Source organism: Gorilla gorilla, chromosome 16 (assembly GCF_029281585.2).
Source record: "Gorilla gorilla gorilla isolate KB3781 chromosome 16, NHGRI_mGorGor1-v2.1_pri, whole genome shotgun sequence".
Classification (NCBI taxonomy): Eukaryota; Metazoa; Chordata; class Mammalia; order Primates; family Hominidae; genus Gorilla; species Gorilla gorilla.
This window is the reverse complement of record NC_073240.2, coordinates 21545963-21617070: the sequence shown is the minus strand read 5'-3', so window position 1 is coordinate 21617070 and position 71108 is coordinate 21545963. Positions and strand designations below refer to the sequence as shown.

General features: G+C 47.2%; 1 protein-coding gene and 1 long non-coding RNA gene across 4 annotated transcripts; one reads left to right on the top strand and one right to left on the bottom strand.

Annotated features, from left to right (window-relative positions):
* Nucleotides 1-6487: 6487 nt before the first annotated feature.
* Nucleotides 6488-15292, bottom strand: LOC101152610 (uncharacterized). 3 transcript variants are annotated; one of them, XR_008672230.2, is made up of 8 exons: nt 15103-15292; nt 14418-14581; nt 13835-13950; nt 12742-12838; nt 9648-9846; nt 8133-8265; nt 7884-7964; nt 6488-6730 (listed from the first exon to the last, which is right to left on the bottom strand). It is a non-coding gene; the product is annotated as an uncharacterized lncRNA (long non-coding RNA). The 3 variants fall into 3 exon arrangements; XR_008672228.1 differs by lacking the exon at nt 9648-9846 and having other exon boundaries at nt 15103-15235; XR_008672229.1 differs by lacking the exons at nt 8133-8265; nt 9648-9846 and having other exon boundaries at nt 15103-15142.
* Nucleotides 15293-21015: 5723 nt separating this feature from the next.
* LOC101152972 (rhophilin-2-like) lies at nt 21016-69713 on the top strand. Its single transcript, XM_055364173.2, is given in 13 exon segments — nt 21016-21134; nt 26093-26168; nt 34913-34990; nt 35825-35949; nt 40365-40531; nt 45642-45829; nt 46239-46395; nt 48961-49080; nt 52909-53103; nt 55081-55157; nt 57153-57299; nt 58440-58595; nt 69136-69713. Coding segments are annotated over 13 exon segments (1806 nt in total). The 5' UTR covers nt 21016-21075; the 3' UTR covers nt 69397-69713.
* The last annotated feature ends 1395 nt before the right edge of the window (nt 69714-71108 follow it).

Here is a 71108-nt window from a genome sequence, read left to right as displayed (position 1 = left end):
GCTTGCAGGACTGGAAGATGCTGTGGATGAGTCAGTGAGTGTGAAGGCATAGGACCTTACTGTACACTACTGTAGACTTTATAAACACCATATGCTTAGGCTACACCAAAATTTTTTAAAGCTTTTCTTCAATAAATTAACCTTAGCTTACTGAAATGTATCTTAAAAATTTTTGCCGGTCGTGGTGTCTCACACCTGTAATCCCAGCACTTTGGGAGGCTGAGGCAGGCAGATCATTTGAGGTCAGGAGTTCGAGACCATCCTGGCCAACTTGGTGAAACCCTCATCTTTAATAAAAATACAAAAGTTAGCCAGGCATGGTGGTGTGCACCTGCAGTCCCAGCTACTCAGGAGACTGAGGCAGGAGAATCGCTTGAACCCAGGAGGCGGAGGTTGCAATGAGCCGAGATTATGCCACTGCGCTCCAGCCTGGGCAATTACACACATGGAGCTGTCATCTCCTGTGATAACAATGCCTTCTTCTTCCAGAATACTTCTTGAAGGACCTGCCTGAGGCTGTTTTATAGTTAACTATTTTTTAATGTAAGTAGAAGACATACATTCTAAAATTATGAAAAACACTAATTACACCAGGGCTGGGCACAGTGTCTCATGCAGGTAATCCCAGCACTTCGGGAGGCTGAGGCGGGCAGATCATTTGAGGTCAGGAGTTTGAGACCAGCCTGGGCAGTGTGGTGAAACCCCATCTCTGCTAAAAATACAAAGATTAGCTGGCCGTGGTGGTGGGTGCCTGTATTCCCTGCTACTCAGGAGGCTGAGGCAGAAGAATCACTTCAACCTGTGAGGCAGAAGTTGCAGTGAGCCAAGATCATGCCACTGCACTCCAGCCTGTGTGACAGAGCAAGACTCTGTCTCAAAAAAATAAAATAAACCAGTAACATAGTTGTTCATTATCAAGTATTATATATTGTATGTAATTGTACATGCTAGGCTTTTATAGAACTGGCAGCACAGATTTGTTTACACCAGCATCACCAGAAACACAGAAATGCATTACCCTAACATTACAATGGCTATGTCACTAAGCAATAGGAATTTTTCAGCTCCATAATCGTCTTATGGTACCACTGACTTACATGTGGTTTGTCATTGACTAAAATGTCATTACATAACACATGACTGCATATCCCAGGGCCCAATGCCTGGCACACACAAAGCTGAGTTTCACTGGTGTAATTCCCACCCTATCCATCCAAGACTCCTAAAAGTTTAATGAAAGGGGCTCTGCTCCCAAAACCCTGTGGTATAAGTAGCTGGGAGGAGTTCGCCCAATTTGGGACTGCAAGGACTCTGTCTTCCCACATCTTTGCTTTCCTTTCTCTCCCCCAAACTTCTCTGAAAACCCTAAAGTTGGCAGAAAAATGGAGAATGTTTTCTCTACTAACAAAAAGAATCTTCAAGAGTCTCTTGGAATTTGTAAATGGTTGCATTTACTAGTCTGGTTTTTTTTTTTTTTGTGGTTTTTTTTTTTGTTCTTGTTTTTGTTTTTTTTTGAGATGGAGTCTTGCTCTGTCACCTAGGCTGGAGTGCAGTGGCACGATCTCGGCTCACTGCAACCTCCGCCTCCCAGATGCAAGCGATTCTCCTGCCTCAGCCTCCTGAGTAGCTGGGATTAAACGCACGCACCACCACGCCCGGCTAATTTTTTTATATTTTTAGTAGAGACGGGATTTCACCATGTTGATCAGGCTGATCTCAAACTCCTGACCTCGTGATCCACCTGCCTTGGCCTCCCAAAGTACTGGGATTACAGGTGTGAGCCACCACAACCAGCCTTCTAGTTTGGTATTTTTCTTATTCAAGTAACAAGGAAAAAAAATAACTCCACCAAGAGTAAAACAGAAAAAAGGAACAAAACTGATAGCATGACTGAAAAGGCCTGGGGTGGTACCTCACTTCAGGCATAGCTGGATACAGGCACTTATACAAGATAAGTCTCTCTAATCTCTCAGTGCTTGCTTCCCTTTGATTACTTCATTCTCATGCAGTTCTTTCCACATAGTGGCCTGAGCAGCTCCTAACTCACATCTGCTCAAGAAAGCAGAGGCTGTTCCCCAATAGTTCCAGCCAAAGTCCCAGGACTGACTTTCACTGGACCCATTTGGGCCACATGCCCCTGCCTGAGCCAGTCACCACATCCAGCCTGGCCAGACCTGGCTTTCATGAAGCCCCTTCTGGAAGCGGTTGGGGTCATCCCCTCCAGAAGGACATGGGGAAAACCAGAAAGTGGGAGGAGGGATGCTTCCTTCTGAAAAATAGGGATGCAATTACCACAAGGGGTATCAGGTACAGGGCTGGCACAAACAAGAGCTATCCACGGCACCATCATGTAGGCATGCAGCAGGTCCACCATGAAGCAACCTGGCTGCTCTGCAAAACAGAGTCACAGTTAATTCAGCCAATGAGAAATATCCCTCTACCTGGGTTCCCACCATTCACCCCAGGCCTGGTACGTCCCAAATTTGCTTGGTCAAAGGCAAGCAAATTACCCACCTTTTATGCTGTACAAAAAGCTGAAAAGATTATCTTACTTCTCTGGCTCAAGAACTTTCTATGACTCCCTCTGGCTACTTATGTGACTCCCCCACCCTTAATGATAGAAGCCAACATTCATGAATCCCTTACCACACGCCAGGTACCTTATGGACCTGCCTCCTCCAAACAGCATAGAAGAGCTTGGTACTCTTACCGCACCCATTTTATAAATATGGAAACAAAGGCTCAGCAATTTGAGGTAATTTACCCAGAGCCAAAGTTAGGAAGTGCAGAGTTCAGATTAGCACAATATTGTTCCTGCCATTGCCATCCCAGCTCCATTTGTTCATGTTTCAAAGTCCTACACCCACCTCTAGCTAGGGGCCAGTGGGAACAGCTGCATGGCAGAAGAAGCCTCTAGGAACCCCTTCAGCTTCTGCAGTGGTGGGGCTGGGGAGTAGGTGCAAAAGATACTTAGCTTTACCATCCTCTCCCATAACTTTTTTTTTTGAGATGGATTCTCACTCTGTCACCCAGGCTGGAGTGCAGTGGTGTGATCTCAGCTCACTGCAACCTCTGCCTCCTGGGTTCAAGCAATTCTCATGCCACAGCCTCTGGAGTAGCTGGGATTACAGGTGCCCACCACCACACCTGGCTAATTTTTGTATTTTTAGTAGAGATGGGGTTTCACTATGTTGACCAGGCTAGTCTCAAACTCTGGACCTCAAGTGATCCACCCACCTCAGCCTCCCAAAGTGCTGGAATTGCTAAGCCACCATGCCTGGCCCCATCTCCCATAATTTAATGGGATAGGGAAAAGAATTCCTCCAAGATAAAATTAGAGTGAGGTTAGGAGAGGAAGTAGGTGCTTGGTAGCCTTAAATCAGCAGCTGATTTCTCCCATTGGTGAGTCAATTAGTTTTCTATGGCTGCTGTAACAAATTACAATGAACTGATTGGCTTACAACAACACAGACTTAATATCTTATTGTTCTATAGGTCAGAAGCCTCAAATCAGTTTCACCTGGCTAAAGTCAAGTTGTAAAGGACTGATTCCTTCAGGAGGTTCTGAAGGGAAAACCCATTTTCTTGCCTTTTTCTGCTTTTAGTGGTTACCTATATTCTCTGGATTGTGGCCCTTTCCTCCATTTTTAAAGCACACCACTCCAATCTCTGCACAGTCTATGGTTTGAATGTGTCCCCCAAAGTTCATGTGTTGGAAATTTAATCTCCAATGCAACAGTATTGAGAGGTGGGACCTTTAAGAGGAGATTAGGTCATGAAAGATCTGCCCTCATTAATAGAGTAATGATGTTATCTCAGCAGAGGGTTAATTATCATGGGGATGGGTTCCTAATAAAAGGATTGAGTTCAGCCCCCTTTCTCTCTTGATGTGATACCTTCCATCATGGGATGACACAGCAAGAAGACCCTCACCAGAAGCAGGCCCCTTGATCTTGACCTTCCCAGCCTCCAGAACTGTAAGAAATAAACCTGTTCTTTATAAATTACCCAGTCTCAGATATTGCATAGCAATACAAAAAAGACTAAGACACTCAGTCATCATCACATTGCCATCTCCCTTGACTGCTGAGTCCCTCTTAAAAGAGCACTGTAGGCTGGATGTGGTGGCTCACACCTGTAATCCCAGCACTTTGGGAGGCCAAGGTGGGCAGAACACGAGATCAGGAGTTCGAGACTAGCCTGGCCAACATGGTGAAACCCCATCTCTACTGGAAAAACAAAAATTAGCTGGGCATGTTGGTGAGCGCCTGTAATCCAGCTACTCAGGAGGCTGAGGTAAGAGAATTGCTTGAACCTTGGGAGGTGGAGTTGCAGTGAGCCGAAATTGTGCCATTGCACTCCAGCCTGGGCACCAAGAGCAAAAAACTCCATCTCAAAAAAAAAAAAAAAAAAAAAAAAGCACTGTGATGGGACTCTGGGCCCACAGGCAACATAGGATAAGTTCCCATCTCAAGATGCTTAATCACATCTGCAAAGTCCCTTTTGTCATGGAAAGGAACATAGTCACAGATTCCGGGCATTAAGTTGAGGACACTTTGGAGGGGCCATTATTCAGCCTACCATGGAAGATATCATGAGAGGGAGTTAATACAAAATGCTCTAGAAACAGAGAAGGGCGCCCGGGCATGGTAGCTCATGCCTCTAATCCCAGTACTTTGGGAGGGAGGCGGGCGGATTGCCTGAGGTCAGGGGTTCAAGACCAGCCTGACCAACATGATGAAACCCCATCTCTACTAAAAATACAAAAATTAGCTGGGCATGGTGGCAGGTGCCTGTAATCCCAGCTACCCGGGAGGCTGAGTCAGGAGAATCGCTTGAACCCAGGAGGCGGAGGTTGCAGTGAGCCGAGATCACACCATTGTACTCCAGCCTGGGCAACACGCATAAGACTTCATCTCGATTTAAAAAAAAGAAAAAAGAAACAGAGAAAAGCTGGCTAACTCTCCACAGTGGGAAAAATGTCCCAGGAAACCACAGCCTCCACATTAAATACTCAAATGAGCTAAAACCCATCTAGGGCAATCTCAGCCTTATTCCTTTAAACATGCAAACCAACTAAATTCCCAACAAACCCCCTACACCAGGCCAGCCAAGTCTCAGAATGCTTATATACCGTTTAATAGAAATTTCCAACCACCATCCCCATTTCCTAAGGAAATGGCTGTGTGCCCTTGACTCTGCCCTGACTGAATCGCCAGTGGCCTTTGAACCACGGCACTCAATTCATGGCATGGCCAGCGAGCTACAAAGTGTCCTAGCATCAACCAAGCAAAGTTATAAAAGCAGATTCAGTGGACAATAAGGAACACTAGAGTCAAAAAGACCTGGGTTGGGTCCCAGCTCTGCCATTTACCAGCTGTGCGACATCAGAAAAGTTACCTTCGTCCTCTAACTTTGGTTTCCTCACCTGTGACATGACAGTGGCTAGAGGACCTCACTCATAGAATCACTGTGAGGACAAGAGCAGCCAAGGGTAAGTCTTTGCACAGGGCCTCCCTGGTCATTATTGGGTCAACAAGACAGAACCATGCCTTATCTCCACTTCCAAAACCCAAACAGCTCTCAAAAATGAGTCATTGTAGCTCATTTGGAAGAAAAGACTGATATGAATCAATATGCAACTACCTATAATCTTTCTCTATCCCTCTTACTGTGAATATTTGCTGTGGAAATATTAACATGTTTGGTCTCCAATGGGGTAGGACTCCACATGTGTAGGACTCCCCTGGGGTGCTCCACATACACATAGTAGATATGCCTTACCACCTTCCTAAAATTGGGTAATTAAATTTCACAACTTATCTAGCCCAAAGGTTTCAGAGACTGTAGACCTGTATCTTTATGAGGGCAAGGATGAGAATATAACCTGGCCTGTTATTATGCACCAAGGTACCTGCTGTTCTCATGAAGATGTCAGCAGCCAGCCAGCCAGTCTCTACAAACTCCACCCCCAACCTCGCTATGCTCCTTTCCCTGGAACTTTCCAAGGGGCCCTTAGAATTTGTATTCGGCTCTCACAGGCTGAGACCAGGGTGACATCCTGGGAAACCTGCCTAGTGATAGCCAAGGTGTAGCTCCAGATGAAAGGCACACAACAACTTTAAATATAAAAAAGCCATTCAGGCTAGGCGCAGTGGCTCACGTGTGTAATCCCAGCACTTTAAGAGACTGAGGCAGGTGGATCACCTGAGGTCAGAAGTTCAAGACCAGGCTGGCCAACATGGTAAAACCCTGTCTCTACAAAAAAATATAAAAATTAGGTGGGCATGGTGGTGCATACCTGTAATCCCAGCTACTCGGGAGGCTGAGGCACGAGAATCGCTTGAACCTGGGAAGCAGAGGTTGCAGTGAGCCAAGCTTGCACCACTACACTTCAGGGTGGGCAACAGAGTGAGACTCCATCTCAAATAAATAAATAATAAAGCCATTCAACTAAAGAACCAATTATCAAGCAGAAGCACAAAGCCCAGATTCCATCAGGTTTTTAATTGTACATCAGTGACTGTGAAAAAGCAATTATTTCCATAATTAAAATACACACTATAAAAAACAGACTCAAAGAAAAGAAAGATGACAGAGTGAAAGAAGGTACATTTCTTTCATGTTCAAACCACGGAGTTCACAACACAGCAGCACACACAGCCGGGCGCTTTGTGGTCTCGGCACCCTCGGCTTCCCCTTCACGAGGCCACTTTCGACTAGTAGAAGGCTGAAAATAAAGGAAAATGGAGAAATGTTCAAAAGAAAATCACTGGCTTCTTTAAGATTATCAAAGTTCCTCAATATACTTCCAGTAAAGTGGGGGCATTTGATGTGAAATTCTAGTACCAAAAATTACTGGTTGTCGTCATTGACAACCGAGTCCTCACCACAGCCCGCAACTCAGACATGCTTATCTAATATATATTTCTCTCCCTTATGGCTTCTGACCTCTGAATGATGTATACTGAAAGCAAGTAGCATAACCAACTTCCTCTTGATCATCCTCTTCTAAATATCAAGTTTAAAAAGACTACAATACCTCTCAGTTGAAGCCCCAAGTCTTGGTCTTTTGTGGGAAGACAACCTTTGTGCCTTAGTTGTTTTCCCATACATAAAATTGGGAGGAAGGCTGGGTGTGGTGACTCACGCCTGTAATCCCAGCACTTTGGGAGGCTGAGGTGGGCAGGTCACTTCAGGTCAAAAGTTCGAGACAAGCCTGACCAACATGGCAAAACCCCATCTCACCTAAAAATACAAAAATTAGCTGGGCGCAGTGGTGGATACCTGTAGTCCCAGACACTCGGGAGACTGAGGCAGGAGAACTGCTTGAACCCAGGAGGCAGAGGTTGCAGTGAGCTGAGATTGCACCACTGCACTCTGGCCTGAGTGACAGACTAAGACTCTGTCTCAAGAAAATAAAAATCGGGGGTTGGGGAGGAGGAAACAGTGGGAAAAAGGACAGCTACCATTCAACAACAATGACAACAAAAAAGTAGGACTGGAATTAACTTATACTCACAAAGAACTTTAAAGAATAAAATTGTAATCAAGGAATCAACTACTGACCCAAATTTTAATTTTTCCAACAAATTTATATTTGAGCCTCTAATAGAGTCTTTTGAAATTGCCTTGCAGGTGACCTTTTGGATGACAATCCCTAGCTCTGCTTATCTGTCTATTATGTGTTAGATATTAAACATATCCTGCATTTTTAAATCTAAGGGTGCTGGAGTGAATCAAGCTCAAACAGAGTTTCTACTACTTTATAACTGAAACAATGTTAAGCAATTGCTACTCAGGAAAATCTTGAATTTCATCATCTTTGCTTATCAGCTCCTTAAGCCCAGACTACATTTAGTGATCATTAGGAATACGAATACCTGGGCTAGAACCTGGAGTAGAGCTGTGGATTCATTTTCCTCAAACAGAAGATCTTGAAACTTTCTCTTCATGTCTTCATCCTGTGAGGGAATTAAAAACATAAGTAGCTGTGTCTGAAGGATAATAAACTTCTAGAATGACAGGGCTAGCATGCCTCTGTGGAAAGAGGGAAGAAAAGATGTCCGTCCAAGAATCATCCCCTTGATGAAGCTCCCACAGTGAAGGCATTATGTGTTGCCCCCATCTACCTTCCCACAGGAGTCCAATCAGCAGTCAATGCTCCATCGATCCTGGCTGACTCACATCCACATGCCTAAAAGCTCTCAGTGGGTCAATCACAGCCTCCAGCAGTCAAGAGTTTCTGAATTAGCATCCCAGATCCTGAGAAAGGTGACAATCAGGGGGTCAGGGGCTGGGTCTGACTCCTTGCAGCTCCTCAAATCCTTCCGGGACCGCTCTCCACCTGCTGCCCCTGCCATGAATGAGGCCAGTCACCCAGGCTGTCTTAACAACCAGCCCAGCACCCTAGGAAAATTCACCCAGCAGATGCCATACAAATTTTCAGAAGTACTTAAGCCCACAATATCCCAGAGCTCAGGTCTAATGAGAAAGGGAGACAATAAACAGAACAAAGCATTACAGGTGTTTCATGCTGCAGGAGCGGGAGATGAGGAGGGCACAGACAGTGTGTATATGGGTAGCTCCCACCTCTCTGGATGCTCACTTCTGCAGGGTTCAAAGATTTGCATTAGGAAACCCTGAGAGGTGGTCCGGTGCAGCTCTCCCCATCTTCAGCAAGGTGAAAGGAACATCTATATCTAGTAATGTGGCCTTTGAGTGCTGGCCAGAAGCCCAGCTCAGCCACTCACAGGTGACATGTGCAGAACACAGACCCAGAGTTATCTGATTCCAATGCCTCATGTACCTTCCCACCCAACTCCAGCCCCTCCCACTGAGCCAAGCATACCACAGTGGGGAAAGGGAGAGGATACAGCAAAGTCCTCCACCATTTGGCAACTTGATGGATATGGAAATTTTACAACACTAGGTTGGGCATGGTGGCTCATGCCTATAATCCCAGCACTTTGGGAGGCCAAGGTGGGAGAATTGCTTGAGGCCAGGAATTTGAGACCAGCCTGGGCAACATACTGGGACTTTGTCACTACAAAAAAATTTAAAAATTAGGCCAGGCATGGAGGCTCATGCCTGTAATCCCAGCACTTTGGGAGGCCAAGGTGGGTGAATCACCTGAGGTCGGAAGTTTAAGATCAGCCTGGCTAACATGGTTAAACCCCATCTCTACTAAAAATACAAAATTAGCCAGGCGTGGTAGTGCATGCCTGTAATCCCAGCTACTCAGGAGGCTGAGGCAGGAGAATCACTTGAACTCGAGAGGCGGAGGTTGCAGTAAGACAGGATCACACCACTGCACTCCAGCCTGGGCAAAAGAGTATGACTCTGTCTCCGAAAAAAAAAAAAATTAAATTAGCCAGACATGGTGGCATGCACCTGTAGTCTCAGCTACTTGGGAGGCTGGGGCAGGAGGATCACTTGAGCCTGAAAGTCATCGTGCAGTGATCATGCCACTGCACTCCAGCCTAGGTGAGACAGCAAGACCCTGAGGAAGGAAGGAAGGAAAGAAGCAAGGAAGGAAAAAGGGAGGGGGGATGAAAGAGGGGAGGAAAAAGGAATGGAGGAGAGGGGAGGGGGAAGGAAGGAGGAAGAAAGAGAAGGAAAGAAGGACCAGGCACAGTGGCTCACACCTGTAATCCCAGCACTTTGGGAGGCCAAGGCAGGGCAGAACACTTGAGTTCACCATGTTTTGAGTTTCTCAGTCTAGCTCCCCATTGCCATTTGACAGCAGCAAGCTCATCTGGATTCCTCTCCGCACCCTCTCACGGCTTTACTTAGGATCTCAATTATCTTGCAGTGTCACTCTCAAAAGTCCATCCCTTGGCAGCCCTTCAGTGAAGCCAAACAGAGTGGTCACAAGCCTAATCAGGCCTATATTTAAAACAAGTAATCAGGTCAGGCACAGTGGCTCATGTCTGGAATCCCAGCACTGTGGGAGGCCAAGGTGGGTGGATCACCTGAGGTCAGGAGTTCGAGACTAGTCTGACCAACATGGTGAAACCCCATCTCTACTAAAAATACAAAAATGAGCTGGGCATGGTGGCAGGCACCTGTAATCCCAGCCACTTGGGAGGCTGATGCAGGAGAATCACTTGAACCCAGAGATGGAGGTCACAGTGAGCTGAGATCACACCATTGCACTCCAGCCTGGTAGACAAAAGCGAGACTCCATCTCAAAAAAGGAAATAAATAAATAAATAAACATTGATTTTCTTCATGATGTCTACAATTATTCCAAAATATTAAATTAGCTAGGAACAGTGGCTCGTGCCTATTATCCAAGCACTTTATGAGGCTGAGGCGGGAGGATCCCTTAAGGCCAGGAGGTCGAGGCTGCAGTGAGCTATAATTGCACCAGTGCACTCCAGTTTAGGCAACAGAAGAAGACTTTGTCTCCAACAATAAATAAAATAAAAATTAAATTATAATATCCCTTGAAAGCAAACAGAAGAAATCCTCTATTTCAGGCAGTAAATATGAAGCAGAGAGTAGATGTAAGGGATGCTCCCAAAACTGGCCACTCTGTTAATGACAAAACAGAGACCAGAATCCACATTCCCAACACTCAGTCCAGCGCCAGACCCACAAAACCATTTGGTTTTTGCAAAAACACTGAATTTTCCCAAAATAAAACCCAAACTATCACTAACAGATGTTTTAGATGGTCAGTCTTCATCCTTGTCTTCATTCAATGCTCATTCCTCCTTTTACTGCAAAAACAAAAGGTGGCTAAAAGAGTATTCCAGGGAGATCCTGCAACGGAGTTGAACTTCACCTTCTCCTTGGTTGTTAATAAGCTTTCTTTGAGACAAAGAGGTACAAGAAAAATAGGCTACGCTTGCTCATAAATTTCAGGCAGATGCAAACCCTGTTCCCAGGCTCAACTGGCCAGCTCTATTTTTTTGCTAGAGATGAACACAGCTCCTGTACCTCTACATTTAGACCCAAGAGTTTCCCTATTAGGACACATGAAAAGAGCCAAAAGACATGTTTCTCTTTCTCATCAAAATTAAAATCCCCACATGCAAAAGCACCCTTTGTTTCCAAACCCCTTTCCTCCAGGGTCTCACTGTTTCAAATCTGTGTGGTCTATTACATGCTAAATCATCTGATAGATTTCTTCTGGGGAGACTATAGTTTCCAGGGCAACATCCAAAACACATATATCTGTCTTTTTTTTTAAGTTTTTGTTGTTCTCGACCTGAGCTGGCCTGAGCAAAACTGTTAGGTGTAGAAGATTAGAACAGAGAACCGGGACAGTCTTCCCAGAGTTCCAGAAGTACGGGGCTGAGGCTGGATTGCCCAAGGAGTTCCTGGACCAGTAATCCCCAGAGAAACAGCATTTAGCTCAAGTAACAGCCTCTAGCTCAAGCTACCAGTTCTGTCCCCCATCTCCAGAGAAAACGGATTGATACAGTTTGGCTTTGTGTCCCTACCCAAATCTCATCTCAAATTGTAATCTCCAGGTGTTGAGAAAGGGACCTGTTGAGAGGTGATTGGCTCATGGGGGCAGTTTCCCCCAGGCTATTCTCATGATAGTGAGTGAGTTCTCACGAGATCTGACAGTTTCAGAAGAGGCTCTTCGCCCTTCACTTCCTTCACAAGCTCTCTCACCTGCTGCCATTAAGACATGCCTTCTACCCCTTCCACCATGATTGTAAGTTTCCTGAGGCCTCCCCAGCCATGTGGAGCTGTGAGTCAAGTAAACCTCTTTTCTTTATAAATTACCAAGTCTTGGGCAGTTCTTTATAGCAGTGTGAGAACAGACTAATACACAGACCAAAAGAAAATTAACAGAAAGGGGCATGGCTGTGCTGAATGGAACTGCTCGTTACAGAAGACCAGACATCTATCAGAAAAACCTGCCCAATGCCGTAGCTAATTCCAAAACTAAAGATTAACCCAGCAAAGCCACAACGTACTTCCAACTCTTGGCAGTTCCAAATGAGGTCAGCATTTAATAATGGCAGCCCCAACCCCTAGCAGGAGCACAGCAGTAACACAGATGAAAGGTGCAGGTGACAGCCTTCACTAAGGACACATTTACTCACCTGAATGAACAAGCAGTGGGACTCTTTATACCGAGTCACTTGGGCTTGAGAAATAGCTGGATTCTCCCCAGGGAGGCTGCCCTCCTCCCCCTCCCCCAGTTCCCTGATTTAAGGTTGAAGATGGCTGGAATGCACCCCACCTATGAAGAGCAGTGGACATGGCTGGGGGTAGAGCCAGAACAAGCCCTCAAAAGAACACAGGCCAAACTGGAGACTCGGGGCAGCCAAGTGGAACCAGAACAGGACATAAAGTGAGCTTGTACATCCAACAGCCATGAGTAATATCAAAAAGGTTGTAGCCTGGCCAACACGGCGAAACCCCATCTCTACAAAAAATACAAAAAGTAGCTGGGCGTGGTAGCATGCACCTTTAATCCCAGCTACTTGGGAGGCTGAGGCAGGAGAATCACTTGAACCCGGGGGGCAGAGGTTGCAGTGAGCTGAGATTGTGCCACTGCACTCCAGCCAGGGTGACAGAATGAGAACCTGTCTCAAAAAAAAAAACAAACAAACAAAAAACAGGTTGTAACCCATCCTCCAAGATACCCCCCATACATCTAAAACAATTAAACACATTCAACAAAGTAAACATGTTTCTGTCCTCTGTCTCATGTCTCTCAGGCAGCAGGGCTTCCCATGTATTTTATGCTAGCAGGCACTGTCCCACACCCACCTGAAGCCACGGTGTCTTAAGGCTTCTTCTGTTGTAAAACATGCCTTTGGATCCACTACCAACAACTTCTTGACAAGGTCCAGAGCTAAAGCAACAACTGGGCAAATCACAGTGAAAAGGATAAATATATTATCAGTAACAGTATGCCAGAATTAACAGGCCACAATCCAGAAAGAGCAGAGAGGGTCTGAGATCATCAGGGAGTCAGCAGACAGGGCCCCCTAATCTTCCTCACTCTCTGTATTCAGAGTACTGTGAGAAGACCAGGAATGATAATGACAATCCCTGTCTCCTGCTGCTGGGACATCAGTCACGACCTCTTCGCTGCCTGTTCCCTCTCTTCTTGCTAGACTCAAAGTCAAACTAATTAAAGCTAAACTTCTACCCAATTCTAAGATAATTGGGATGCACAGCAAACTCTCCCTGACATCTACAGATGGATGGGTGACAGTTACTCAGCCAGGGAGAGGCTCCCTGGAACTGCAGACTTGTCAGAAATAAAACTTGACTACTCCAGCAAGCAACAAATGCATGCTGGCCTGTATATCACAACATTATTATTCCTTAAATATTCTGACATTTAACACAATCACCTATGTTATGTTATTTGACATTTAATTTTCTATTTTCTCTTCAGGGAACTAAAGTTGCCAGGATAAATTATAAAATACAAGGTAACTAAAGACATATAGTTTTTACACGCTTGCTTACTCAAAGGAAACCTTGTAACTAAAAAGTTACAAGTGCATTTATTTTCCTCAGTAAAATAGGTACAAGGCACTTGTGTATATTATACCTAACCCTCAAAAAACCTTTTAAGGTAGGGATTATTGAGGGTCCCTTTACACAGAAAGACATTGGAGACAGAGGTTAAATAACTTGCCTAAGGCCACACAGCTAAGTAGTAGCAGACCCAGGACCTGAGTGCATGCTCTTAATAATTTCCAGTGCCTCTCAAATGGTGTGAAACTAACGATAGAAAAAAAGAACAGAATTGACAGGAGAAAACACCATGGAATTTGGAAAGAAACTCCTACCACAGGACACACACATTTTAGCATACCACAAATTCTTAACCCTTTCATATTCATACCTTTCTCTGAGACTTCTGCCCAGACTTTAGGAATGAAGTTGTGTTTTCCACTGGTGATCTGATCCTTCAGTGACACTTGAGTCCTGTGCTCAGAGAAAGGTGGATACCCACTAAGGCTTAATATTGGTAGAGAGAGAAAGGAAAAGAAATCAAGTGGCATTTTCAGTGGCATTCAGATATAAAGATTTCTTTTTCAGCATAATGAAAAGTCAGATTTTTCTTTAAATTGATGGTCAAAAAGTGAGCTAAGCTGGGCACAATGGCTCATGCTTGTAATCCCAGCACTTTGGGAGGCCGAGGCAGGAGGATCACTTGAGCCCAGCAGTTCAAGACCAGCCTGGGCAACATGGCAAAACCCCATCACTACAAAAAATAGAAAAATTAGCTGGGCATGGTGGTGTGCGCATGTAGTCCCAGCTACTCAGGAGGCTGAGATGGGGGGATCACTTGACCCAGAAGGCAGAGGCTACAGTTAGCCAAGATCAAGCCACTGCATGCCAGCCTGGACAACAGAGCAAGACACATTTGTGACTTCATCTAATCACCTCCTACCAGTCTGTGAAGCAATGAAAATATTTCTTACCAGATAAAAAGAATAACTCCTAAACTCCAGCAGTCCACAGCACGGTTATACCCAGCAGTCCCAACAGAAACAAGAACTTCAGGAGCCAAGCAGGTGGGGGTTCCACATAAGGTTCTCATGAGAGAGGTCTCTCCCAAAATCTTGGAGTGCCCAAAATCAGTAATCTAAAATTCAGTACAAAAGGGAATAATGTTGAACTTGTCATAAAATAAAAAGATTAACATAGTCTGCCAGTCCAAGAAGACACGTAGGCTAGATCAGTTTCTATTGTACAATTCACACCTGCCATTAATCTGGAATCTACAGATTCATGTCTTTGCAAGTTAAGACATTTAACTTTGCTTAAATTAAAATTCCTGAGCCTAGGAATCTCAACACTCAGGCTTTCCAACTTAATCTATGTCCTCTGTAATCTTACAAAAAGCTTATTACCTTTATCACAGACACTTCAGGATTCTAATTAGTTCTACATGGTTCTTAGACCCCACTGTCTCAAACTTGGCTGCGCTATGGAATACCTGGGGAGCTTGGAAACACATGCTTATACCTGAGTGCCACTCTCAGGTTCTGAGGTAAAGCCTAGGTGTCATAAATTCTAACAAGAGATTCTAAAGTGATGCCAGGCTTGATAAACAGGGAAAGGGAGGGCATGTGATTACATTCATTCATTCATTCATTCATTCACCTATTCTGCCCAAAGCGAGGCAGTGTTCCCAAGGTCTGTGCTGAGGAGAACACTGCTCCGCCTTCGCTGTAGCTCCGAAGTCTGTGCAGAGGAGAACTCAGCCCTCCCTCGCGATGCAATCCGGGTCTGTGTTGAGGACAACGCAGCTCCGCCCTCGCAAAGGCGCACGGCGCTGGCGCAGGCGCAGGCGCAGAGAGGCGCACATTTTATGAATAGAAAATGTTTCTTCCTGTTCCTCCTACGTCGAGGCCGGACACACGTTTACAGGGGATCAGTGTGAAGGGAAGCTGGTGAGGCTGCCTGGGAAGCCCCCTGCCTGCATCTCCCAGTGGACTCCTTGGGAGCGCCCCCTCCCCACCTCTGCCCATCAGCGCCTGAACCGTGGCCACTTGCACTCCTGTTGCCTCCCCCGTGGCTTGAACTCCAGAACTTGCCACCCTTCAGTGGAATTCCTGGAGGAGTGAGGAGTTCTGTGCTATGCTTGGCCACCAAACATGGGCCATCTCTCCTATTATGGTTTGAAATGTACCATAGTGTCTTGTTTGGTAATTGTATAAAAATACGGGGAGACTGTGTGGGTGTCTGCTAGCTTGTCTGCTGGTTCTTACTCATGATGCCTTCTTCCCTTTCAGACTTGGGTATCTTTGTGTGCTTCTTGGGGCCCTTGGAAGGGTGTCTGTGGGGTTTCCGTGAGGCCAAAGACAGAGGTTCCTTCTCACAAGGATGGTGTTTGCTTTCACATGGACAGCCCAGACCACCTGGAACCAAGTGCACAGAAGCCCCACCATCCCCGGGCCTCCCAGGTGTGATGGGTGAGGGGTCCAAGTCCGCCGGAGATCCAAGGCTCTTTGTGGTTGAGTCTGTGAGTTTCCTTTCCTTTTTTCCTCCCACTCCTTTTAATGCTAATGAATTCCTTGTTTTGGGGCAGGGACCAGGGTTATCTCTACTTCTGTCTTCACCCAGGTGAGGCCTTTCAGGCTCCCAGCTTGATATGGGGGTGAATCCCCTCCCTATCAGTCTCCTCATACCTTGACCTCTGTCTACCCCCCTGCTCCCTCCAAGGTCGAAGCCCAACTTGCCAGGTTGGCAAATGCTCACAGGCAACAATGGCCCCAGCGCTCCTCTCTAGGTTCTTGGTTTTCCCCTGAAACTTGGCCTGGAGGTTTCCCACTAGCTTAGCAGCCCTTTGATGCTTTTAACGTAATTTTGTTATTGTTCCATCCAAAATTCTTGCTTGTTTTCAGAGGGAAAGTGGGTCTGCCATTACTGCACAGAGAATCTGGGACAGTTATTATAACCATAGAAATTTATTTTCCATGTGCTGTCCCATCTTCTTGATGAGACAGATGTTTAACAGCTGGAGAACTGGACCCCATCTTTATCCCCATCTTGCCTAGCAACAGAAGGTGGTCACTAATCAGGGATTTTCAAGCCCATTGCTTAAGGCCGTTGTTGACCCAAAGGATAGTGGGTCCCTGCTCCTCTTCCTACGGAGAGGCCCAGGTGCCCAGAGGGCCCTCCTGGCTTGGCTGCCTACAGAGTGGCTGATGAAGTGTCCGCTGTGTGCACAGGGCACCCAGCCCCGCTCCTCCCCAGGCAGCCCCTCAAACAGCTGTTCCTCTGCTGCTTCAGCTGTGGACCTGAGGCTGAGAGGCTGAGCCATCGACCTGAGCCACATGCCGGGGAGTGGCAGGCCTGGACCCGGTGCCCAGACCTGGCTCACATGACCTTACTTTTTCCACTATGCCTGCTGCTCCCTCCCGGGCTCTGTGACCTTGGGCAGCCATGGCCGTCGTGCACCCATTCTCAGCTGTAGAATGAGAGGCTGGGCTGGCTGATCTCAAATGTCCCCTGCCAGCCTGAGATTCTGCGTTGTGTCCTGGGGTGTGACTGTGACATGCCTCCAAAGGCAGCTGCCAGTGCTCACGAGGGAGGCCTTTTTCCTGAGTTAAGGCGAGTGGGGGGACTGGGGGTGAGTTGAGGGACTGGGAGGTGGGGGAAGCATACAGACAGTCCTCCCCAGCTGAACCCTCATGGTGAATTACCTTCAGTCCCAGGCTCAGTGCTTTGGAAATGCTCTCAGGCCCAGCACCCAGACCTGGAACCAGCCTCCAGGCCCCTGGCCCTCCCTTTCTCTACTGGAATCTTCCAGACCAAGGCAGGTCAGCTGAAAGTCACTGACTCTGCCTTCCACAAACTCATAGCCGACAGACCATTCCATGTCCCCTCCCAGCCCCATCCCAGGAGGGCAACTCACTTCGCCTTCCCACCCTCCAGGCCGACTCACTGTCCGTCACTCTCTGGGTCCCACCCACTGTCCCACCGACTTCATTGGTCTAAAAATATGCTCTGGCATCTTGTTGGAAAGCAGAAGGAATGATGGGCCCTGCTGATAAGGTGAAGAAAGTGACCTGAGGGGGCAAACTTACGGACGGGACATGCTTTAGCAAAATAACAAAACAGCGGGACCTGAAGGCTGGCTTCCCAAGCGTCCTCAAGGCCTTGTGCCAGGAAGAGGACCCTCGGGCTTAGGGAAGTGAAAACCAGGCTCGGGTCCCTCACCCAGACCCTTCTGCCCACTTTGGAAGGGAGCCTAAGAAGTCAGCTAGGGAGGGACCTCCCGGTGGGACCTGAGTCCTGATTGGAACTTTCTGGGGGCTTTCTTGGAATTTTACGTGTGTTGTCACAACTCGTTGACGGGGGAGTTAAGCATGGTCTGTGGGATTCCACTGGGAGAGGACCCCTAGAAGCCTGGGCTGGGCCTCCTCCCAATTTTACCCCGTATGCCTTTCTCTTTGCTCATTATGCTTTGTGTCTTTTGCTGTAGTAAACCGCAGCCATGACTTTTGCAAGTCCTCCTAGATTAACACTGAACTTGGGGGTGGTTTTAGGGACCCTGACATACCTATGGATGTCCGCCTGCTTTAGCGCTATTTGTTGAAACAATAATCTTTTCCACATTGAATTGATTTGGCACTTTTGTTCAAATCAGTTGTAAAGATTTGCTACATAAATGTAAACATTTGTTCCTGGACTCTTTTTTTTTTTTTTTTCCCGAGATGGAGTCTCGCTCTGTTGCCCAGGCTGGAGTGCAGTGGTGCGATCTCAGCTCACTGCAAGCTCCACCTCCTGGGTTCACGCCATTCTTGTGCCTCAGCCTCCTGAGTAGCTGGGACTACAGGTGCTCGCCACCACGCCCGCCACCACGCTCTACTAAAAATACAAAATTTTTTTGTATTTTTAGTAGAGATGGGGTTTCACCGTGTCAGCCAGGATGGTCTCGATCTCCTGACTTCATGATCTGTCCGTCTTGGCCTCCCAAAGTGCTGGGATTACAGGCGTGAGCTACCACACCCAACCTATTCCTGGACTCTTATTCTGTTTCATTGCCTATCTTTATGTCAGTACCATGCTATCTTGATGACTATGGCTTCTTAGTAAGTTTATTTTTTATTTTTTATTATTTTTGGGGGGATGGAGTTTCGCTCTTGTTGCCCAGGCTGGAATGCAATGGTACGATCTTGGCTCATTGCAGCCTCTGCCTTCCGGGTTCAAGTGATTCTCCTGCATCAGGCTCGCGAGTAGCTGGGATTATAGGCATCTACCACCACGCCTGGCTAATTTTTTGTATTTTTAGTAGAGATGGGGTTTCACTGTGTTGACCAGGCTGGTCTCGAACTACTGACCTCAGGTGATCTACCCACCTCAGCCTCCCACAGTGCTAGGATTACAGACGTGAGCCGCCATGCCCAGCCCAGCTTCTTAGTAAATTTTAAAATCAATATGTCTTCCAACTCTGTTCTTATTTTTCAAAATTATTTTGCCTATTGTAGGTTTTTTTTTGCATTTCCATATGAATTTTAAGATCAGCTTGCTGATTTTTATTAAAAAGGTTAGTGGGATTTTGATTGAGGTTGCATTGAATGAATGTACCAACTAAGGAGGCTTGACAACTTGACAATAATGAGCCTTCCCATCCGTAAACATGGAATAGCTCTTCTTTTAATATATCTCAGCATTATTTTGTAGTTTTCAGTTTACATGTCTTGTGATTCTTTTGTTTATTCCTGAGTATTTTATTCTTTTTGATGCTATTGTGAATGGAATGGTTTTCTCAATTTCAAGATTGTTCATTGCTAGTATATAGAAATCGAATTGGCGAGGCACAGTGGCTCATGCCTGTAATCTCAGCACTTTGGGAGGCTGAGGCAGGAAGATTGCTTGAGCCCAGGATTTCTGGGCCAGCCTGGGCAACATAGTGAGAGTCCATCTCTACAAAAAAATACAAAAATCAGCCAGCGTGGTGGTGTGCACCTGTAGTCCCAGCTCCTTGGGAGGCTGAGGCTGCAGGATGGCTTCAGCCTGGGAGGTTGAGGCTGTAGTAAGCCATAATGGTGACATTGCACTCCAGCCTAGCTGACAGAGTGGTACCCTGTCTAGAGAAAAAAAAAAAGAATTGATTTTTGTATATTGATTATACCCTGTGACCTTGCTAAATTTATTAGTACTAATATTTGTTTTATGGATGCCTTAGGATTTTCTATATATAAGATAATGCCATCTGTAAATAAAGACAGTTTTATTTCTTCCTTTCTAATCTGGATGCCTTTAATTTCTTTATTTGCTTCATTGATTAGAAATAGCAAAAGTGGGCATCTTTGCCTTGTTCGTGGTGAGAAGAGGAAAGCAGTCATTCACCACTAAGTGTGATGTTAACTGTGGGTTTTTGTAGGTGTCTTTTATCAGATTTCATAAATTCTCTTTTATTCCTACTTTGTTGAGAATTTTTATTATGAATCTGTGATGGATTTTGTCACATAGTTTTTTCAATATCTGTTGAAGTCACCATGTGTTTTTTTGTCCTTTATTCTGTTAATGTAATATATTATATTATATTGGCTTTCAGATGTTAAACCAACTTTGCATTCCTTGGATAAATCCCACTTTGTTATGGTGTATAATCCTATTTATATGTTGCTAGGCTTGGGTTGCTAATACTAGTCTTACGGAATGAATTGGGAAGCATTACCTCTGCCTTCATTTTCTCATTCATTTATTTTATTTTACTTTTTATCATATATATATATTTATATTTTATTTCATTTTATCTTATTTTAGTTTTTAGAGACAGTGTCTTGCCCTGTCACCCAGGCTGGATTGCGGTAGTGTGATCATAGCTCACTGCAGTATCAACCTCCTGGACTCAAGCGATCCTCCTGCCTGGGACTATAGCCATGCATCACCATGCCCAGCTAACCATCCATTTCTTTCTTTGTTTAAAACAAATTTTATGTTTATTTATTTATTTGGATTTCTCCTACCGAAAGGAATCATTCATTTCTTTTTTTTTTTTTTTTTTTTTTTTTTTTTTGAGAGGGAGCCTTGCTTTGTTGCCCAGGCTGGAGTGCAGTGGCACAATCTCAGCTCACTGCAACCCCTATCTCCCAGGTTCAAGCCTCAGCCTTCTGCATAGCTGGGACTACAGGTGTGCACCACCACACCCAGCTAGTTTTTGTATTTTTTAGTAGAGACAGAGTTTCACTATATGTTGGCCAGGCTGGTCTCGAACTCCTGACTTCAGCTGATCCACCTGCCTCGGCCTCCCAAAGTGCTGGGATTACAGTTTTGTTTTCTCTTCTCAAGGCGGAGTTTTTGCAGGATGTCATAGAGTTCATGTCTGCAGCTCACAGTGTCATTGCCTGTGTCCCCAGCTCCACATACTGGCAGGTGTGCTGCAAGCTGGGCAGGTGCTCTGTGTCCCTGGGATACCTTACCCAACACTCCCGGCCCTCCTCTGCAAGCCGTGCCCTGATCCTCCCTGCAGGGACTGGGGATTGGTTCTGCTCACCCAGAAGCTGGGATACCTGGCTGAGGGCACTTCTCTCCCTCTTCTCTTTGAACAGAGTGGCCGTGAACCCAAAGGTGCGGGAACAAGTGGGGCTGGAGCTGAGCTTCGTCAACTCAGACCTGCAGATGCTCAAGGAAGAGCTGGAGGGGCTGAACATCTCGGTGGGCGTCTATCAGAACACAGAGTAAGTGGGAGCAGCACACCTTCCAGAAGCCTCTGAGCCAGAGATCCTTCATACATCCAGGGTATGAAGAGGTACCTGGGTATGAACCCTATCTGCACAAACAGGCCAGATAGGGTTCTAGACTGGGGTGTGACAGCCCCAACTTTGGGAAGTGAGAGAACCATCAGGTTTGGGGTTGAGTGAGGTGCTAGACTGGAAGGGATGAGCCCATTTGTTGGGAAATATCTGCAGTGTTGGGAAATATCTGTAGTGTTTGGAAATATCTGCAGTGACAAAAAGGCATTTGTGAGGCCAGGCACAGTGGCTCACTCCTGTAATCCCAACACTTTGGGAGGCTGAGGCGGGTGGATCACCTGAGGTCAGGAGTTCGAGACCAGTCTGGCCAACATGGTGAAACCCCGTCTCTACTAAAAATAAAAATAGCCGGACGTGGTGGTGCACATTTGTAATCCTGGCTTCTCAGAGGCTGAGGCAGAATTGCTTGAACCCGGGAGTTGGACGTTTCAGTGAGCCGAGATCACACTACTGTACTCCAGCCCGGCTGACAGAGCAAGACTCTGTCTCAAAACAAACAGACAAAAAAAAAAACAAATGAAGACAGTATAAAATCTAGTGTAAATATACGTGATGAACCAAGATAAGTTTAAAAGTTAGATGCCTTGGATTTTATAGTTAAGTTTCAGTAATTCCGCGTAGTCACATTTCATAGACTTGCAAACATTGGCAAGATATGTTATTAAATTCAACTGAACAGACATTGAGCAAGGATATTTTACTGGGTCACCGTAATTTTCCTAAGAAACATTAAAGGGACATTGTTAGGACAATACCTTTCCAATGTTGGCTAATTATTTTCTCATTTATTTGCCAAGGAACAGAAAGCATACACAAATACTTTGGGATTAAGGCCAAAGGCCAAAATTGACCCTGTAAGGGGAGGCCACTATGCACACACAGAGATTCTGTGCACTGTACTTACGTTGGACTGCAGTCTGTTTCCTAGCTGGAGGTGACAAACTGAAACAGAAAAATCCAAATTAAAACAAAGTAACACACCAGTCTCCTTTTAAGGTTGTATTTCCTTTTTTTTTTTTTTTTTTTTTGACACAGAGTCTCCCTCTCTCACCCAGGTGGGAGTGCAGTGGTGAGATCTCAGCTTACTGCAATCTCCACCTCCTGGGTTCAAGCGATTCTTGTGCCTCAGCCACCTGAGTAGCTGGGATTACAGGCATGCACCATCACACCTGGCTAATTTTTTTTTTTTTTTTTTTTTTTTAGTAGAGACAGGGTTTCATCATGTTGGCCAGGCTGGTCTTGAACTCCTGGTCTCAAGTAATCTGCCCACCTTGGCCTCCAAAGTGCTGGGATTACAGATGTGAGCCACTGTGCCTGGCTCCTAGGTCAATTTTGAAGGCACTCTATCATATCATTCTCCATAACTCAATTTTGGAATCGATTTCTGCAAGGTGAAAGCCAACAACACCATCCCTCAGAATTGCAATACATCTCCAAAAATGGAGATCTAACTATGAAAGAAATGCCCCTCTTGCCTCATGCCTGTAATCCAGCTCTTCAGGAGGCTGAGATGGGGGATCGCTTGAGCCCAGGAGTTCAAGGCCAGCCTGGGCAACATAGTGAAACCCCATCTCTACAAAAAATAGGAAAATTAGCTGGGCATGGTGGTGTACACCTGTAGTCCCAGCTACTCAGAAGGCTGAGGTGGGAAGATCACTTGAACCAGGGAGGTCGAGACTGCAGTAATGGCAACAGAAAGAAGTCCTGTCTCAAAAAACACAAAAACAAAACAAAACCCTAAGTGAAATGCTTCTTTTTAAGGAGAAATAACTTTGAGACAGTTCAAAGAAGGGTTTACGTGCTTTTTTAGTATGGGCATGAGACTTCTCAAAAAGTAGGTGGGCCCCAGGGGAAACTCAGTCGGAAAATAGCTCCCTGGATTTGGGAACCTTAAGTCACCTATGGAATGTGTGTTTCCTGGTGCTGGTCCTCCACAGGGCACCGGGGTGGTTTCAGAGCTGGAGGGGGAAGTGTCAGTGTGTGAAAGCTCACTGGCTCTTCCCTTTGTGATACCCCGTGCCTGGCTTACCTGTGGGCTCCTGTATGGTTTTTATTGTTTGTTTGTTTGCTTGTTTTTTGAGATGGAGTCTCTCTCTGTCACCCAGGCTGGAGTGTAGTGGCACGATCTCGGCTCACCGCAACCTCCGCCTCCCAGGTTCAAGCAATCCTCCTGCCTCAGCCTCCTGAGTAGCTGGGACTACAGGCGCATGCCACCATGCCCAGCTAATTTTTTGTATTTTTAGTAGAGATGGGGTTTCACCATGTTGGCCAGGCTGGTCTCGAGCTCCTGACCTTGTGATCTGCCGGCCTCAGCCTCCCAAAGTGCTAGGATTACAGGCGTGAGCCACCACACCCGGCCTACTGTGCAGTTTTGAACACCCAGTCAGTGTGACAGCTAATGGAAGGTTCTCCCAGCCTATGCTCTGGTGTTCAATTCCAGTGTTTGTCCAAAAGGTTCAAGTTCTGGAGGAGGCGAGATGGGGCCAAGGTTTGGTAATAAACGTCGGCTGTTCCACACTCTCATTTGCTGTGCCAAAGAGCGGGGACGTGCAACACAGGGCTTCCCACAGAGTGAACCAAAGATCTCTGGAGTGGTCCCTGGGCTCTAGAGTGGCCAGTCACTGCCCTGTGTCATTGGGAAGAGGGAGAGCTGTGCAGATTCAACACGGCACCATGCATTTGGGTCCTGCGTTCTTCTGTTTTCTTTTTTTTCTTTTTCTTTTTCTTTTTTTTTTTTTTTTGAGACGGAGTCTCGCTCTGTCGCCCAGGCTGGAGTGCAGTGGCGTGATCTTGGCTCACTGCAAGCTCCGCCTACCGGGTTCACACCATCCTCCTGCCTCAGCCTCCCGAGTAGCTGGGACTAAAGGCGCCCGCCACCACGCCCGGCTAATTTTTTGTATTTTTAGTAGAGACGGGGTTTCACCATTAGCCAGGATGGTCTCAATCTCCTGACCTCGTGATCCGCCTGCCTCGGCCTCCCAAAGTGCTGGGATTACAGGCGTGAGCCACCATGCCCAGCCCTGTTTTCAAAGTAGATTGTTTCTTTCTTAGTATGGTTGATCTTTTTTTTTTCTGAGATGGAGTCTCGCTCTGTCACCCAGGTGTGGAGTGCAGTGGCGTGATCTTGGCTCACTGCTATCTCCACCTCCTGGTTGAAGCGATTCTCTTGCCTCAGCCTCCTGAGTAGCTGGGATTACAGGCGCACACCACCATGCCCAGGTAGTTTTTGTATTTTTAGTAGAGACGGGGTTTTACCATGTTGGCCAGGTTGGTCTTGAACTCCTGACCTCATGTGATCTGCCCGTTTCAGCCTCCTAAAGTGATGGGATTATAGGCGTGAGCCACTGCGCCTGGCCTGCACTATTCTGTTTTCAAGGTAGACTGTTTCTTTCTTAGCATGGTTGATCTTTACAGTCTTCTGGGAGGTAGGCGGGAAAGAAATAACCTCATGGTGCATGAGGGTATTTCCCTCCCTCATGGGAAAACTCAGGGAGGCCGGAGGACACCTAGAGGGCGCTGTCAGTGCCACACTGGGGCTGGGGTGCCCTGGAGTTGGGACTCAGGACACTCGCTCCTCCTCTTGTCGTTGCCTGGACAGCCACAGACCTGGCTTCCTGCCCTGCGTAGCCTGGAGGAGCCTTCAGCAGGATTTGGCTTTCCATGCCCCCGGGATGGGTCTCACCTGGCCGTAGCATGGCTGTGCTGCAGAGCCAGGTTCAGCTTACAGCTGCATTGTCCCCTTGCCCTGCCCAGCCTTCCTGGCCTTCTTGTGGGGCTGGGCTGAGCAGCCCAAGGAGGTCTCCTGTTACAGATCAGGGAGCTGAATTCCTGTTTGCAAAACACAGCCTGAACTCCGTTCACTTCCTGCTGTCCCTGCCCCTAGGAATGTAGGCTCAGGGAGCACTCCCCAGGAGACCTGTGGTTACAGAGTGGTCAGCCGGGGGAGAGGAGGTGGAGGGTGTCTGACCCTGGGCTGGGAGGCAGGTGCACTTCGGTGTCGGATGGGCCTCCTGCCCTGACAGCATCTTCTGTGCTGGTGGTGGGACACCTAGACACTTCCCAAAGAAGAGGCCCCTACGAACCCAGAGTTGCGAATGTGAGGGTGTTGGAGAGCTGCCACAGCTGTGGGGCCCACTGAGGGGAGCAGAGGAGGAGGGGGTGAGGAGCTGACAAAGAAGGCGCAGGGCAGCAGGGTGGTGGTGCACCCAGGTGGGAGCAGCAAGTGCACCATGCACAGGCCCTGGCACACGATAGACTCTCAGCACAGCTGCCGAAAGAAGCATTGAGACTGAGCTGGGTGCAGAGGCTCGTGCCCGTCATCCCAGCACGTTGGGAAGCCAAGGTGGATGGATCACTTGAGGTCAGAAGACCAGCCTGGCCAACGTGGTCAACATGGTGAAACCCCATTGCTACTAAAAAAATATACAAAAATTAGCCGGGTGTGGTGTCCTGTGCCTGTAATCCCAGTTACTCAGGGGGCTGAGGCAGGAGAATTGCTTGAACCTGAGAGGCTACAGTGAGCTGAGATTGCGCCATTGCACTCCAGCCTGGGCGACAGAACAAGAGTCTCTCAAAAAAAGTAAAATAAAATAAAAAAGGAACCACTGAGGCATTGAAACCGGAAGATAAATCAGTGTCAAGATGCCAGGGGCCTGATGTGTTAGGCGGGGTGGTCCAGCAGTCTTAGGGAGCAGGGTCAGTTTTAGAGCAGAGGGTGGGGCATGACCAGAGTCATCCTTATGGAAAATGAGCCTGTCAGCCAGGTGAGTACTGGATGGGGCAAGGAGGGGGCACACACCTGAGCTGGGCTGCTGAGGGCAAGGCTGTGGCATGCACAGGGGTCCGGTTGGGGGTGTTCATACATACCTTGTTGTGTTCCTCAGGGAGGCATTTACAGTTCCCCTGATTCCTCTTGGCCTGAAGGAAACGAAAGACGTCGACTTTTCAGTCATCCTCAAGGTAAATCTCAAAGCCATGGGCACTGGACTCAGTGTTTAAAATGGAAATAGGCCATTTGCAGTGGCGCATGCCTGTAGTCCCAATTACTTGGGAGGCTGAGGCAAGAGGATCGCTTGAGCCCAGGAATTGGAGGCTGCAGTGAGTTGTGATCATACGACTGCACTCCAGCCTGGGCAACAGAATGAGACCCTGTCTCCAAAAAAAAAAGCAAAAAAATGGATATAGAGAAAATATGTATCCCTTGCAACGGCCTTAGGCTCAACAGGCAGAGTCTGTTGATATCTACAGAGTGACCCTGAGGCCCTTCTCAGCCAGCTACATGCATAATTGATATGTTTATTCCTGCCATATTTTTGTTGTTGCCTTTGATGGCTTCTGAAGCTCCTCCTGGGTCTTGGACAACGCAGGTTGGAAACCCTGGAGGGCCTTCCCCGAGAGGCCAAGTCAAAGGGTCTGTAGTGGATATGCTTTCAAATTTAAAACTTACATCCTCTTTTATTAATAGTGTATTTTTTTCTTAAATCATGTATCCAGTTTAGGTTATGTCTTTGGAAGAATAGCTAAAGTTTTTTCTCTAACATTTGATTATGAAAATTTCCAAACTTTTCAAAAAATTTTAAGAATTTTATAGCAAACCCCTGTGTACTCACTTCTTCTGAGAACATACTGTCAGCATTGCTTCCTGACATATTTATCCATCTGTGCATTCTTGTGTCTGTTAGGTTGGTTTGAAGGTAATTGCAGTTTTTGCCATTGAAAGTAATGGCTAAAGGCTGGGCACAGTGGCTCACGCCTGTAATCCCAGCACTTTGGGAGGCTGAAACAGGCGGATCACTTGAGCTCGGGAGTTGAAGACCAGCCTGGCTAAAATGGTAAAACCCCTGTCTCTACCAAACGTACAGAAATTAGCTGGACGTGGTGGTGCACACCTGTAATCCCAGTTACTTCAGAGGCTGAGGCAGGTGAATCGTTCGAACCCAGGAGGTAGAGGTGGAGGTTGCAGGGAGCCGAGATCACGCCACTGCCCTCCAGCCTGGGTGACAGAGCGAGATCCCATCTAAAAAAAAAAAAATTAGCTGGGCATAGTGGCATATGACTGTAATCCCAGTTACTCGAGAGGCTGAGGCACGAGAGAGGCGCTTGAACCCAGGAGGCAGAGGATGCAGTGAGCTGAGATTGTGCCACTGCACTCCAGCCTGGGCAACAGTGAAAGAGTCTCAAAAAAAAAAAAGAGAACGAAAGTAATGGCTAATATCAATCTGTCTTATTTGTGATGCAATTTCAAAGGAAATCAAAGATGTCAATTCATTCCCCTTAAATATTTGAATAACCAGAGTCTTTGCTTGTGTGTCCCCCTGCCACATTTCTGGGTATCTGGACTCCTCTCCCATTTGGCAGATCCTCATAAGCCCACCTGTGCCTGGCACTGTGCTGGGTGCCAGAGGTGCCACAAGCACTGCCTGCGGGGCCCTTGGGTCAGTGGGGGATTCAAGTGGGAAGTGGAAGGGGTGCTTCAATGGAGAACACAGGAGAGACCGTGCCCAGAGGCTGGGGCCAGGAGACCATCCTGTGCCTGGAATACCCTCCTCTTCCTTCCCTCTTCAACTCCATCAATTTGAGTTTTTAACCAGTCACTTCCAAATTCCATCAAGGAAGGGAAAGGGGATGAGGTGCAGGGTGGCCCAAGTTTGCATCATGCAGCCCAGGCATTGGTTATAGGAATTAATCCTAGCATTGCGAAAATTGCTTTGAAGAAATATTTTATGTTCTTTTTTTTTTTCTTTTTCTTTATTATTTTGAGACAGAGTCTCACTGTTTCACCCAGGCTGGCATGCAGTGGCATGATCTTGGCTCACTGCAACCCCTGCCTCCTGGGCTTAGTTGATCCTCCTACTTCAGCCTCCTGAGTAGCTGGTACTACAGGCGTGTGCCACCGTGCCTGGCTAATTGTTGCATTTTTCTTTCTTTTTTATTGAGATGGAGTTTAGCTCTTGTTGCCCAGGCTGGAGTGCAATGGCATGATCTCGGCTCACCGCAACCTCCACCTCCCGGGTTCAAGCGATTCTCCTGCCTCAGCCTTCCAAGTAGCTGGGATTACAGGCATGTGCCACCATGCCTGGCTAATTATGTATTTTTAATAGAGATGGGGTTTTTTCATGTTGGTCAGGTGGGTCTCGAACTCCTGACCACAAGTGATCCACCTGCCTTGGCCTTCCAAAGTGCTGGGATTATAGGCGTGAGCCACCATGCCCGGCCAATTTTTGTATTTTTCATAGAGACAGAGTTTCCCACTGTTGCCCAGGCTGGTCTCAAACTCCTAGGTTCAAGCAGTCCTCCTGCCTCAGCCTTCCAAAATGCTGTGATTATAGGCATGAGCCACTGTGCCTGGCTTATTTTACTTTCCATGATAATCCTCTTAGTTGGCTCATCTTGGACTACTTTTAGTTTAGAAAAGAAAACATCTTATGACATTTTGACTATTACTTTTTTTTTTCTTTCTTTCTTTCTTTTTTTTTTTTTTGAGCTGGAGTTTCGCTCTTGTTGCCCAGGCTGGAGGGCAGTGACAGCCATCTCAGCTCACTGCAACCTCCACCTCCCAGGTTCAAGTGATTCTCCTGCCTCAGCCTCCCGAGTAGGTGGGATTACAGGCACCCGCCATCATGCCTGGCTAATTTGTGTTTTTAGTAGAGATGGGGTTTCACTATGTTGGCCAGGCTGGTCTCGAACTCGATCCACCCACCTTGGCCTCCCAAAGTGCTGGGATTACAGGTGTGAGCCACCGCTCCCGGCCAACTACTACTTTTAAAAGCAATTGATTAATACTTTGGAAGCACTTGACCTTCATTCTCAAAGACGGTGAGTTGTTTGACATAAATAGAGGCCTTTTTGACTGCTGCCTTGTTTAAATCCTGTGAGTTTGGGGTTTATTTTGGAACTGGAGAAGGGAAGTTGGTATTCTGAGTGTTTCAGGACTCAAGTTTACCAGAAAGTTTATGCTCTGGGTAGAAAGCAATGAAAACAATCCAGGAATTGCAGCTTTATGCCACACTGCCACAGCCTGCCTGAACTTTTACGTGAGACTTATGCCCAGATGCAATGGCTCATGCCTATAATCTTAGCACTTTGGGAGGCTGAGGCAAGAGGACAGCTTGAGGCCAGGAGTTGGAGACCAGCCTGGGCAACAGAATGAGGCCTTCTCTCTCTCTCTCTCTCTCTCTCTCTTTTTTTTTTTTTTTGAGACACAGTCTTACTGTGTTGCCCAGGCTGGGGTGCAATGGTGCGATCTCAGCTCACTGTAACCTCCACCTTCTGGGTTCAAGCGATTCTCCTTCCTCAGCCTCCTGAGCAGCTGGGACTACAGGCATGCACCACCATGGCCAACTAATTTTTGTGTGTATATATGTATATTTTTTGAGATGAAGCCTCGCTCTGTCGCCCAGGTTGGAGTACAGTGGCGTGATCTCGGCTGACTGCAAACTCCACCTCCCAGGTTCAAGCAATTCTCTGCCTCAGCCTCCTGAGTAGCTGGGGTTTCAGGCACCCACCACCATGCTGGCTAATTTTTGTATTTTTAGTAGAGACAGGGTTTCACCATCCTGGCCAGGCTGGTCTTGAACTCCTGACCTCATGATCCACCTGCCTCGGCCTCTCAGAGTGCTGGGATTAGAGGTGTGAGCCACTGCACCAGGCTAATTTTTGTATTTTTAGTAGAGACAGAGTCTCACCATCCTGGCAAGGCTGGTCTTGAACTCCTGACCTCAGGTGATCTGCCCACCTTGGCCTTCCAAAGTGCTGGGATTACAGGCGTCAGCCACCATGCAGTCATCTCTTTCTCTCTCTCTCTTTTTTTTTCTTTTATAAGAGATGGAGTCGCCTCACTATGATGCCCAGGCTGGTCTTGAACTCCTGGCGAGAAGCGATCTTCCTGCTTCCACCTCCAGCAAAAGTGCTGAGATTATAGATGTGAGCCACCACACCCAGCCCCATCTCTATTTTTATTTAAAATATATGTGTGTATATATAAATGCAAAAGTAGATGTGACTTGCCACTGGTCTGTGGGACTCAAAACAATCCACGTGTCTGGAAATGTCTATTGCTATTGTAGAAGTTTCTTTACGATTTAATTTGTCTGTTGCTTGGTGCTGGGCTACAAGAATGCAAGCATTTTTTTTTTAGATGGAGTTTCACTCTTGTTGCCCAGGCTGGAGTCCAATGGCATGATCTCAGCTCACTGCAACCTCTGCTTCCTGGGTTCAAGCGATTCTCCTGCTTCAGTTTCACAAGTAGCTGGGATTACAGGCATGTGTCTCCACACCCAGCTAATTTTTATTAGCAGAGACAGGGTTTCACCATGTTGGCCAGGCTGGTCTTGAACTCCTGACCTCAGATGATCCGCCTGCTTCAACCTCCCAAAGTTCTGGGATTACAGGCATGAGCCACTGCGTCCGGCCAAGAATGCAAGCATTTTAAAGGAAGAGTCTCTTGGAGAAACTTAGGAATTTTATAGGCATTTTTAAGGATTCAACTGGGTCATGTTCTGAATTCCACATTAAAGCAAATGAAAATATTCACATGTTGTGGACATGGCCAACTGCCATTCGGCACAGGCTTCCAACCATGTCATTTTAGCCTAAAAGAGACGCTACAAATGTCAGTCATATGAAAATGAGAACGTTTGAGGGGCTTTCTGTTGTATTTTTTCCCTTCCATATTTGAGAGAAACACAGGTACTGCAGAAGTGGTTCAGCAGACTGAATTAGGGCAATTCCATTTCAAATCTGACTTGTGTGTCCATGTGATTTTTTTAATAATCAGTGAAGCTTCACAGTGTGATTTTGTTTTATTTTATTTTATGTATTTATTTATTTAGAGAGGGAGTCTCGCTCTGAAGCCCAGGCCGGAGTGCAGTGGCACAGTCTTGGCTCACTGCAACCTCCGTCTCCCAGGTTCAAGCGATTCTCTTGCTTCAGCCTCCTGAGTACCTGGGATTACAGGCATCCACCACCACACCCAGCTAATTTTTATATTTTTAGTAGAGACAGGGTTTCACCATGTTGACCAGGCTGTTCTCGAACTCCTGACCTCAAGTGATTCACCTGCCTCAGCTTCCAAAGTGTTGGGATTACAGGCGTGAGCCACTGCAGCTGGCTGATTTTGTTTTATTTTGAGGAAATAGGGCCAGGCACAGTGGCTCACACCTTCAGTCCCAGCTACTTAGGAGGCTGAGGTGGCTTGCTTGAGCCCAAGAGGTCGAGGCTACAGTCAGCTGTGATTGAGCCCCTGCAGTCCATCCTGGAAAACAGAATGATACCTTGTCTCATTAAAAAAAAAAAAAAAAAAATCGAATCAATGAAAGAAAATGAAATCACATCTGTTCTTCAGTAAAGTTTAATAGTTTTCTGCTTAATTATATTAATTTTATCCCTAGAAATGTATTTTTGTTGCTATTGTGAAAGGTATTGTTTCTCTGTTAGGTTTTTTTTGTTTGTTTGTTTGTTTTTGAGACAGAGTCTCACTGTGTTGCCCAGGCTGGAGTACAGTGGTGCAGTCTTGGCTCACTGCAACCTCTGCCCCCCAGGTCCAAGTGATTCTCCTGCCTCAGCCTCCTGGGTAGCTGGGATTAGAGGCACCTGCCACCATACCCACCTAATTTTTTGTATTTTTAGTAGAGACAGGGTTTCACCTTGCTGGTCAGGCTGGTCACAAACTCCTGACCTCAAATGATCCGCCTACCTCAGCCTTGAAAACTGCTGGGATTACAGATGTGATGAGCCACCACACCTGGCTGTCTGTTAAGTTTTTCTAATTGGTTATTGCTTGTATAAGAAAGGAAGAATATTGACTTTTCTTTTTTACTATTGACTTTCATGTGTTAACTTCTTTGCCACTTTATTGAATTCTTATTAATTTAGTAATGTTTCAGTTGATGCTATTGGTTTTATAAACATGCTGTTGTGTTGCAAAAAATTATTTTGATTGTTTCTTTCCAATATTTTATGTCTCTTATTTTTCTTAATGTGTGGGCTAGAGAATGTTTGGAATTAGGCTAAGTAATAACAGTGATGGTAGAAATTCTCGTTTTGTCCCTAATGTTTACAGTGGGTTTCAGTTAGGATTTTTTTTTTTTTTTAGACAAAGTCTTGCTCTGTCATCCAAGCTGGAGTGCAATGGCTCAATCTCTGCTCACTGCAACCTCCGCCTCCTGGGCTCAAGCTATTCTCCTGCCTCAGCCTCCTGAGTAGCTGGGATTACAGGCACCTGCCAGCATGCCTGGCTAATTTTTGTATTTTTAGTAGAGATGGGGTTTCACCACGTTGGCCAGGCTGGTCTCGAACTCCTGGCCTCAAATGATCCACCTGCCTCGGCCTCCCAAAGTGCTGAGATTACAGGGGTGAGCCACCGTGCCTGGCCAGTTAGATAATTTTTTTTATCCCACTAAGTATGTTAATCTACCCTAGTTTACTAAGTTTCAAATTCAGGATCACATATATAATTTAATCAAAATCCTCTTTGACTTTTATGAGGTGAACATAAGATTGGAGTGCAGTGACGTGATCATGGCTCACTGCAGCCTCAACCTCCTGGGCTCAAGTGATTCGCCTCCTGCCTCAGCACGCCTGGCTAATTTTTTATTATTTGTAGAGATGGGGTTTCACTGTGTTGTCCATGCTGGTCTCAAACTCCTGGTCTCAAGTGATTCTCCCACCTTGGCCTCCCAAAGTGCTGGGATCACAGGCATGAGTCACTACACCTGACCCCTTTTAACCACCATGCCCAGCTATTTTATTTTTTATTTTTTAAATTTTTAATGGAGACAGGGTTTCACCATGTTGGCCAGGCTGGTCTGGAACACCTGACCTCAAGTGATCTACCTACCTCAGCCTCGCAAAGCACTGGGATTACAGGTGTGAGCCACCATACCCAGCCCATGGCCAAGTTTAAAGAAAAGAGGCATAGTCAGCTGAGCTCAGTGGCTCATACCTGTAATTCTAACACTTTGGGAAGCTGAGGTGGGAGGATCACCTGAGGCCAGGAGTCCGAGACCAGCCTAGGCAACATAGGAAGACTCTGTCTTTATGAAAAATAACAATATTAGCTGAGTATGATGGTGCACACCTATAGTCCCCTCTACTGGAGAAGCTGAAGTGGGAGGATGACTTGAGCCCAGGAGTTCAAGGCTGCAGTGAGCTATGATTGCACCATTGCACTCCACCCTGGATGACAGAGCGAGACCCTCATCTCTTAAAAAAAGAAAAAGAAGGCACAGCAAAGTTGTATATTTAGTACAAATCCATTTTTGTAAGACAAGTGTTTGTGTCTGTACGTTGAACACACAAAAACAGGAGGAGCTTTAATGTAGAAGTTGTGTAAAGAGGTTACACAGTCACTTGGGAAGACATAATTGAGCCATCTATGTGATCACCTTTCTTGCAGCTTGGGGGAGCCAGCACTTGTAGGGGCGGGGGTGGGGCAACAGGGCAAAACCCCATCTCTATTAAAAAATACAAAAATGAAATTAGCTTGTGGCACGTGCCTGTGGTCCCAGCTACTTGGGAGGCTGAAGTAGGAGGATTACTTGAGCCCAGAGAAGTCGAGGCTGCGGTGAGCCGCGATCGCACCACTGCACTCCAGCCTAGGCAACCAAGTGAGACCCTGCCTCAAAGATAAAATAAAATAAAATGCCTTTATAACATGTTTAAGGGTCTTCTTGGCAAAGGAAACCTGTATCTGGGGACTGTTATGACAGTCCTACCCTCAGGGTCTGTGCTGGGAAACTTGTCTGGGTCCTGAGGGAGGCCCAGAATTGCAAGTCTGAGCCCCTGAATATCTGCAGTGTTTGCAGTATAGTTGAATGTATAGGCCATAGACTAGTCTCAAACTCCTGGGCTCAAGTGATTTACCTGCCCTGTCTTCACAAAGTGCTGGGATTACAGATGTGAGCCATGATGCGCAGACACAAAGACATTTTTAAGCAAAAAATTAACTTCAATTCTCACTTTTACTGAAGCAACACAGCATTTAAAAACATAGGCATGGGGTGCAGTGGCTCACACCTGTAATCCCAGCACTTTGGGAGGCTGAGGCAGATGGATTGCTTGAGCCCAGGAGTTTGAGACCAGCCTGGGCAATGTGGTGAAACTCCATCTCTACTAAAAATAACAAAAATTAGCTGGGCATGGTGGCACATGCCTGTAATCCCAGCTACTTGGGAGGCTGAGGCATGAGAATCACTTGAGCCTGGGAGGTGGAGGTTGCAGTGACCCAAGATCGCAACATTGCATTCTAGCCTGGGCAACGGGAGTGAAACCCTGTTTTTAAAAAAAAAAAAAAAAAATTCTATGGCCGGACACGGTGGCTGACATCTGTAATCCCAGCACTTTGGGAGGGTGAGGTGGGTGGATCACCTGAGGTCAGAAGTACAACAATTAGCCAGACGTTGTGGTGGGCGCCTGTAACCCCAGCTCCTTGAGAGGCTGAGGAAGGAGAATTGCGTGAACCTGGGAGGCAGAGGTTGCAGTGAGCCGAGATTGTGCCACTGCACTCCAGCCTGGGCTACAGAGCAAGACTCCATATAAAAAAAACTACATAAATTAAGAAAATAAATTCCCCCACTTTGAAAATCACTGTAAGTTTTTCTTTATTCTGCCTTTTTAGAAACAGGTTCACAAATGACATATTACTGTTATGCACATACATGGTTTTCAATCACATTTTATAGTATCTAACCTCATTTTTCTTTAAGGATTTTATCCTGGAACATTACAGTGAAGATGGCTATTTATATGAAGATGAAATCACAGATCTTATGGATCCGAGACAAGTAAGTTTTTGTGTGCAGCAGAGAGGGGAGGGTAGCTTTTCCAAGTCTTCAGGGAACCCCATTATTGCATGCTTGTGGTCTTAACAGAATCGTGGGCAGATTGAGGTGATGGTTGGGGGGTGCTGGAATCATCCATTCCATTTGCTGCATAAGAAAACTGTAGAAGGAGGCTGGGCGCGGTGGTTCATGCCTATGTAATCCCAGCACTTTGGGAGGCGGAGGCAGGAGAATCACCTGAGATCAGGAGTTCCAGACCATCCTGGCCTACATGGTGAAACCCCGTCTCTACTAAAAATTCAAAAATTAGCTGGGCGTGGTGGTGCATGCTGGTAATTCCAGCACTTTGGGAGGCTGAAGCGGGTGGATCACCTGAGGTCAGAAATTTGAGACCAGACTGGCTAACATCGCAAAACCCCGTTTCTACTAAAAATGCAAAAACAAGCCGGGCATGGTGCTACGTGCCTGTAATCCCAGCTACTCGGGAGGCTGAGGCAGGAGAATCACTTGAACCTGGTAGGTGGAAGTTACAGTGAGCCAAGATCACACCACTGCACTCCAGCTTGGGTGACAGAGCAAGACTCCGTCTCAAAAAAAAAAGGAAAACCATAGAAGGGGAGAGACCTGCTTCCTGGCAGGGCTGGGACTGGATTCCAGGATTTCTGACTTCCTGCCAGGTTCTTTCCACCCCTCCTAGAGTTTATGATGCCAGCAGTGAGGTCGTCATACTGCAGAAATAGTTACAGGCACCTGCTGGTATGTGCAGGGCACCTTCCGGGAAGGGCTGTCAGCTGTGTCCTCCTCTGCTCATGCCCTCTGGGGTTCTTTTCCTCGCAGGCTTGTCGGACGCCCAGCTGGGATGAGGCCAGGGTGGAACTGCTGATGACATACTTCATCCAGCTGGGCTTTGTTGAGAATTGATTCTTCCCACCCATGCGGCAGATGGGACTCCAGTTCACCTGGTAGGTGCTTGAGGTCTGCGCTGGCGCTTCACGTGTTATGGCAGCCACAGTTTCGGAGTCTCAGCATCACAGACACCCCTCTGCGGGCACCTCAGCCCCTTTTCCTATCTTGCATTTATCCGGGGTGCACCCCTGTGCACCTCAGCCCCCTTTCCTATCTTGCGTTTATCCAGGGAAGTCTAGAAAGATGTCAATACATTGGTATTTATTTATGAAGGTGATCCGAGGGAGATGGCCCCAACAGACTGTGGCCTCTTGCTTCTCAGAACAAGTGAGCCAAGGAGAGGAGACATTTTTCTTGCTTGTTGTGTCACTGGGGAAGCACAGGGCTCTGAAATGGAATTAGTCAGAAGCAAGATTCTTGTCTCAGATTGGACTGGGGCATGCATGTGTATGTGTGAGTGAGTGAGAGAGAGAGAGAGAAAATCAGGTCTTGTCCAGTGAGACAAAAGCACCAAACAGAAATAGATCAGGTTTCTTTTGAAATGGGGTCTCACTGTGTTGCCCAGGCTAGTCTTGAATTCCTGGGCTCAGGTGATATTTCTGCCTCAGCCTCCTGAGTAGCTGGGACTATAGGCATGAGCTACACACTCAGCTTAGATCAGATTTAAAAAATGGAAGTAGAGGATTTGATTCTTCTCCACAATTGGTATTTTCAGACAAGATCAGGCACGTCAGGGTGGTATGGCCGTAGACCCAATTGGTGTTTTCAAAGATTAGTATACTTTAAATACTTGGGAGCCCGGGTACAGTGGTTTTCACGCCTATAATGCCAACACTTTGGGAGGCTGAGGCAAGCAGATCACTTGACCCCAGGAGTTTGAGACCAGCCTGGGCAATGTGGCAAAACCCCATATCTACAAACAATACAAAAATTTGCTGGGTACGATGGTATGCACCTGTAGTCCCAGGTACTCGTGAGGCTGAGGCAGGAGAATCACTTGAGCCCGGGAGGCAGAGGTTGCAGTGAGCCTAGATCACACCACCGCACTGCAGCCTGGGTGATAGGAGTGAAACCCTGTTTCAAAAAAGAAAAAAAAAGGCTGAGTGCGGTGGTTCACACCTGTAATCCCAGCACTTTGAGAGGCCAAGGCAGGTGGATCACGAGGTCAGGAGTTCGAGACCAGCCTGTCCAATATGGTGAAACCCTGCTTCTACTAAAAAATACGAAAATTAGCTGGGCATGGTTGTGCGTGCCTGTAGTCCCAGCTACTTGGGAGGCTGAGGCAGGAGAATCGCTTAAACCTGGGAGGCAGAGGTTGCAGTGAGCCAAGATTGCACCACTGAACTCCAGCCTGGGCAACAGAGTGAGAATCTGTATTAAAAAAACAAAACAAAACACCAAAAACCTAAAAAAAAAAGTACTTTGGAGATGCTGCACCCCTTCTCTGAGTGTCGTTAGGAGTGTCAGTGAAAGGAGAATACATCCTAGAAGGTCGGGGCGTATCAGAATTGAATGTTTCTATAGCCGATGGTTGGCTACTGATGCCTTCCTCATGGAAAGCAAAGGAAAGGGGGATGACTTTTCCTAACAATGCACCAGGCTGTCTGTATGGTGAAAGGTGGTTTCTCCTTAGTCATGAATTAGGGAGAAGCTGTCTGCACACCGCTTGGTTCATGAGTAAACTTTAAAACAAGTCCTAGGGCCAGGTGCGGTGGCTCACACCTGTAATCCTAGCACTTTGGGAGGCCGAGGTGGGTGGATCACCTGAGGTCGGGAGTTCGAGACCAGCCTGACAAACATGTCTCTACTAAAAATACAAAAATTAGCTGGGTGTGGTGGCGGGCGCCTGTAATCCCAGCTACTCAGGAGGCTGAGGCAGGACCATTGCTTGAACCCAGGAAGCAGAAGCTGCAGTGAGCTGAGATGGCGCCACTGCACTCCAGCCTGGGTGAAAGAGCAAAACTTTGTCTCAAAAAATAAAAATAAAAAATAAATAAATAAATAAATAAAACAAGTCCTAGGCTGGGTGTGGTGGTTCACATCTGGAATCCCAGCATGTTGGGAGGCCGAGGTTGGTGGATCACTTGAGCCCAGGAGTTTGAGACCAGTCTAGGCAACACAGTGAGACCCCATCTCTACAAAACAATTAGAGAAAATGTGCCAGGCATGGGTGGCACATGCCTGTAGTCCCATCTCCTTGGGAGGCTCAGATGAGAGGATCGCTTAAGCCCAGGAGGTTGAGGCTGCAGTGAGTCATGATCATGCCACTGCACTCCAGCCTAGGCAACAGAGTGAGACTTGGTCTGAAAAAATAAAAAAGTAAAACAAATCCTGAGGTTTTAGATTTCAGAAAGAATTATGAGGGGTTAGTAATTGCCATATTTCATTTAGGAGAAGCTATATATATATACACACACACACTTTTCTTTTTTTTTTTTGAGACGGAGTCTCACTCTGTCGCCCAGGCTGGAGTGTGGTGGTATGATCTCAGCTCACTTCAACCTCTGCCTCCCAGTATCAAGCCATCTTCCCACCTCAGCCTCCCAAGTAGCTGGGCTTAAAGGCACATGCCACCACCATGTATTTTTGGTAGAGAGGGGTTTCACTATGTTGCCCAGGCTGATCTCAAACTCCTGAGCTCAAGCCATCCACCTGCCTTGGCCTCTAAAGTGCTGGGATTACAAGTGTAAGCCACTGCACCCGGCCTTTTTTTTTTTTTTTGAGACGGAGTCTTGCTCTGTTGCCCAGGCTGGAGGGCAGTGGCGTGATCTCGGCTCACTGCAACCTCCGCCTCCTGGGTTCAAGTGATTCTTCTGCCTCAGTCTCCTGAGTAGCTGGGACTACAGGTGTGCCCCACCATGCCTGGCTAATTTTTGCATTTTTAGTAGAGATGGGGTTTCACCACGTTGGCCAGGCTGGTCTCAATCCCTGGCCTTGTGATCTGCCTGCCTCGGTCTCCCAAAGTGCTGGGATTACAGGCGTGAGCCATCACACCCGGCGCATTTTTTTTTTTTTTTTTTTATAATTGAGGAACTTACCTGACACATCATTATCACCCAGAGTCCATAGTTCCCATTAGGGTTCATTCTTGCACTTGTGTATTCTGCAGCTTTTGGCCAACATAGAGTGACAGTGATCCATCTTTGCAGTGTCGTACAGAAGAGTTTCACTGCTGGAAAAATCCTCTGTGTGCTCTGCCTGTTCCTCCCTCCCTCCCCCTAAGTCCTGGCAACCCCTGATCTTTCTTCTGTCTCCAGGGTTTTTGGCTTTTCAGAATGTTGGACTCATACAGCGTGCTATACAGTAGGTAGCAATGTTCAGGTTGGCTCTTAGTAATGTTTCCTCTGCATCTTTTCAAGGCTTGCTTGAAAAGGCTCCATTTTTAGTACTGAGTAATAGTCCATTGTCTGGATGTCCTATGCTGTGTTTATAAAGTTACCCCATCAGATATTTGTGTGTGTGGCTGTGGCGGTCAGTGTGATTAGTCCTGTCATCTTGCTTGGAAACAAAAGCCTCAGTGCATGTGCATTCTTGAATTTTATTGAAGAAATGAGTTTGTTGTTGTTGTTATTGTCACCCAGGCTGGAGCACAGTGGTACAATCTCGTCTCACTGTAACCTCCGCCTCTCGGGTTCAAGCAATTCTCCCGCCTCAGCCTCCTGAGTAGCTGGGATTACAGGCGCCCGCCACCATGCCTGGCTAATTTTTGTATTTTTAGTGGAGACTGGGTTTCACCATGTTGGCCAGGCTGGTCTCGAACTCCTGACCTCAGGTGATCCACCCGCCTTGGCCTCCCAAAGTGCTGGGATTACAGGTGTGAGCCACCACACCCAGCCAACCCAGGAGTTTAACAGCAGTTTGGGTAACATAGTGAGACCCCATCTCTACAAAAGTTAAAAAAAAAATTAGGCAGGTATGGTGGCATGCACCTGTAATCCCAGCTATTCTCATGAGGCTGAGGCGGGAGGATCAATTGAGCCCTAAAGTTGGAGGCTGCAGTAAGCTATGATCACACCACTGCACTCCAGCCTGGGCAACAGAGTGAGATCCTGACTCTTAAAAAAATAATAATAGAGCCAGGCACAGTGGCTCACGCCTGTAATCCCAGCACTTTGGAAGGCTGAGGTGGGCGGATCATGAGGTCAGGAGATCGAGACCATCCTGGCTAACATGGTGAAACCCTGTCTCTACTAAAAATACAAAAAATTAGCTGGGCGTGGCGGCGGGTGCCTGTAGTCCCAGCTACTTGGGAGGCTGAGGCAGGAGAATGGCGTGAACTTGGGAGGCAGAGCTTGCAGTGAGCCGAGATCACGCTACTGGACTCCAGCCTGGGCGACAGAGCGAGACTCTGTCTCAAAAAATAAAAATAAATGAAATAATAATAATAATAATAATTTTTTCCACTTGCATCCAAAAGTAGCATTAATTAGCCAAGTAATCTGTATTCCCTGAGTGCATTTCTTTCACATAGGTATGACTCCCTCACTGGGGTTCTGGTCAGCCAGCAGAACCTGCTGCTGGAGAAGGCCAGTGTCCTGTTCAACACTGGGGCCCTCTACACCCAGACTGGGACCCGGCGCTATTGGCAGACGCAGGCTGGGCTGCAGAGTGCCATAGATGCCTTTCAGAGAGCTGCAGGTATGTCTCCTCCAGGGCTGACTGGACAGAGCCTTGGCCCCGCCTGGTGGCACCAGGGGACCCCCCACTGAAGAGGGTCTACAGGTCGTCCCCTGCAAGGGCCAGACCAGTCTTCAGCTCTGGTGTAACTTCCCATTAAGAAACTTGCTCTGGCCGGGCGCGGTGGCTCATGCCTGTAATCCCAGCACTTTGGGAGGCTGAGGCAGGTGGATCACAAAGGTCAGGAGATCGAGACCATCCTGGCTAACATGGTGAAACCCGGTCTCTACTAAAAATACACAAAATTATCTGGGCCTCGTGGCGGGCACCTGTATTCCCAGCTACTCGGGAGGCTGAGGCAGGAGAATGGCATGAACCCGGGAGGCGGAGCTTGCAGTGAGCCGAGATCGCACCACTGCACTCCAGCCTGGGCGACAGAGCCAGACTCCATCTCAAAAAAAAAACAAAAAAAAAACTTGCTCGGTGGTTCAGACCTCAGTCTGGGATGGCTGATGTACATGGTGAATCCTGTGGCTGATGATTGATCTTTTCCAGACAAGTGGCCCTGGGATGGCAGTGCATAACTGTTTCTTTCAACACTGTCATGAAGAGCAGAATAACTTTTCCCAAATAGTGAAACTGTAGGCTTCTTTTTCTTGTATTAGGTGTACCCTATCTGTGCGTATTACTCTCCGTGCCTTTATTTATTTATTTATTTATTTATTTATGAGATGGAGTTTCGCCCTTGTCGCCCAGGCTGGAGTGCAGTGGCGCAATGTTGGCTCACTGCTTGAAACCTCCCAGTTTCAAGCGATTCTCCTGCCTCAGCCTCCTGAGTAGCTGGGATTACAGGTACCCGCTGCCACGCCTGGCTAATTTTTGTATTTTTAGTAGAGATGGGGTCTCACCATCCTGGCCAGGCTGGTCTCGAATTCCTGACCTCAGGTGTTCCGCCTGCCTCAGCCTCCCAAAATGCTGGGATTACAGGGTGAGCCACCGCACCCTGCCCCTCCATGCCTTTATGTCACCTGCATTCTGCCAACTTCTCCAACATGAGGTGGGTGTTCTCAACCCTTTGTCAAGTGATGCATTCAAAGGATGTCTCATAGCTCAGTTCCCTTCTTCTGGGAACTGTCTTTTGTTATTTTATTTTATTTATTTGTTTATTTTGAGATAGAGTCTTTCTCTTGTCACCGAGCCTGGAGTGCAGTGGCACAATCTCTGCTCACTACGACCTCTGCCTGCTGGGTTCAAGCAACTCTTCTGCCTCAGCCTCCCAAGTAGCTGGGATTACAGGTGCCTGCCACCATGCCCGGCTAATTCTTGTATTTTTAGTAGAGATGAGGTTTTGCCCTGTTGGCCAGGCTGGTCTCAAACTCCGGACCTCAGGTAATCCTAGTATGAGAACGAGGTGCGGGGTTGAGGAGAAAAGCAGCCTAGTGCTTACAGCTGTAGAGGACCGGGGTCACCAGACCCAGTGCTGTGGGTGAGCCTGGCACGGCTCATCCTTGCCTACGGGTTCTGCCTTGCTCCCCCATAGCAGGGCCTGTGTCTGGGTCAGACTCCCCGTGGGGATGGATGCAAGAGCAGGGCACAGTGTAGACCACAGTGTGTTCTCCACACTAGCTCTATAGTGTGTTGCCTTCTAGGTTGATCATCGACATTCTGCTTTGGGGTATGATCCCTTTCTACCCATGTGGATCATTGTTTGATATCACTTTGCCCTGCAAGCTTGTGAAGAACCAGAGCTTTGCCACTTCAACTCACTGTGAAATTTCTGATGTTACAATGATTGGTCCTACCAGCCTGGGCCACACAGGAAGACCCTGTCTCTACAAAATATTTAAAATTAGCCAGGTGTGGTGGTGTACGCCCATAGTTCTAGCTACTCCAGAGGCTAAGACAGGAGGATCACTTAAGCCCAGGAGTTTGAGGCTACAGTGAGCTATGATTGTCAAAAAGAATTTTTTTTTTTTAATTAAAGAAATAGGCCAGGCATGGTGGCTCATGCCTGTAATCCCAGCACTTTAGGAGGCTGAGGTGGGTGGATTGCTGGAGCTCAGGAATTTGAGATCAGCCTGGGCAACAAGGCAAAACTCCATCTCTACAAAAAGTACAAAAATTAGCTGGGCCTGGTGGTGCATGCCTGTAGTCTCAGCTACTTGGGAGGCTGAGATGGAAGGATCAGCCAAGGTTGTGGTAAGCCAAGATCGTGCCATTGTACTCCAGCCTGGGTGACAGAGCAAGAACCTGTCTCAAAAAATAATTAATTAATTAAAAAAATGAAAGATTGGTCTCTTGGGTGAAGCGATATGCTAAGATTCCAAGTATGAGTTGATTTCTTTTGTTGTAAATCTTTTTTCTGGACTCATCTTTCTGGGGAATCTTAGGTAGGCACTCTGTGTCCTGTCTCTGAGATTATAGCAATGGAGACAAATTATAGATGAAATGAAGCAAGTGGGAGAACAGTGGGGAGTGTGAGGGAACCCCTACAGAGCTCACAGCTCAAAACAGCAGGTGCCATCCCTCCGCAGGGCGGGGATTTTTTTTTTTTTTCTTTTTGCTCAGCAACAAAACCAGAGGACCCAGTTGGATGGAATTCATATGAGAGAATCTATTTCAGTTCCAGATTGATTGTCAGTTAGCGCTTTGGACAGTTAATTTTCTAAACTATAAAGAAGTCAGTGGAAGGCTGCAGCATGAAATTTTCCATTGGAGCAGACGGATTGAGTTTTGTTTTTTTTTTTTGAGACGGAATCTCACTCTGTCGCCCAGGTTGGAGTGCAGTGGTGAGATCTCGGCTCATTGCAGCCTCCGCTTCCCGGGTTCAAGTGATTTTCCTACCGCACCCTCCTGAGTAGCTGGGATTATAGGTGTGTACCATCATGCCTGGCTAATTTTTATAATTTTAGTAGAAGCAGGGTTTTGCCATGTTGGCCACGCTGGTCTCGAACCTGACCTCAGGTGATCCACCCGCCTCGGCCTCCCAAAGTGCTGGGATTAGAGGCATGAGCCACCGCGCCTGGCCAGAATAGATCTTTCTTGAGGTCCAGGGGAAAAGCCCTGGACTGCTGAATGACTCAGATCTTATGTGTGAGCCCCTCAGTCCTTCTGCCTGCTCTCTGCTTGCATCTCCATACCTGTCGTGATGGAATTTTGTCCCAGGTGACACAGGAGTTGTGGGGAGCAGGCTGGTTTCTCTACTCAATAGAGATGTAAGTGTTTTGGAAGATAATCCAATTTTTAAAAATTGGGTTAAAAGGCTGGGTGGGGTGGCTCACACCTGTTATCCCAGCACTTTGGGTGGCCGAGGCAGGCAGATCACCTGAGGTCAGGAGTTCAAGACCAGTCTGACCAACATGGTGAAACCCCGTCTGTACTAAAAATACAAAAATTAGCTGGGTGTGGTGGTGGGCACCTGTAATCCCTGCTACTTGAGGGGCTGAGGCAGGCGGATCACTTGAACCTGGGAGGCAGAGGTTTCAGTGAGCTGAAATCATGCCACTGCACTCCAGCCTGGGCATTTATTTATAAATAAATAAATAAATAGTGTTAAAATATACATATATAACTTAAAATGGACTATTTTAACCAGTTTTTTTATTATAGTAAAATAACACAACATAAAATTACCATTTTAATGATTATCTTAAATTTTTAAAATTTTAAAATTATCCTGCCAACCAGAAGCACATTTTAACCATTTTGAAGTGTGCAGTTCAATGGCATTAAGTGCATTTGTACATTCATAGTGTTGTGCAGCCATTACCACTAAACATCTCCAGAAGTTAAAATTTTTTTTTGTTGGTTAGGCAAGGTGGCTCACACCTGAAATCTCAGCACTTTGAGAGGCTGAGTCAGGAGGATCACTTCAATCCAAGAGCTGGAGACCAGTCTGGGCAACATAGGCACACCCCATCTGTACAAAAAATTTTAAAATTAGCTGGGTGTGGGGTGGTGCATGGCTGTAGTCCCAGCTCTTCAGGAGACTGAGGTGGGAGGACCGCTTGAGCCCAGGAGTTTGAGGCTGCAGTGAGTCATGATCATGCCACTGCACTCCAGTCTGGGCAACAGAGTGTGATCTTGTCTCAAAAATAAATAAAATAAATACATTTTTAAAAAGTATGTATTTTTTAAGAGACAGGGGTCTCAGTATGTTGCCCAGGCTGGTCTTGAACTCTTAATGTCAAGCAACCCTCCCACCTCAGCCTCCCTTGTAGCTGGGATTACAGGCAGCAGCCCCTGTGCCCAGCTATCTCCGGAACTTTTTCATCTGGATGATGGATAAGCAAAGCTCTGTACTCAGTTAAGCAATAACTTCCCATTGCCCCCTTTCCCAGCCCCAGCTAACCTCTGTTCTCCTTTCTGTTTCTGTGAATTTGACTATTCCGGGTACCTTATCTAAATGGAATCCTACAATATTGGTCCTTTTGTGAATGGCTTGTTTCACTTAGCATAATGCCCTTATTTACACTGTACCATATGTCAGAATTTCATTCCTTTTTAAGGCTGAAAAATATTCCATTGTATGGATAGGCCACATTGTGTTTAATCATTCGACTGCTCATGGATGTCTGTCAAGCTCTTGTGAATAATGTTGCTATTAACACGGGTGTTCAAGTATCATTTAAGCCCCCACTTTCAATTGTTTGGGGATATATATCATAGGAGTGGAAATGCTGGACCATATAATTGAGAATCAAACTTTTTAATATGTTGTAGGACACTGGTTCTTTTTTTTTTCTCCTATCTTTCTTTTTTTTTTTTTTTTTTTGAGACAGAGTCTTGCTCCGTCACCCAGGCTGGAGTGCAGTGGTGAGATCTCAGCTCACTGCAACCTCTGCCTCCTGGGCTCAAGCAATCCTCCTGCCTCAGCCTCCAGAGGAGCTGAGACTATAGGCGCACGCCATCACACCCAGCTAATTTTTGTATTTTTTGTAGAGACAGGGTTTCACCATGTTGCCCACACTGGTCTTAAATTCCTGACGCAAGTGATCTGCTTGCTTCGGTCTCCCAAAGTGTTGGGATTATGGGCATGAGCCACCGCACCTGGCCTCCTATCTTTCTCTACAGCAACGTGATGAAGTAAATGTAAACCCGAACTAATGGGCAAAACATTTTCCACTTTTAGGGGTTTTAAACTACCTGAAAGAGACATTTACCCATACTCCAAGTTACGACATGAGCCCTGCCATGCTCAGCGTGCTTGTCAAAATGATGCTTGCACAAGCCCAAGAAAGCGTGTTTGAGAAAATCAGCCTTCCTGGGATCCGGAATGAATTCTTCATGCTGGTGAAGGTGGCTCAGGAGGCTGCCAAGGTAAGACTCCCTGGTTCCTGTGACTTTGGGGAGTGGGCAGGAAATGCTGGCACAGGAGCACTGGAAGTAGCGGGGCCTTCCAACGGGAGCTTGCCTGTGACCTGGGCATTGTGCCAGCTCCAGCCAGTACTGCTGGCTTGAGTTTTCTTGGCAAGTGTTGGTGTTTCAGATATGGATCACTGATTCCATCTGCAGCTTAACCTAAAAACCAGCATAATGACAACAGCCTGATCCCCCTGTTAACTGTGACAATGACAGAACGAGGGGTTGCTTGGAGTTGCTCCCAGATTCTGGAGCAGCCCCTGGCAGGGGCTGTTGCATGAGAAGAAGAAAGGGCTCTTTCTCTGCAAATGGGTTCATGAGGGCCCTTGTGCCGGGCTGCCCCTTCCCAATGCCCCTTCTATTTCAGGTGGGAGAGGTCTACCAACAGCTGCATGCAGCCATGAGCCAGGCGCCAGTGAAAGAGAACATCCCCTACACCTGGGCCAGCTTGGCCTGCGTGAAGGCCCAGCACTACGTGGCCCTGGCCCACTACTTCACTGCCATCCTCCTCAACGACCACCAGGGTAAGGCCTGTGGGGTTTGGGGGTTTGGCCAGGGCTGTGGTCCAGCTGCCCCAGGGGCGATTCTGAGCTGAGTGAGAGCTAACTGCCTTCCCTGGAGATGCTCACAGGCTGAAGGCAGAGGATGAGAATGACCCATGACTGAGGCAGCTGCTGCACAGGCCATGGCGGGGTTAGGGGTTATAAGCTTCTTTAGAGGGAGGAAGAGGAGGCACCTTTAATTCTGCCTGTGTGCAAGAGGATGAATTTTCACCTGGAATCTAGAATCTAAGGGAATGCCAAAAATGCTGGCATCAAGATAAGTAACATTTTAAGGTAATATTTTAAAAGAATCCAAATTAATGCAGGCCGGGTACAGTGGCTCATGCCTGTAATCCCAGCACTTTGGAAGGCCAAGGCAGGCAGATCATTTGAGGTCAGGAGTTCAAGACCAGCCTGGCCAACATGGTGAAACTCTGTCTCTACTGAAAATACAAAAATTAGCCGGGCATGGCGCGTGCCTCTAATCCCAGCTACTCCGGTGACTGAGGCAGGAGAATGGCTTGGGCTGGGGAGGTGGAGGTTGCAGTGAGCCGAGATTGTGCCACCGCACTCCAGCCTGGACAGCAGAGCAAGACTCCATCTCAAAAAAACTAATAATAATAAAATAAAAATTAATGCAAAAAAAATCTGTGATGATCAGAATTTAATTTTATTTTATTTAATTTTATTTATTTTTAGAGATGGGGCTGGAGTGCAGTGGTATGATCATGGCTCACTGCCTTCTTGAACTCCTGGGCTCAAGCGATCCTCCCACTTCAGCCTCCTGAATACCTGGGACTACAGGCACATGCCACTACACCAGTTAATTGAAAAAAATTTTTTTTGTAGAGATGGAGTCTCACTATGTTGCCTAGGTTGGTTTCAAACTCCTGGCCTCAAGCAATTGTCCTGCCTTGGCCTCCCCAAAGTGTTGGGATTACAGGCATGAGCCACGGTGCCTGGCCAGGGATTTTTGATCTAATGAGTACTAATCCAGGCAGCCTCCCAAGGAATTAAAAAGACAGCCTCTGGAGCCAGACTTCCTGGGTTCATATCTCAGCTCTGCCATGAATAAGCTGTATTACCTTGGGCAAGTTACTTAGCTGTCCTCTGCCTCGATTTTCTCATCTGTAAAATGGGTATATGGAGAGAATCTACCTCACAGGCTGTCATGAAAATGAAGGGCCTGTATGCAAAGCTCAATAATGCTTTATATGCTGTAGGTTCTCTGAAAGTGTGAGCCACCACTCCTAGTACTATATAGTCTATTAGGCGAGACAAGATGTGGAAATAAATAGAAATATCATATAGTGCCTTGGTGATTGCTGCAGAGACACAAATGCAGCAGCAGGTGGACTCCATGGTGCAGTCATTGATGGCTTCTCAGAGGCGATGACATTTGAGTTCAACTTTTCCATCTGCACAGGAGGGCAGGGTCAGCCTAGAGGGAGTAAAGTGTCTGAGCACAGGAACAGAGGCCGAGGGTGCTGGGGAAGTGGAGAGTGGTTTTATGAAGTTTGAGAGCAGGACACGCACCAGGGAGGGTGTGGTTGAAGCAGGAAGGGGCTGTGCTGCAGGTGTGCAGGCCTGCAGAGGGGTGCAGGCCAGGCATGACGGTCTGGGCTATGCTAGGAGGTTCTGTGTGGTGGGTGAGTCAGAGGAGGTAGCGTGTGGGGACTCAGGGTCAAATTATGAACCTCACTGGGTGTGGTGGTTCACACCTACAATCCCAGCACTTTGGGAGGCCGAGATGGGTGGATCATGAGGTCAGGAGTTCGAGACCAGCCTGGCCAAGATGCTAAAACCCCGTCTCTACTAAAAATAGAAAAATTAGCTGGGCATAGTGGCACGTGCCTGTAATCCCAGCTACTCGGGAGGCTGAGGCAGGAGAATCACTTGAACCCGGGAGGTGGAGGTTGCAGTGAGCCAAGATCACACCACTGCACCCAAGCCTGGGTGACAGAGCAAAACTCCATCTCAAAAAAAAAAAAAAAAATTCTGAACCTCTGGAGCATGACTGGTTCCAATGAGCAAGAGCTTCGGGGTAGCCAGGCATGATGGCTCACACATTTGATCCCAGCACTTTGGGAGGCTAAGGCAGGAGGGTCGTTTGAACCCAGGGGTTTGAGACCAGCCTGGGCAATGTAGCAAGACCTCATCTTTACAAAAAAATTTAAAAATTAGCCTGGCGTGTGGTGGTGCATGTCTGTAGTCCTAACTACTCAGGAGGCTGAGGTGGGAGGATCACTTGAGCCCAGGAGTTCAAGGCTGCAGTGAACTATGATTATGCCATTGCACTCCAGCCTGGTGACAGAGTGAGACCACACTCCAACCTGAGTGACAGAGTGAGACTGTCTCAAAGAAAAAAAAAGCTTGAGGGTCAGACTGCCTGGGGTGTGTCCAGGGGCAGAAAGGAGAGCCATGATCCCAAATGCCTTGTGAAACTGCAGAAGAAAGGAAACTAGAGACATGGTAGAAAGAGAAATCTCTATGTGGGTCTGTGGCCAGGTCCATGAGAGGGGATTTAACCTGTGGTTCTCTTTGCAGTGAAGCCAGGCACGGATCTGGACCACCAGGAGAAGTGCCTGTCCCAGCTCTACGACCACATGCCAGAGGGGCTGACACCCTTGGCCACACTGAAGAATGATCAGCAGTGCCGACAGCTGGGTGCGTGTCCCTCTGCACCCAGATGCAGGTCCCACTTGGTGCCCAGCTGGTCCTGCTCCCAGACAGCCACAGAGAGGTCCCTGAAGAGGGCCCGGGAGAGGGGGTTGTTCCAAGTCATCGTGGCCACTTTGGGTTCAGAAGTCATGAGGTGCAGTCCTGAGCCTCAGAGGGCTTCCCAGGCTGTGTTCTCATGGGTTCCATAGCACCCAGGCCTCCCACTGTGGAGCCAGGACTTTAACCATCTCCCTTGGCATCCACAGGGTGGCCTGTATCATGCTAACAGGGAAGGAGATGTTTGTTGATTTCCTTATGCATGGTTGAATTACTAAGAACACCTAATGACTGTAATGAAGTGTCCTGGTTTGGTCTCTGCCATGTCTCAGTTTGAATATCTCTTCCCATGTGCAGACCTCACCTCCACCACCCTGATCTGTCCCCACGCACACATACGCAGCTTCCCCATCTCAGTGATGGCAACTCCCACCCCTCTAGGTGCTCAGGCCAGAAACCTTGGACTCACTCTCCACTCTTCTTTTCTTTCCTCCTCTTTCCCCTCCTCTCCCCTCTGCTCCCCTCTCCTCTCTTCCCCTCTGCTCCCCTCCCCTCCTCTCCCGTTCTCTCCCCTCCTCTTCCCTCCCATCTGTTACCCTCCCCTCCCCTCCTCTCCCCTTCTCTCCCCTCCTCTCTTCTCCCCTCCCCTCCTCTCCTCTCTCTGCCGTCCCCCCTCTCCTCTCTCCTCCGTCCTCCCTCTCCTCTCTCCTCCGTCCTCCCTCTCCTCCCCTCCCCTCTTCCCTCTCCTCCCCTCCCCTCCTCCCTCTCCTCCCCTCCCCTCCTCCCTCTCCTCCCCTCCCCTCCTCCCTCTCCTCCCCTCCCCTCCTCCCTCTCCTCCCCTCCCCTCCTCCCTCTCCTCCCCTCCCCTCCTCCCTCTCCTCCCCTCCCCTCCTCCCTCCCCTCCTCCCTCCGCTCCCCTCCCCTCCTCCCTCTCCTCCCCTCCCTTCCCATCCTTCCCCTCCTCTCCTCCCCTCTGCCACCTCCCCTTCACTCCCCTTTCTCCTCCTCTCCCCTCCCCTCTCCTCTCATTCTTCCTCCTCTCCCCTCACCCTTCCCCTCTCCCCTCCCCTCTCCTCTCCTTTTCTTGTTCCTTGTTGCTTTCCTTTTCTTTCCCTTTCCTTTCCTCTCTCTCCTTTATTCTTTCTTTCTCTCTTTCTCTCCTCCCCATCTACCCTTCCTCCCTCCTTTCCTCTTTCCTTTTCTTTCATTTGCTTTCTTTGACAGCGTCTTGCTGTCCCCCAGGTTGCAGTGCAGTAGTGCAATCACAGCTCAGTGCAGCCTCGAACTCCTGGCTTCAAGTGATCCTCCTGCCTCAGCCTGCTGAGTAGCTGGGACTATAGGCATGCACCACCATGCCCGGCTAATATTGTAAAAAGGTTTTTGTAGAGATGTGGTCTCACTATGTTGCCCGAGCTGGTTTTGAACTCCTGGCTTCAAGTGATCCTCCTGCCTCAGCCTGCTGAGTAGTTGGGACTATAGGCATGCACCACCATGCCCGGCTAATATTGTAAAAAGGTTTTTGTAGAGATGCCGTCTCACTATGTTGCCCAGGCTGGTTTTGAACTCCTGGCCTCCAGCGATCCTCCTGCCTCTGTCTCCCAAAGTGCTGGGTTTACAGGCACGAGCCACCACACCTAACCTCTTGTCTTACTTTCTCACCCTACATTTGATTAGCAAATCCCCTTGGCTGTACCTAGAAGACACACTCAAATCTGGCCACTTTAACCCTGCTGCCCTGGTGGAAGCCACATGTGTACAGTGCTTATGTAAGAAACATTTACTCACTTAAACCCCACACAACACTATGAGGTGGGTCTCATGGCATCCCCATTTTACAGCTGAGGAAACTAAGACCCAGAGCGGTCACGTGGCTTGCCCTCCTCATAGCTGGTTTTCTTGCTGCCCCTTCAGAGTCTGGTCATGCAGGCCAGATCACATCAGTCCCCTGCTCACACCCCAGTGGGCTCCCATCTCACGCAGAACAGGAGTGAGAGCCCTCATCTCGCACGCGTGAGATCCGCCATGATCTGGCCTTGCTCCTTCCCTGCACTCATTCTCTCCCGCCCTCCCTGCCCTCAGGCACACCTTAGCTCCTCCTTGCCCTGGAACACCTGTGCGTGCCCCTGCTCCAGGGCCCTCGCACCTGCTGCTCTTTCACATCCATCAGGGCTCTGCTCAAAAAGGACCATATCACAGAGCCTTCCTTGGCTGGGTGTGGTGGCTCATGCCTGCAATCCCAGCACTTTGGGAGGCTGAGGTGGGAGGATAGCTTGAAGTCAGGAGTTTGAGGCCAGCCTGGGCAACATGGAGAAACCCCATCTCTACCAAAAATACAAACACTTAGCCAGATGTGGTGGTGTGTGCCTGTAGTCCCAGCTACTTGGAAGGCTGAGGTGGGAGAATCGCTTGAACCTGGGAGGCGGAGGTTGCACTGAGCTGAGATTGTGCCACTGCATTCCAGCCTGGGTGACAGAGTGAGACTCCGTCTCAAGAAAAAAAAAAAAAAAAAGGCTTTCTTGGTCACCCATCATAGGACAACCCCATTCCCAGTCTTCTCTTACCATCTCCACTTACCCTGCTTTATTTTTCTCTATAACCTCATCACCACCCCATCCATTACATATTTCTTGTCTTGTTAGTTATCTGTCTTCAACCACTACATGTAAAATCCATGAATGTGGGGGCAGTTTGTTTACTCGTTGCTTTATCTCTAGTGCCCAGCACATTTGGTAAATATTTGTTGAGTGAACATCTTATGGACACAAGTGAGCTTATTACATACGCATTTAAGGGAGGCTTGGGCTGGGCGCAGTGACTCACGTCTGTCATCCCAGCACTCTGGGAGGCTAAGGCAGGTGGATTGCTTGAGGCCAGGAGTTTGAGACCAGCCTGGGCAACATAGCAATGATAATGAAATGATAATGATAAAGAAAACATTATCCAAGTGTGGTGGTGCATGCCTGTGGTCCCAGCTACTCAAGAGTCAGAAGTGGGAATTTCAGTTGAGCCCAGGAGTTTGAGGCTGTGGTAAGCCATGATTGCACCACTGTACTCCAGCATGTGAAACAAAGTGAGACCCTGTCTCTAAATATAAAATATAAAATGAAATAAAATAATATTTTAATAAAAGGCTTGTTGTAACCAAGCGAGTTGTAGAGAAACGCCACACTTTGAGACTAATTCAGGAGTCATTTATTAGCCGGCAACCGAGAGATGGCTAATGCTCGAAATTCTCTCGGGCCTGAAGAAGGGGCTAGATTTTCTTTTATACTATGGTCTAAATAGGGGAGGGGGGTTTAACTGAAGCAATTTTACAGAAGCAGAATAGGCAAAAAGTTAAAAAAAGTAATTGGTTATAGAAGCAGTTACAAAAAATAAACAGTTCCAGGTGCAGGGGCTTAAACTATCACTGAGAGATAAATGCAGGGGCTTTAGGTACCTGCCACTGAGCACATCCCCAGGAGCTGCTGGTACAGCCTGCCTCAGTATCTTATCAGCAGTTTGCATTCCTGGATGTGCTTGGAGTCAGCTTACACTAGTTATTCCCTTAAGGGGGATAAAGGGGGCTGCAAGTGAAGAAACTAAAATGTAGTCTGTCCGGCTCTCTCTGCTGGGAGAGAGTCACTCAGGTTAAAACAAGGTAGGGTATCACGGGCTCTAGCTATCCAGGCAGATCCTTTAGAAAAGAGAACGTCCAACCTCTTGGGCTGCCTCTTGGGCCCTTATGCTCTGTTTGGTGGATCTCCAAGTCACGTGGGTGTTGGCTTCCGTCTGCAGGGAAGTCCCACCTGCGCAGAGCCATGGCTCATCACGAGGAGTCAGTGCGGGAGGCCAGCATCTGCAAGAAGCTGCAGAGCATTGACGTGCTACAGAAGGTGCTGTGTGCGGCACAGGAACACTCCCGGCTCACGTACGCCCAGCACCAGGAGGATGATGACCTGCTGAACCTGATCGACGCCCCCAGTGTTGTTGGTGAGTAACCTAGACTGTGTTCCCTCTGTGGGGGTGCCTGTGCCGCGGAAAGAGTACGCCTGGCCTGTGGGGGTTGAGCAAGCCCTTGCTGTGTGCTTGGCGCAAGGAGGGCTGCACAGGGCAGGGACCGAGGTGCTTATTTTGCCCTGGAGTTCTCTTTTCTTTTTGAGATGGAGTCTCGCTCTGTTGCCCAGGCTGGAGTGCAGTGGCATGATCTCGGCTCACTGCAACCTCTGCTTCCCGGGTTCAAGTGATTCTTCTTCCTCAGCCTCCCGAGGAGCTGGGATTACAAGCGCCCACCACCACGCCCAGCTAATTTTTGGATTTTTAGTAGAGATGGGGTTTCACCATGTTGGCCAGGCTGGTCTTGAACTCCTGACCTCAAGTGATCCGCCTGCCTTGGCCTCCTGAAGTGCTGTGATTACCAGGGTAAGCCACCACACCTGGCCTAGATACACTTTTTATGCTATTTGTTCTCGTGTAGAATCAGCCTGCCCTGGGATCCTTTGTTAGAAATTGACCAGCCTTATGTTAAGGGTAGTCTGAGCGTGCTGTGAAGATGCTGCTGGGGGTATGTAGCTGTCAATGGTTATGATTTGGCAAACCTCCTTTTCACTGGGAAATCCTCATACCACATTAATAATGAAAAGGTCAAGCACGGTGGCTCAAACCTCTAATCTCAGCACTTTGGGAAGCCGAGGCAGGAGGATTACTTGAGCTCAGGACTTTGAGACCAGCCTGGGCAACATAGTGAGACCCCATCTCTACAAAAAATTTTTAAAAAAATTCATCAGGTGTGGTGGTGCATACCTGTAGTTCCAGCTACTCGGGAGGCTGAGGCAGGAGAATCATTTGAGTCCAGGAGGTCAAGCTGCAAGAGAGCTGTGATCGCACCACTGCACTCCAGCTTGGGCGACAGAGCGACACCCTGTCTCAAAATAGTAATAATGTTGAAAACAGAAAGCTCAGTATCCCAGGACTGTGTCCAGTGAGGCATGGAACTTCCATAACAATAACACTTGAAACATAGATGACTTCTCAATAGGTTTTTTGTTTGTTTGTTTGTTTGTTTTTGAGAGGTCGTTTCGCTCTTGTCACCCAGGCTGGAGTGCAGTGGTGTGATCTCAGCTCACTGCAACCTCTGCCTCCCTGGTTCAAGCTTCAGCCTCCCAAGTAGCTGGGACTACAGGCACGTGCCACCACGCCTGGCTAATTTTTTGTGTTTTTAGTAGAGATGGGGTTTCATCATGTTGGCCAGGCTGGTCTTGAACTCTTGACCTCAGATGATCCTCCCACCGCGGCCTCCCAAAGTGCTGGGATTACAAGCATTAGCCACCGTGCCTAGCCTCCTCATTAGGGATTTATCAGTGTCAGAGAAGCCCACTAAGCCCCTTAAATATCAGGAAACCCCATGGGAATGTGTCTGGTTATCACTCCTTGGTCCCAGCTCGGGAATGAGTTATACCTCCTATGGCTCACAGGAGGTACCCAAATGGAAGGTAGAGTTCAACCTAGGTCGGGGGTTGAGCTGTGTTCCATCTTCTTGTACTACTTGTCTAAACCGAGGGGAAGGATGTGTGACTAAGAGAAAGTTCTGTACTGTCTCCTTCCCAAGGATCACTTTCTTTTTTTTTTTCCCCCCTGGAGTCTTACTCTGTCACCAGGCTGGAGTGCAGTGGCAAGACTTCAACTCACTGCAACCTCTGCCTCCTGGGTTCAAGTGAGCCTCCTGCCTCAGCCTCCCAAGTAACTCGGATTACAGTCGCCTGCCACCATACCTGGCTAATTTTTGTATTTTTAATAGAGACGGGGTTTCACCATGCTGGCCAGACTGGCTTGAACTTCTGGCCTCATTGATCCACCAGCCTTGGCCTCCCAAAGTGCTGGGATTACAGGCATGAGCCACAACACCGGGCTATAAGGATCACTTTCAATTACAGAAACATTTATCCTCCCATTTCTCATCCTCTATTCTAGCTAAAACTGAGCAAGAGGTTGACATTATGTTACCCCAGTTCTCCAAGCTGACAGTCACGGACTTCTTCTAGAAGCTGGTATGTTGAAAGCTCTCTACATAAATGACCTAAGGGGGCAGCTCTTCACTTTGGCGAGTATGGTGTCTTAGTCCATGTGGGCTGCTATAACAAAATGCCTCAAACTGGGTGGCTTATGAACAGCAGAAATATATTTCTCAGTTCTGGAGGCTGGGAAGTCCAAGACCAAGGTATTGGCAGATTTGGTATCTGCTGAAGGCCCATGTTCTGGTTTATAGGTGGGGCCTTCTACCTGTGTCCTCATGGCAGAAAAGGTGATGAGCTCCCTTGGGCCTGTTTTAAAAGCATGTATCCCATTCTTGAGGGCTCCACCCCAAGACTGAATCACCTCTCAAGAGGCCCCACTTCCTAATAATTACATTGATTTTAATATACATTTTAAATTTTAATAAATATTAATAAAATTTTAATATACAAACTTTGGGAGGGTACAAACATTCAGACCATAGCATATTTTATTTTATTCATTTATTTTTATTTATTTGTTTTTTGAGACAGAGTCTCACTCTGTTGCCCAGGCTGGAGTGCAGTGGTGCGATCTCGGCTCAGTGCAGCCTCCACCTCCCAGGTTCAAGTGATTCTCCAGCTTCAGCCTCCCGAGTAGTCGAGATTACAGGCCTGTGCCACTACGCTCAGCTAATTTTGTATTTTTAGTAGAGACAGGGTTTCACCATGTTGGCCAGGCTGATCTTGAACTCCTGGGCTCCAGTGATCCCCTCACCTCGGCCTCTCAAAGTGCTGGGATTATAGGCCTGAGCCACTGTGCCCAGCCCCATAACATATTTTAAAAGTAGTTTTTAGGTATTGTCTATTTGAAATTTTTTAAAATATTTTTAAATTTTTTTTAGAGATATGGTCTCACTGTGTCACCTAGGCTGGATTACAGTGGCATGGTCATAGCTCACTGCAGCCTGAACCTTCTGGGCTCAAGCGATCCTCCTACCTTAGCTACCCTAGTAGATGGGACTACAGGCACACACCACCACGTCCAACTAAATTTTATTTCTTGTAGAGATGGGGTCTTGCTATGTTGCCTAGGCTGGTCTCAAACTCCTGAGCTCCAACTATCCTCCTGCCTAGGCATCCCAGAGTGCTGGGATTACAGGTATGAGCCACTACGCCTGACCTGAGATTTTTTTCCGTTTTTTGTTTTTTTTTTAGACAGGGTCTAACTCTGTTTTCACCCAGGCTGGAGTGCAGTGGCACAATCAGTTCACTGAAGCCTCGAACTGCTGGGCTCAAGAAGTCCTCCTGCCTCAGCAGCCTGAATAGATGGAACCATAGGTGTGCACCACCATGCCTGGCTAATTCTTTTATGTTTTTAGTAGAGAATGGTTCCTGCTATGTTGCCCAGGCTGGTCTCAAACCTCTGGCCTCAAGCAATCGTTCTGCCTTGGTCACACAAAGTGCTTAGGATTACAGGCATGACATGCCTTGTTTTAAATTGTTTATATTAGAGATTTTATTTAAGATAATTTTGGCTGGATGCGGTGGCTCACGCCTTTAATCCCAGCACTTTGGGAGGCTGAGGGGGGCGGATCACCTGAGGTCAGGAGTTTGAGACCAGCCTGGCCAACATGGTGAAACCCCATCTCTGCTAAAAATACAAAAATTAGCCAGGCATGGTGGTTCTCACCACCAGCTACTCAGGAGAATTACTTGAACCCGGGAGGCAGAGGCTGCAGTGAGCTGAGATCACACCACCACACTCTAGCCTGGGTGATACAGCGAGACAATGTCTCAAAAGAAAAAAAGAAAAAGATAATTAATACAATGTCTAAAAGATAATTTTATTGAAAATATATTGGGTATGTTTGAGAAGATGGCTGTCCAGGTTCTCGCATGACTGCTGTAGCATGTATGCCCCCAGATGTGTCATTTGTCCCTGAACAAGGCCAAGTGAGATCTTCAAGGACAGCAGGCAAAATTCCCTTTAGCTTTCCAGCGTCTGATCCAGCCTTCAAATCCTACACCTAACGATGATCTCTTCCACAGGGCCCCTTATCTGTGTTTTTGGCTAACAAGCAGTGGATGCCTCCTCGAAGCATCTGCTTCACCGCAGAAGAAGGGGACTTGGGGTTCACCTTAAGAGGGAACGCCCCCGTTGAGGTTCACTTCCTGGATCCTTACTGCTCTGCCTCAGTAAGCACATGCTTTTCTTGGTTGGCAGCAAATACAGATATCTGGGTGATTGAATTTAGGGCGGGTTCACCCATGTCAAAGGCCTGACTTGATGTGAAAGGCCTCATGGGTGCTACATTCCCTAAAAGAAAAGGATTAATTTTTACTGTCTTTATTTTGTTTTTAGTTTTTTTTTAGACGTTGGGAGGTGGAGGCTGCAGTGAGTCGTGATCGTGCAGTGGCGCGATCTCAGGGCTCACTGCAGCTTCTGCTTCCTGGGTTCAAGTGACTCTCCTGTCTCAGCTTCCTGAGTAGCTGGGATTACAGGCATGTGCCACCACACTCAGCTAATTTTAGTTTTAGTTTTTGTTTTTTGAGACACAGTCTCGCTCTGTCGCCCAGGCTGGAGTGCAGTGGTGCGATCTTGGTTCACTGCAACCTCCACCTCCTGGGTTCAAGTAATTCTCCTGCCTCCGCCTGCTGAGTAGCTGGGATTACAGGTGTGTGCCACCATGCCTGGCTAATTTTTTGTGTGTTTTTAGTAGAGACGGGGTTTCACCGTGTTAGCCAGGATGGTCTTGATCTCCTGATCTTGTGATCTGCCCACCTCGGCCTCCCAAAGTGCTGGGATTACAAGTGTGAGCCACCTGGCCCAGCCTAATTTTTGTATTTTTAGTAGAAACGGGGTTTTGCCATGTTGGCCAGGCTAGTCTCAAACTCCTGGCCTCAAGTATTCTGTCTGCCTTGGCCTCCCAGAGTGCTAGGATTATAGGCATGAGCCACTGTGCCTGGCCAATTTTGACTTTTTTTTTTTTTTAATTGCACCCAGGCTGGAGGGCAGTGGCACGATCTCGGCTTACTGCAATGTCTGCCTCCCGGGTTCAAGCAATTCTCCTGCCTCAGCCTCCCAGGTAGCTAGGACTACAGGTGCCCACCACCACACCTGGCTGATTTTTGTATTTTTAGTAGAGATGGGTTTCACCGTGTTGTTCAGGCTGTTCTTGAACTACTGACCTCAAGTGATCTACCCGTCTCAGCCACCCAAAGTGAATTTTTGCTTTCTTGATGCGAACTTACGCAAATACTTATTTTGTTAATGGGGACTGATTCAAGGATTTGAGTGAACAAAATGTTGACTTATTTTCAACAATACTTTTTCAGGTGGCAGGAGCCCGGGAAGGAGATTATATTGTCTCCATTCAGCTTGTGGATTGTAAGTGGCTGACGGTGAGTGAGGTTATGAAGCTGCTGAAGAGCTTTGGTGAGGACGAGATCGAGATGAAAGTTGTGAGACTCCTGGACTCCACATCATCCATGGTGAGCACTGACACCTCCCTGGGCAGTCAGTAGTGGTGTGGAATGAAATCTGCATGAGTTCAGCCCCAGAGGTGTTTATCAGACCCTCTGTCTCCTGCCTGTGTAACATGGTACAAATGACTGGACTCCCAGGCTTGTAATCACTGTAATGTGCTCACCTTGGGTCAAAGAGAAAATTGGCAAACTTTTTCTTTTTAAAGACAGGGTCTTGCCGTATTGCCCAGCCTGGTTTGCAGTGGTATGATCATGGCGTACTGCAGCCTCTATCTCCTGGGTTTAAGTGATCCTCCCACCTCAGCCACACGAGCAGCTGGAGTTATAGGCACCCACTACCACCCCAGCTCATTCTTTATTTATTTATTTATTCATTTTTTTATTTTATTATTTTTTTTGAGACGGAGTCTTGCTCTGTTACCCAGGCTGGAGTGCAGTTGTGCAATCTCGGCTCACTGCAAGCTCTGCCTCCCAGGTTCACGCCATTCTCCTGCCTCAGCCTCCCAAGTAGCTGGGACTACAGGCGCCTGCCAATGCGCCTGGCTAATTTTTTGTATTTTTAGTAGAGATGGGGTCTCACCGTGTTAGCCAGGATGGTCTCGATCTCCTGACCTCGTGATCCACCTGCCTTGGCCTCCCAGAGTGCTGGGATTACAGGTGTGAGCCACCATGCCCAGCCCATTCTTTATTTTTTGTAGAGACAGGTTCTCGCTGTGTTGCCAAGACTGATCTTGAACCCCTGGGCTCAAGCCATCGTCTCACCTTGGCCTCCCAAAGTGCTGGGATTACAGGCGTGAGCCACTGCACCCTGCTAGCAAACTTTTAAAAATATCCTGTAGATAAAATAATCAACTGATCTATTTTTCTGATCAAATTGTTTAATTACAAAAGTAATACATACTCATAGTGAAAAAAACAAAAAACAAAAAAAAAAATTCTAATGGTACAGAAGAGCTTAAGACCTGTGAAAGTTAAGACAATCCCTCTGTACACCCTAGAGGCAGTGTCAGCCATGTTCTGGGAGATTTGGGAAACATTTGAGTCTCTCAAGTTCACCTGCACAGTTACCACCTTTAATTTTCCCCATGTGAGGCCAGGCAAGGTGCTCATGTTTGTAATCTGAGTACTTTTGGAGGCTGAGGTGTGTGGATTGCTTGAAGTCAGGAGTTCAAGACCAGCCTAACCAACAAGGCAAACCCTGTCTCTACTGAAAATATAAAAATTAGCTGGGCATGGTGGTGCGCACCTGTAACCCCAGCTACTCAGGAGGCTGAGGCAGGAGAATAGTTTGGGAGGTGGAGGTTGCAGTGAGTGGAGATGGTGCCATTGCACTCCAGCCTGGGCAACAGAGTGAGACTCTGTCTGCAAAAAAACCCTAAAATTTTCCCCAAGTGCTAGGGTTCATGCCACACTTAATGACGTTCTCCTCTGTACTTTGCCACACTTAATGACGTACCCTCAACCTTCCCTCTGTAACAACACTCATTTATTCATTCAACAAATATTGATTGAGGATCAATTGGGTGCCAGACACTCTCTTAGGTGTCAGAGCTCCAGTTTACATTACACAGGTAAGGTCCCTGCCCCCCGCCCCACGAAGCTGGCACTAAGTCAGCAAATAAATGGTCAGGATTTTGATAAGTGTTGTAAAGGAAAAAAGACCTGTAATGGGGTGGAATGACTGGGGAGGAGGCGAGGCTCTATCTAGGCAAGGCTGGAACAGACATGAGAGTGACCAGGAGGTTCGAGCCAGTTGCAGAGAGATAAGAAAGGCCTTCTGGGCAGGGGCACCTACAGGTACAGGGCCCCTGCAGCAGAATAAGCTTCTCCTACCAGATAGGCAAAAGGAAGGCCTTTTGGCAAGAGCACCAGGACAAGGAAAGGAGCCGTGGGAAGTGAGGTAGGAAGGAGGCCTCGGCGGCAGTGGTGGGAGCTTGGAAGCCACTGGGCCTTTTCAGAAGGGCAGCGGCATGGTGTGATGTTTGTTTTAGAAGGGCGCCTGCTGCCGGAGACTGGCCATGGCAGTTGTCCAGGCTGGTGACGTTAGTGGCTGAGGTGATGGGGGTGGCTGTAGAGTTGGAGAGACATGAGTGTCCCTGGGACATAGTTTGGAGGTAGAGCTGATGGGGGATTTATGGATGATTTGTGTAAAGGAGACAGTGAACAGGGAGGTGAGGCCTCAGTTTTTGGCTTGATCAATCTCATGGGTAGTGGTTATTTTTCTACCTTTAATTTCCTTTTTCTCTTGTTGTTTTTTTGTTTTGTTTTGTTTTGTTTTTTGAGACAGGGTCTCACTCTGTTGTTTGGCTGGAATGCAGTGGTGCAATCATAGCTCACTATAGCCTTGACTTCCTGGGCTGAGGCAATCCTTTTGCCTCAGCCTCCTGAGTAGCTGGAACTACAGGTGTGTACCACTAAGCCTGGCTAATTTGTTTATTTACCTATTGTACATTTTTTTTGGTAGAGATGGGGACTTGATATATTGCCAAGGTTGGCCTCAAACTCCTGGCCTTAAGCGATCCTTCCACCTCCGCCTCCCAAAGTGTTGGGATTACAGGCATTAGCCACCATGCCTGGCCTGGTTATTTTTCATAATGATGGGTAATGGGTGTGAGGGAGGTGAAGGAGAGAGAAATCAAGAGTCGTGTTTTGAATGTTTCAGATGCTATTAGCAGTCAGACGTAAGCATAAAGGAGGAGATTGGATGTGAAGTCTTCAGTTCGAGGAAGAAATCAGAGCTAGAAATCAATATTTGAGAATCATTGCACAGGGATGATATTTGAGGCTGTGAGACAAAATGCAGCTCCCTGCAAGGGGGCTAGGGCTGAGGGCTAAACATTTAGAGATCAGTTGGAAGAGAAGCAAGTGCAAAGAAAATGCAGGAGAGTTCAGAGATGTCGGAGGAAAGGAGCCTCTCAAATTAAGAGGAGAAAGCTTTGCAGTGAGAGAGTGATGGGTTGCATTGAATGCAGTCGAGAGGTGGAGAATGAGGTCGGCTTAGCTGTGCCTATTGTATTTGGCAGCAGGATGAAGAGACACTTTGGTGGAGAGGTGGCAACAGAAGTCAGTTGAAGAGGGCCAGAGAGCCAATGGATTTTGAGTCCATGGATATGAAATGCTCAGCATAGGCAAATCCAGAGACAGAAAGTAGATGGTGCTGGGGCTGGGCAATGGGAGTGGGGAGGGACTGCTGAAGGGTCATAAGGTAGAAGGTTTCTTTTTGGGGGGATGGAAATGTTCTGAAATTAGGTAGTAGTGATGGTCACCTAACTTTGTGAATATACTAAAAAATCACTGATGTTTTGGCATACTGGCTCACACCTCTAATTCCAGCACTTTGAGAGGCTGAGGCAGTATGTTCGCTTGAGCCCAGGAGTTCGAGACCAGCCTGGGCAACATGGCGAGACCTTGTCTCTACAAAAAATAAAAAAAAATTAGCGAGGCATGGTGGCACACACCTGTAGTCCCAGCTGCTTGGGAGGCTGAGGCCGGAGGATCACTTGAGCCCAGGGAGGTTGGGGCTGCAGGGAGCTATGATTGTACCACTGCACTCCAGCCTGGGTGTCAGAGCAAGACCCTGTCTCAAAAATAATAAATAAAAGCCACAGAAGGGTATTAAAATGGTGAATTTTATGCATGTATGTGAATTATATCTCAAAAAAAAAAATTTTTTTGAGACGGAGTCTCACACTATCGCCCAGGCTGGAGTGCAGTGGCATGATCTTGGCTCACTGCAACTTCTGCCTCCAGGATTCAAGTGATTCTCCTGCCTCAGCTTCCTGAGTGGCTGGGATTATAGGCGGGCACCACTATGCCTGGCTAATTTTTGTTTTAGTGGAGACAGGGTTTCACCATATTGGTCAGGCTGGTCTCGAACTCCTGACCTCGTGATCCATACACCTCGGCCTCCCGAAGTACTGGGATTATAGGTGTGAGCCACCACACCTGATATACTTCAAATTTTAAAAGAAGATAAAGTCAAGGGACTCAGAGCATCTTGGGAGAAGGGATCATAAGAAATTATATTTTTAGGGACAAAATGCATGGAGTTTATGGACAAGTGATTAAGGTCCCCAGCAGAAACAGAAAAGAAGTTTGTCCAAAAGGAGGTTAGAGAAAAGAGCCGAGCCACACACTGAAGGTTGGAGTAGGGACCCCGTCAGCAGAGGCCTGAGTTTATGGGGCATGCCCTGCCCCCTGTGAGAGGTGCAAAGGCTTGACTTTCAAGCCTGTGACATCTTTACACCAGGCCAAGGAAGGGGCTGCTGTAGTAGCTGAAAGCAAGGGTTCTGCACTCAGACAGTCTAGATGTGTATCCTGGCTTTCCACCACCATTGTGTGGCCTTCAGCAAGTCAGGGAATAGCTGTGAGCCTCAGGATAAACTGAGTTTACATAAAGCCCTTCCAAGAGGGCCAAACATGAGCTACATTTCAATTCACAATAGGCATTATAATGATGATAACCATGATCATGATGTTTATTCTTTTCACCCAGCAGGATGTCTTTAATTTTTATAAAAATAATGTTTTTAGGCCGGGCGCAGTGGCTCACGCCTGTAATCCCAGCACTTTGGGAGGCTGAGACGGGTGGATCACGAGGTCAGGAGATCAAAACCATCCTGGCTAACACGGTGAAACCCCATCTCTACTAAAAATACAAAAAATTAGCTGGGTGTGGTGGTGGGTGCCTGTAGTCCCAGCTCCTTGGGAGGCTGAGGCAGGAGAATGGCGTTAACCCAGGAGGTGGAGCTTGCAGTGAGCCGAGATCGCGCCACTGCACTCCAGCCTGGGCGACAGAGCGAGACTCCATCTCAAAAAAAAAAAAAATGTTTTTAGGCTGGGCACAGTGGTTCACTCCTATAATCCTAGCACTTGGGAGGCCGAGGCAGGTGGATCACTTGAAGCCAGGAGTTGGAGACCATCCTGGCCAACATGGCAAAACCCTGTCTCTACTAAAAATACAATAATTAGCGGGATGTGGTGGTGTATACCTGCAGTCCCAGCTACGTGGGAGGCTGAGGCATAAGAATCGCTTGAGCCTGGAAGGCAGAGGTTGCAGTGAGCCGAGATCGTGCCACTGTACTCCAGCCGGGGCAACAGAGAAAGACCCTGTCTAGAAAAAAAAAAAAAGTTTGTTTTTTGTTTTGAGACACGGTCTCGCTCTCATTGCCCTGGCGCGATCTTGGCTCACTGTGGCCTTTACTCTTGGGCTTAAGTGATCCCCCCACCTCCGCTTCCTGAGTAGCTAGGACTACAGGCATGCAACACCATACTCAGCTAATTTTTCATATTTTTTGTAGAGATGGGGCTTCACCATGTTTCCCTAGCTGTTCTCTAACTTCTAAGCTCAAGCAATCTGCCTACCTTGCCTCCCAAAGTGCTGGGATTATAGGCATGAGCCAGCATGCCTGGCCAAATAATTTCTTTTGTTGTTGTTTTTTGTTTTGTTTTGTTTGTTTTGAGACAGGGTCTCACTCAGTTGCCCAGGCTGGAGTGCAATAGTGCAATCATAGTTCACTACAGCCTCGAGTTCTAGGGCTCAAAAGATCCTCCCTTCTCATCATCTGAGGTCAGGAATTCTAGACCAGCCTGGTCAACATGGTGAAACCCTGGGTGTGGTGGTGGTGGGTGCCTGTAATCCCAGCTACTTGGGCGGCCAAGGCAGGAGAATTGCTTGAACCCAGGAGGCAGAGGTTGCAGTGAGCCGAGATCATGCCACTGCACTCCAGCCTGGGCAAGAGAGTTAGACTCCATCTCAAAAAAAAAAAAAAAAAAAAAAAAAAGATCCTCCCAAGTAGCTGGGACTACAGGCATGCACCACTATACCCAGCTAATTTTTAATTTTTTTTGTAGTGACAGTCTCATTTTGTTGCCCAGCCTGGTCCCAAACTTCTGGGCTTAAGCAATCTTCCTGCCTCCGCCTCCCAAAGTGTTAGGATTACAGGAATGAGCCAGTGCACCAGGCCAAAAGTAATTTCCTTTTGTCTTTTATTTAACTAATTTTGTAGTGACGGGGTCTAACTAAGTTATCCAAGCTGAACCTGAATTCCTAGCCTCAAGAGACCCTCTTGAATCAGCCTCCCGAATAGTTGGGATTACAGGTGTGAGACACTGTACCTGGCTCTTTTTTTTTTTTTTTTTTTTTTTTTGGAGATAGAGTCTTGCTCTTGTCATCCAGGCTGGAGTGCAGTGGTACAATCTTGGCTCACTGCAACCTCCGCTTCCTGGGTTCAAGCAATTCTCCTGCCTCAGCCTCCCGAGTAGCTGGGATTACAGGCACCCACCATGATGCCTGGCTAATTTTTGTATTTTTAGTAGAGATGGGGTTTCACCACATTGGCCAGGCTGATCTTGAACTCCTGGCTTCCGGTGATTGGCCTGCCTTGGCCTCCCAAAAGTGCTGGGATTACAGGAGTGAGCCACCATTCCCAGCCCCTGGCTTTTTAAAAATAATTTTTAAAAAATAATTTATTTTTGTCTATTAATTTTTATGATAAGGATTTTAGATAATGACAGCCAAGCACTGTTTTTAGTGACTGAACCTTTCAAACAAAATCAAATAAAGAGAGCATTTAGCCTAGCACTCTGGCTGAACCGATGACCTGCTGCCCTTGGCTACCCTCTTGACTACAGTGGGGATCCCTAGCTAAACAAATCTAAGCTTGGAATCAAGCTCTGGAATTACGCCCTGACTGCCGTTCACAAGCTGTGTAACCTTCAGCACGTTCATACCCTCCCTGGGCCTCGGTTTTCTCATCCAGAGGATGGAAGAGTTAGGCCTACACAGTGGTTTTAAACTGTGCTCTATAAAGTCCTAAGAGTTCTAGAGGGATACCCCAGTGGATTTGAGTGAGGAGTGGGTGGCGGGGAAAGAAATAGTAAATGGAGCTGGGCACAGTTGGCTCAAGCCTGTTAATCCCAGCACTTTGGGAGGCTGAGGCAGGTGGATCACTTGAGGCCAGAAGTTCAAGACCAACCTGGCCAACACGGTGAAACCCTGACTCTACTAAAAATACAAAAATTATCTGGGCATGGTGGCATGTGCCTCTAATCCCAGCTACTTGGGAGGCTGAGGCAGGAGAATCACTTGAACCTGGAGGTGGAGGTTGCAGTGAGCCAAGATTGGGCCACTGCACTCCAGCCTGGTGACAGCAAGACTCTGTCTCAAAAACAAAAAAAAAGGCTTTTCAAAGAAAGTAGTGGTACACATTGCAGGAGTGAGAGAGAGTGTATGTGGGCATGATACTGGGGTGGACCTGGAGGGGAATAGGGTCAAGAAAGGCTTTACTTTTTTTTTTTTTGAGACAGAGTCTCACTCTTTCGCCCAGGCTGGAATGCAGTGAGTGGCGCTATCTCAGCTCACTGCAAGCTCCACCTCCTGGTTCACGCCATTCTCCTGCCTCAGCCTCCCGAGTAGCTGGGACTACAGGTGCCCGCCACCACGCCCGGCTAATTTTTTGTATTTTTAGTAGAGGCGGGTTTCACCATGTTAGCCAGGATGGTCTCAATCTCCTGACCTTGTGATCCGCCCACCTTGGCTTCCCAAAGTGCTGGGATTACAGGCGTGAGCCACTGTGCCTGGCCAAGAAAGGCTTTTCAAAGTATGTGATGGTACGCATTGCAGGAGTGTGTGTGTGTGTGTGTGTGTGTGTGTGTGTTTGTGTGTGCAGAGAGAGGGGTGTGTGTGTGTGTAGAGAGAGAGGGGTATGTGTGTGTGTAGAGAGAGAGGAGTGTGTGTGTGTAGAGAGAGAGGGGTGTGTGTGTGTGTGTGTGTCTGTGTAGAGATCTGGGAGGCAAGGGTGCCTGGAGGAGAGAGGGAATGGGATCCAGGCACACAGAAGGGCTTGGTCTTGGGGGACGGATGCCATGAAGTATACGGCAGGGATTTCAGGAGGGTGCGTGAGTGGCTTCAGCAGGAGAGCGAAGATAAGAAACAAGTATACAGGAGAAAAGCAAATGAAATTACTAGGGACACACAAGAGTGCCAGGAAATGGGTGCCTATTAGAGGTTTGGGGTCAGGTTAGAATTCCAAGGGAAGCCTTGGTGAGTGTCCTCCAGCAATGCACAACCTTTCAGATACAGGCCCTAGGGGAGGCAGAGGGTGGAGATGAGCGAGTTAGCATTGCTGGGGGCAGATGGAAGAGAACTGAGGGTATTTATAAGGCAGTGGTTTTGATACACAATGGACTTTGAGCAGCTGAGGGTTGGGAAATGCTTTCAGGCCTCACATCTGTCTCCAGGATTATTTGTTTTATTATTGTTTTAAATGACATTGTGTGTGCTCCGTAAAACATGGTGGAGTTAGTGGTCAGTTTTCCAGAAAAGGAAGAGGCATCTCCATCCTTAGGGGCTCAAAGTACCCCCTACTTTATTGCTGCATAACTCAGATTCCTGAGGGTTTATTTTATTTATTTATTCATTATTTATTTATTTTTTGTGATGGAGTCTCACTCCATCACCCAGGCTGGAGTGCAGTGACGTGATCTTGGCTCACTGCAACCTCCGCCTCTTGGGTTCAAGTGATTCTTCTGCCTCAGCTCCTGAGCAGCTGGGATTGCAGGTGTGCCCCACCACACCTGGCTAATTTTTGTATTTTTAGTAGAGATGGAGTTTCACCATATTGGCCACCATGGTCTTGAACCCCTGGCCTCAAGTGATCCACCCACCTCAGCCTCCCAAAGTATTGGGATTACAGGTGTGAGACACTGTGCCTGGCCCCTCTTAGGGTTTATATTAGGAACAATGTCCTCAACTATTGCGGCGATATATTGTATGCCTAATGTTAGTGCCAGAACATAGTAGACCATCAATAAACATGTGGTGAACTAAACCATCTCAGTGTTAGGCAAACCTTAGAAGCTGGTGATAGCCCATGTGGAAGTCTTCAGAAAGCAAGCTTCCTTAGATTTCCAGTTTGAATCCTACATTATTCTTGGAAAGTTAACAGTAGAGAGTGTTTAATGGTACAAAGTTTCAGCTGAGGAAGATGAAAAAGTTTTAGAGATGGATGGTGGCAGTGGAGCATAATGATGTGAATGTAGTTAATGCCACTGAACTCTACACTTGAAAATGATAAAAATGGCACTCCAGCCTGGGCGACAGAGCGAGACTCTGTCTTAAAAAAAAAAGAAAAAAGAAAATCAGGTGTAGAATAGTGTAGTATATTCCTTTTAAGAAAATGAATGGTAATATACTTATGTACATACAGAAATACCTGTACATGCACATCATCTCTAGAAGTATAACATGGAGGGCCTAGAAGCCCAGGTGACAGGGAGACCTATTGCTCACTGCATATTCTTTTTTTTTTCCTTCCCTTCCCCTCTTCCCTTCCCTTCTCCTCTTCCCTTTCCTTTCCCCTCTTCCCTTCCCCCCCGCCCTTTTTTTTTTGAGACAGAGGTCTCACTCTATTGCCCAGGCTGGAGTGCAGTGGCACAATCACAGCTCACTATAGCCTCAACCTCCTGGGCTCAAGCAATCCTCCCCTCTAAGCCTCCCAGGTAGCTGGGACTGTAGTCGTGAGCCACCACGCCCCATCCTGTACTTTCATATTCGTGACCATTAGTATTATTACTTTCTCAAATAGAAGAAGAACCTTAAAATGCGAGTTGTGGCTCCTAAGCTTAAATTGTTACTATTGAGTACATTCCTTAAAAATTATCCTTGTTGGGCCGGGCGTGGTGGCTCACGCTTGTAATTCTAGCACTTTGGGAGGCCGAGGCAGGTGGATCACGAGGTCAGGAGATCGAGACCATGGTGAAACCCCGTCTCTACTAAAAATACAAAAAATTAGCCAGGTGTGGTGGTGGGCGTCTGTAGTCCCAGCTACTCAGAGAGGCTGAGGCAGGAGAATGGCATTAACCCGGGAGGTGGAGCTTGCAGTGAGCCGAGATCATGCCACTGCACTCTAGCCTGGGCGACAGAGTGAGACTACGTCTTAAAAAACAAAAACAAAAACAAAAAAGCAAACAAAAATTATCCTTGTTGCACCTGGTGGCACACACCTAGAGCCCCAGCTGCTCAGGAGGCCAAGGCAGGAAGATCACTTGATCCCAGGAGTTCAAGACCAGCCTGGGCAACATAGCAAGACCCTGTCTCCAAAAAGAAAAACAGTTTGTCCTTGTGTTAAGAACCTAATTCTATATAAGCATTGGTCACCTGAGTTTCCGAATTATGTCTGTTTAATTTATTTTTTGGAGACAGAGTCCTGCTCTGTCACCCAGGTTGGAGTGCAGTGGTGCGATCTCAGCTCACTGCAACCTCCACCTCCTGGGTTCAAGTGATTCTCGTGCCCAGCCTCGCAAGCAGCTGAGACTACAGACATCCACCACCACACCTGGTTAATTTTTGTATTTTAGTAGAGATGGGGTTTCACCATGTTGGCCAGGCTGGTCTTGGACTCCTGACCTCAAGTGATCCGCCTTCCTCGGCCTCCCAAAGTGTTGGGATTACATGTGTGAGCCACTGCGCCTGGCCAAACTTCGTAGTTTTTATCATCTATCTTGATGATGCCTGACGCCCTTTTTCTTTCTTTTCTATGTGCAGCATAATAAGAGTGCCACATACTCCGTGGGAATGCAGAAAACGTACTCCATGACCTGCTTAGCCATTGATGATGACGACAATACTGATAAAACCCAGAAAATCTCCAAGAAGCTTTCCTTCCTGAGTTGGGGCACCAAAAAGAACAGACAGAAGTCAGCCAGCACCTTGTGCCTCCCATCGGTCGGGGCTGCACGGCCTCAGGTCAAGAAGAAGCTGCCCTCCCCTTTCAGCCTTCTCAACTCAGACAGTTCTTCATACTAATGTGAGGAAACAAATACTTTCAGGCCCCAAACATTTCCGGTGCTGACTCGGCCTTAAACATTTGTGCCATAATGGAAAATATCTATCTATTTTCAAATCCTGTTTTTCTCATAGTGTAAACTCACATTTGATGTGTTTTTATGAAGGAAAGTAACCAAGAAACCTCTAGGAATTAGTGAAAAAAGAACTTTTTTGAGGCGTGTTACTATACTGCTGTAAGTTATTTATTATATAAAGTATTGTAAATAGAATAGTTTTGAAGATATGAAATATGGCTATTTTTAATGGTGACAGTTATGACTTTTAGTCACTATTAAATTGGGGTTACCTATAATAATACAATTTGTAGTTGTTTCCAGGTTTGGCTAATAATCATTCCTTAACCTAGAATTCAGATTATCCTGGAGTTAAGGCAGGTCAGAGGACTATAATGATAGAATTAAATTAGTGTCACTAAAAACTGTCCCAAAGTGCTGCTTCCTAATAGGAATTCATTAACCTAAAACAAGATGTTACTATTATATTGATATACTATGAATGCTATTTCTAGAAAAAGTCTAGTGCCAAATTTGTCTTATTAAATAAAAACAGTGTAGGAGCAGCTTTTCTTCTAGTTTGATGTCATTTAAGAATTGCTAACACAGTGGCAGTGTTAGATGAAGATGCTGTCCACAAGGTAGATAATATACTGTTTGATACTCAAAACATTTTTCATTTTGTTTAAAGTAGAAGTTACATAATTCTATATTTTAAGTCTTGGGTAAAAAAGTGGTTTTACATTTTATAAAGTAAAGATGTAAATGATTCAGGTTTAAAGCTCTATTTGACTTTTTTGTTGTTGTTTGAGATAGAGTCTTGCTAGTGTCGATAGCAAAAGCCTCTAGCTATCTGCCTTTCAGGTACATGGTGGGGCATACTTAACTGTTTTCTCTGATGTTGGGCATAGCATGGACCTACTTGGTTCAATATCTGACACTATCTGCATTTATTAACACTATCTGTGTTGATTTGTGCTATTTCCTGTGTGTGATTTGCACATCTGCCATTGCTTTTTGTCTCTAGTTACTGCTTTCTTTTCCTGTTTGTCTTGTTCTTGTAGAACCCTTTCTGACTCTCTCAAGAGGGACCTTTTCAACCCCAACTCCCACTGGTCTAATCCTAACCAGCACCAGCTGGTTGGGAAGTAGAGCAGGAACTCTGGCTGCCCTAATCTACATGGTGCTCTCTGCTCCTGGGCAGGAATGTGGGTGTTTTTATATACTATTCTCTTGAGTATGAAATGCCTGAACAAAGCAGTGATGGCAAGCCTGAAGTCACACACTGGGGCTCATAGTAACTTGCTTCTGCTAGCAACGTGAGAATTAGAAACATTTCCTGGCCAAGTAGCCTTGAATCAGCTAGGAGTGGGGGTGCAATGAGTCTGGGTTCACTTTGCTCAGGGTGACAAGGCTTTAGAGTATTGGTTAATTGTCAAACTCTTTTGTTTAAGAGACAAGGTAAACACACATACATACATACATAGAGAAGCTTTCTAGGGTTACTTAGGCTTTATGTGATTACTAGCAGAAATGTTTGTATTTGCAAGCAAAGCTTATAAATCACCTCTTAGATATCTTTGCAAAATGAAGCTAAAACATGGTTTAAAGAATCAAAAATATAAGATATTTACAATGATTTATAATTGAATCAGAAATGCATTTGGTATTTTTTAA